The sequence below is a fragment of the Ostrea edulis genome, chromosome 8, assembly GCF_947568905.1.
Source record: "Ostrea edulis chromosome 8, xbOstEdul1.1, whole genome shotgun sequence".
NCBI lineage: Eukaryota > Metazoa > Mollusca > Bivalvia > Ostreida > Ostreidae > Ostrea > Ostrea edulis.
In genome coordinates, this window is record NC_079171.1 from 29,729,646 (window position 1) to 29,801,734 (window position 72,089).

At 34.8% G+C, this 72,089-nt stretch overlaps 1 protein-coding gene, 2 long non-coding RNA genes and 1 pseudogene across 3 annotated transcripts; 2 read left to right on the plus strand and 2 right to left on the minus strand.

Moving 5' to 3' along the window:
- Positions 1–8,909: 8,909 nt before the first annotated feature.
- On the minus strand, positions 8,910–13,903 carry LOC125662478 (uncharacterized). The gene is made up of 3 exons (XM_056147336.1): positions 13,879–13,903; positions 9,154–10,859; positions 8,910–8,975 (listed from the first exon to the last, which is right to left on the minus strand). Coding segments are annotated over exons 2-3 (1,701 nt in total). The 5' UTR covers positions 10,854–10,859; positions 13,879–13,903; the 3' UTR covers positions 8,910–8,974.
- A 9,997-nt stretch (positions 13,904–23,900) lies between these two features.
- LOC130049540 (uncharacterized) lies at positions 23,901–26,049 on the minus strand. The gene is made up of 3 exons (XR_008798085.1): positions 25,781–26,049; positions 24,286–24,572; positions 23,901–23,989 (listed from the first exon to the last, which is right to left on the minus strand). It is a non-coding gene; the product is annotated as an uncharacterized LOC130049540 (long non-coding RNA).
- A 17-nt stretch (positions 26,050–26,066) lies between these two features.
- On the plus strand, positions 26,067–27,272 carry LOC125677984 (uncharacterized). The gene is made up of 2 exons (XR_007371358.2): positions 26,067–26,324; positions 26,735–27,272. It is a non-coding gene; the product is annotated as an uncharacterized LOC125677984 (long non-coding RNA).
- A 21,994-nt stretch (positions 27,273–49,266) lies between these two features.
- LOC125663060 (uncharacterized) lies at positions 49,267–50,404 on the plus strand (annotated as a pseudogene).
- The last annotated feature ends 21,685 nt before the right edge of the window (positions 50,405–72,089 follow it).

A 72,089-nucleotide genomic window follows, 5' to 3' on the forward strand; every position in this document is an offset into this window, starting at 1 on the left:
TATTATCGTTTAGTGTGAGGTTAAGGAGGCTTGACAGTAATATGATACCTCCACCTTCCATTATTATCATCATCGTCATCATTCCATCGTCCAGCCCAAGGTTGAGTGTTTAGGCTGTTCCATCTATTCAGACCGCCTCGATTATTCCAGCCATACCATACACCGCCATTGTTCTGTGGATTCCAAGTGTTAGTCTTTTCTTTATAGTCACCTCCAGCCTGAATGCCGGCAATGGCAGCCAATGTGACGGCGATCAATAATAATGTATTCATGGTTTCCTGCTGAATGTAAAATGAAATACTTATCATCAAAAGCAGCCATTAAAGCTATACGAATTTCTAAGATGTGGCGCATTATGAAGTGAAAAGTGATTTTGTTTTTTTAGGCTACAGAGATCTCTTTGATTCATCATATCCCCTTCTTCCAGTTCCATTTTGAAGTACGAGATTTCCTTCTGTTCTGACATCTAATTGACAAATGTAAAGCTTGAAGAAAGTTCAGTGAAACCTTTACGAGATCAGTGGATTGGTTGGTGGTAAGTGAGACGGTAATTCGATACCTGGGTTTTTGTATCAGTTTGTCTCTCAGGCTTCTTTAATTGTTTTCCTATCATTTTGTGCGTTTTCCAAGAAACAGTTTACCGTATTGCGATACAGAAATGCTATAAAAATGTTTAAGTCATCTAGAATTGGTGACTGATTTCTAAAACATAGTCAAAAAACTAAAATAAAAAAAGCTCAATAAGATAACATGTGAAAATAACACAGGAATTCCTATTAACATAACAGTGAATTGTAACCATACACACTCTCTTTATTGTGTTGAATATTGGACGATCAAAGAGCATGTTAATGTCGAGGTGCGTTTAAATCTGACATAATGAAATCTTTCAGACTTATAACGTTCATAAAACAGTTCACTCTGTGTTATCGTTCCTTTACCTAGAACTGTCAAATAAGTCGAGCCACTGCAATTTTTATCTGTTTTTTTTATTCGCACATCTCGGTAATTTATAAAGAAGGTGGGGCGTTTGAAATCAAATACAGAATACATTTTGCTGTGTCCTCATGATAAAGCATTGCAACATATTCTATCTTAGCAATCCTGTGAGTTACTAATTTCTCGTTCGCCTTATTTGATCGATTAGGAATGATTGTGGATTTATATTGAATGCATGGTTCTGTTTATCAAAATACGGTTTACAAGTGTTTTTTTTTTCGCTCGTATTATTTCGCTGTATTTTTTCACGTTTGTGCCCTTGCTGACGATTTCACTTCAATTTAAATTTCGCCCAGACACATTTGTGTTAAAAGAGAGTTAAGAGAAAAAAAATTTCGCCCAGTCTTAAATTCGTCCACTGACAACAAGGGCGAAAGGGGATAAAATAAAACAGGGGCGAATATTTCCCTGTATGCAGTAATACAAAACTTAATTTTTGTTTGTTTAGTATGGATCACGAAAACAAAATCCCCAGACATATAAAAAAAATATATCCTATCATGAATGAAATAATGTTTTAAGATGTAAAACTTATACGGTACCAATTTTGATGCACCACATGCGCATTTCGACAAATAATGTCTCTTCAGTGATGCTCAACCGAAATGTTTGAAATCCGAAATAACAATGCAGTTTTAGAGCTATTATAGGGGAAAACAGTGTGCCAAAAAAAGTGGAGTCAAATTCGGCTAAGGATAAGAGCTATGCGTGAGGGAGATAATCCTTAATTTTGAAATGATTTTCTAAATTTTATAACTGCAATTAAATATACACCCGTATTTTCAAGCTAGTAACGACGTACTTAGCTACTGGGCTGTAGAGACCCTCGGGTATTAACAGTCCACCAGCAGAGGCCTCGGCCCAGGGGTCATAATGTAAAACTTATACGGTACCAATTTGATGCTCCAGATGCGCATTTCGACAAATAATGTCTCTTCAGTGATGATATCATTTATGCCGATTAACATTTTACTTATACAAGTTTAAACAGTTCATAATAAGTTATAATAACGTACTCTATTGATGTCATTTTATTGTTTTGAAAAAAGGGATGAACATAGTGTATCAATTTACTTACCGCCTAGGACACCAGTGAAAATACTGTTCTATGATTGAGCTTTTTATACTTCTCCTACACTTCATTACGCTTTATTGGATAATCTTAATTAAGGATATAATGAATGGTAAATATGATCTATATGACCGAGCAAGGTCCTAAGAGGTGGCCTTGCTAATTACTATCATAATGATAATGACTACAAATTCTATTCTTTTCTTTCTTCGTATTTTTTTATATTTTGATCCATACAATTTATGAGTTGTTGAAATGGGGTTCAATGGAGAAACAAAACCCCAGACTTAAGTTATTCATCCTTGATTAACCCCAAATTTACCGTAAATTCACAAGTGAGACACTTTAAAGCTAAATATCTACACATATAAACTAGTCCGAATTCACTCAAGAACTACAATTGAATCTATATTTAATCATTTTAAAACCATGTCTTTATCAGATATAGTTTCTAAATATGTATTCACGGCAACTTCAATAGAATGCATTGTGCTAAAAAGTGGGTAAATTAAATATCAAATTAAATCATTAACCATTGAATATATCACTTATAGAATATATTATGTACAGGATATATTGTAACATTGCAATGATCACAGTTGTCATTCCCATATCATAAAAAAGTTATTGTTTCTTTTTAATATCGTACGAGTAATGTCACGTTATACCAATAGTAAAGGCAGGTGTGACTGGTCAATAGGAGATGTTTACTCCTCCTATACACCTGATCTCACCTATGGTATACCCATTAATCATATTTGCCTTATAATAGATTTAGTATTCTTTATAGGATTGATGAAATTGATCGCTGTTCGTTATCTTCACTTTTCCTTAAAATATTGAACGAGAAACGTTTCATTTCGGGATCTCGTTACCTCGCATGGAAAACGTTTAACACATCTAGTAATAATGTGCGAGTAAAGCATCATTTCGGAATTTATTCATACGGCGTGCGTAACGTTTCTTATACCGCACAAGTAATGTTTCATTTTCAAATCTATTTATTCAGCTTAAGTAATTATTCATTTCGGAATCTATTTATACCGCGCGAATAACGTATCGTTTTGGATTTTTTTTCATACTGCGCGAGTAATGTTTCATTTCGGAATTTGTTTCATTTCGGAATCTATGTATACCGCGCGAGTTATGTTTCATTTCGGAATTCGTTTACACCGCGCGAGTAATGTTTTATTTCGGAATCTATTCATTACGCGCGAGTAATGTTTCATTTCAAAGTTTATTTATACCGCGCGAGTAATGTTTTATGCCGGAATTCATTCAGACAACACGAGTAACATTACATATAGTTGCCTATTGATTTTGCACGATTAACGAACTGACCGATTCACAAGATAAATATATAATCGATGTCTTATTCAAGAGATATATAATCATATCAATATATTATTGGTTAATCAATAATAAAGATTATTAACGATACTAATTTCTTAATTCAGAATTATTCAATAACTATCTGAATACATAGATAACTCCGTTTACTTGATCAAGATGTGGGGCTCACGGCGGGTGTGACCGGTCAACAGGGGATGCTTACTCCTCCTAGGCACCTGATCCCACCTCTGGTGTGTCCAGGGGTCCGTGTTTGTCTAACTATCTATTTTGTATTGTTTATAGGAGTTATGAGATTGATCACTGTTCGTTATCTTCACCTTGAATAGACATGTTAGAAAAAGATGAAGCGGAGATAAATCTCATGGAATGAGAATTCAAGGAAATGTGTATCTACTTTCATTATTCTTGTTTTAAGATTATTCAACTTGTGTGTGAATATTTATAGTTGCGATTCACAGAATTTGCCTCAAATCCAAATCCGTTCATACTGACCAAGAACAGCTCAAAAGTGCTGTTCATTTCTTAAATCAGATCAAAATAATTTAATCTAACATGAAAAGTGAAGATAACGAACAGTGATAATCTCATAACAGCCTGTTATGCGTATGCCATACCACTCACCACCCCTGTCTGGTGCACTTGCCGTGACTAATCATTTACTCAAACAGAAATACAAACATTTTCTTCGAGACATATCGGAGGATCGCAGGATACTATATGAGTATATATTTTGAGGGTTCCTCCCAATGACAAAGTAACGGATCCTTAATTTAGATTTTACAATTGAACTTTTATCTGATACGAAATGTATAATGAGGTACTCACCAGTAATAACGTACTGTGTATTTGTAATTAACAACCATTTATTAATTACATGTACGTGCTGGTGATGCGACTTTTTAAACATTATCTAATTTCTGAATACCTGTAAACCAAGACTGAAACATATCACAGATATATTAACGTTAAACTGGGGAAAACTACCGTAAGAGCAATTACATCAATTGTATGTTATAAAACGTTATCGAGTACTAAAAAGGGAGATAATTCAATAGAATATGATAAAGATAAAACATCCTAAAATTGATGAGTAGCAGCAATGTTGCATGTGGCTTTTGTTCTCTGTTAGACACCGCCATTTAAGGTGTATCATTGATAAGCATCTTAGTCGACGTTCATAAAATTCCAGACACTAAAATTTTGCAAATGACAAATCTTAAAACGAACTAGACAGCATATAACGATCTGCCAATTACGGGCAGGTAATTTAAGAGGACCAAGAACAAGACGATTACAATTGCCCCTGCCATCACTTGTCAGGAATTTTTTTAGTAAGGTTAATTACAAAACAAGTACATATTAAAATGCAGATTACAGAATCATTGTGATGAATCACCATCAACATTGTCTGTTTTTAATATTTTGTCTAAGGTAAATTCATCATAGGGGATTTCTTTCAATATGAATTTTAAACTTTGCAATTGTTCTTCATACAATCAAAATAATATTCTTAAAGGTAGAATTGAAGATAACGAATAGTGATCAATATTATGTAAAACTTATATGGTACCGATTTTGATACACCAGATGCGCATATCGACAAATAATGTCTCTTCAGTGATGGTCAAGGAGAAATTTTGGAAATCCGAAATACCAATAAACTTGTAAGAACTAAAAGGGAAAACAGTATGCCAAAGACTGGAGTCAAATTCGTCTCAGGATCATAACTATGCATGAGGGAGATAATCCTTAATTTAGAAATGAATTTCTAAATTTTATCACAGCAATTAAATATGCGTCCGTATTTTCAAGCTATTAACGAAGTACAATGTACTTAGCTACTGGGCTGTAAAGACCCTCGGGAACGAAAGGTCCACCATCAGAGGCCTCAACCCAGGGGTCGTAATGTAAAACTTATAAATCTTATAAGGAATACAGTGTTAAGTGTAGGACAAACTCAGGACCCAGAATATACCAGACTTCAAGACCATAAAACTTAATATCTTAAGACTTTCCTAGAGCAAATGTTTACAAAACTACTGGTTTATAAAAGAAACTTAAATGCAAACATATGCTGACACATTTTACTTGTTTATGAAAATTAGTTTAAAAGTTACGTAGAATCGAAATTTAAAATTAAGTATATCCTCAGTTAATGATCTTGGGGCCAGAGGTGGGATCAGGTGCCTATGGGTAAGCATCTCCTGTCGACCGGTCACATCCGACTTGAGCAATATATATTTGATTAGGTAAACGGGGTAATCTGTACTCAAAATCAGTGTGAAAAGAACAGTCTCACAATCGGTATGAAAAACATAAAACAGCATTTGACCTTATGACAAACTACATTTCAAAATTAGATCATTAAGTGTCATTAGTAGACGGAAAAGTGAATATAATGAACAGTGATCAGTCTCATAAAGCCTGAGATTTACAGTGGTGTAAACACGGACTCCCAGAAGGTAAAAATAGTGTATGGACTGCAGTTTGTAAACGTCCTTTTTGTCAGAAGGGGAATATGGCTTTTTATGGTAACTAGTCATTATTTCCTTTGTTAAATTAATAAAATCAATCTCTTGCTATAGCCTTCATCTCGACATTCCTATACCTTAAAGACGTTTTATCTATTCACAATATCCCTCTACATTGATACATGAACGTAAATTCAAGACAAACACAACAAAACTCGTTCACATCAGTTCTATGTTTTGCCATTTTAATGCATATAGATTTTCACGGCAAATTAACAACTGAATATTCGATTAACATCTCAAATGTTTTCATTTTCTTTGTCTCACTTGATTTGATATGTGAGGTGTCCAGTTGCGTATGTTTCATTCTTAAATCGTGAAATAACAGGTAAGTAAGTTAATGTTTCAATAGTCTCGTTTAATGTCAGCATTTCCCAAACTCTATCATCGTTATCATGATCTTGTCTGCGGTCTCTGCCGCACCATTGACTATGGATAGTTTATATGTATTCCTCCTTGGCATCTGATCCCGATTTTCGGTGTTCCCAGCGGTCCCTGTTTGTCCTACTCTAACCCTGATTGTCTTTATAGGAGTTCAAATGAGATATTCTGATCACCTTTTGTCTGTTATCTGTCTGTTCGTCTGTCTGTATTTTTTCACATTTTCATCTTCCCCGGAACCACTGAGTAAATTCCAGCTCGGTACATATCATCAGTGTGCGATTTGAGATTCAAGTATGTTTTTCTCAAATGAAGGACCGTGTACCATTCAAAGGAGGGATAATCATGAAAATGCACAAATGTAGCAGGGCAATTAAAAAAAATCTTTTCAAGAACCACTGGGCTAGATAAGTTGAACTTTATATAAATCTTTCTGAGATAGTGTAAATTAAAGTTTGTTTAAATCATGGACGCCGGGGGTAGTTTTACATAAAAATATATTGGGAAATCCTTGAAAATCTACTTTCAAGAACCACTGGGCCAGAATAGTTGAAATGTGTGTAAAATGTTCTTGACATAGGATAGATTAAAGTCTGTTCAAATCATGATTCCCAAATTTATGATGGGGCCACAATATGGGATCAAAGTACGAATATATATAGAGACCTTTTGAAAATCCTTTCAAAAACTTCCTGTGCCAGAGAAAGGAACATTTACATGATACTTTCCTGATATAAAGTAGATTCAAGTCTTTCCAAATCATGGTCCCATAGTGTAGGGTGAGGCAACAGTGGGATATCAAAGTTTAACATTAAAACATATTGGGTATTTTTTTAACAATCTGCTGAGGAACCACTGGGTCATACAAGTGAAAATTCACTTGAACGTTTTCTGAAATAGAGTAATTTCATGTTTGTTCACATTCTGGTCCCGGGGGTAGGGCGGAACCACAGTGGTGGAACAAAGTTTTATATGCGAATATACATATTTCGAATTTCAAACATTTCGGTTGAGCATCACTGAAGAGACATTATTTGTCGAAATGCGCATCTGGTACATCTAAATTGGTACCGTATAAGTTTTACATATGGAACATCTTTCAGAATATCTCTTGAACTATTCAAGCTTGGGCTTTCATATTATGTAAATACATATTTAGGGCAAGACCTTTCATACGATGCAATGGTGTGTGATCTTGTGACCTTGAACTGAAGTTTGACCTACATTAAATAAAACTTTGACCTATTTAATATCTCCTGAACTATTTCATACAAAACATTCATGTTTTCAATGTAGATATCTTTTATAGCATACCACGATCTGTCACTTTTTGACTTTAGTCTTATCTAGAACATGTTTGTCATATTGGTGTTGAGGCATCTCGATGTTATATCCATTCATTTTCAGTGATGTTGTAATTCTTTGAGGCTAATGTGGAGTCACAATATTGGGTCAAAAAAGTTTCATTGAAATAATGAAAGGTGAATATAACGAACAGTGATCAATCTCATAACACCCATAAGCAATACAAAATGGAGAGTTGGGCAAACACGGACCCCTGGATATACCAGAGGTGGGATCAGCGTCAAGGAGGAGTAAGCATCCCCTCTCTACCAGTGATGAAAAACTCTTTTTAAGAAAAAGCTGTACAATGACAGGGCCAATGTGACTCAGGTGAGCGATGTGACCAACGGGCATTTCGTTTTATTGACAGGAACAAGTGAAGACTAATCCCATCTCATTTATCTTAACTTGATATGTTCATAAGTATATTAATAACTTTTTGTGATTAAACATGTTTAATTTGGTCACGATTCTTTCTATGACTTAGACTACTAGTATGTGAAATATATATCTTCATTATTTCAATTCTAACTATAGAGGGAAATACATCATTATATGTATACTTACAACTCGGGCAAATCATAGCTCTGCTGACAGACTTCAAAACACGTTATTGATATATCATATAATTTGTGGAATACCCGTCAAAGTAACTGATACAATATTAAACCATTTAATAATCATAATGCTTACAATTTCCCGTTCTGATATGTCAATGGGGTCCGTATTTGTCTATACTTTATTTTCTATTCTTGATGGGAAATATGATACCGATCACTGTTCTTTATCTTCAAGTTTCCATGTACAATTTTAAAATCCTGCAACATAATTCATTCCCTTTCTTGTAATTTTGAAATTGATTGAGATGATTTAGTTTGGCAATGCAACCTTTCAGATGGGTGAATTGCTAACTGGTGTGTTTCATACTGATTGTTGGCCTGTTCTTGGGACATTGATTTGACTATGGATAACCCAGTTTACCTAATCAAGATAATGGGCTCACGGCGGTTGTGACCGGTCGACAGGGGATGCTCACTCCTCCTAGGCACCTGATCCCACCTCTGGTGTGTCCAGTGTTCCGTGTTTACTTAATTCTATATTTTATTTTGCTTATAGGATTTATGAGATTGATCACTGTGCGTTATCTCCACCTTTCATGGATGAAGTTGAATTCATATTTAAAACAAATGATCTGTGATCACAACATACCTAACACAAAGACAAATACACGACTTTTGCAATCATTTTAATTTCTGATTAAATGTACCAGAATGTGGACAAACCGCATAAGCTATCTGAAATATATTGATAAAACAAGATAAGTATTTAAGATTATACATGAATAAAACATGGAAATATCGTGTGTACATTTCAAAATGTTTTCTGTATAAACATTTGATATTGAAAATGAATTTATATAGCCAGAAATGGTGTTATGAAAATGTGACATAATTACATGTAATTTCGACTCACCATATCACAAGTTTGGATGCATATTTTCTAATTGGATTGGTGTACTTTATGGTAGAGAAAGAAGATTCACCAGGTTGCATCGTTCCACTGTATCCGTACTCGTAATGCATACCATCACCAACTGATTGCCCCTCAAGTCCATAACCTGCGTCATAGTCATCATCATACCCAGTCACGGCCAGCCCCGTATTTGCTACCTGTTCAGAAACTGCTGGTCCGGAAAATATTTTGGAATATGTCAGGGACGACAAATCCGATCCACCCATTAAACTTGGATCCACGCTATCGTGTCTCGCTAATGTGTTGTCGTAGAGATCATCATCAGAAAATCGATAATGTCTATCATATTCACTAACATCTCTATACCCTGCAAAGGCGGGGGCCACACTCTCTAGCTGTGTAGAAACTGCTGAGGTAGGAAAATCATCGAAATCTACAGAGTTCCCAATGAAACTTCCAGAAGTTGACTCGTCTTCAAAATCAGCAGCGAGCATACTTCCTCTTCTATCGTCTAATATCATACCAGATCGAATATATGGGGATTTCAGGTCACGTAATCTTTGACCCAGATGAGAGGAACGCATGTTACCTATTCCTAAGCCCAAATTTGTTGATTTCAACTTATATATACTAGGACTCATATAAGGTGAACTTACACTGTCAAGTCCTGAACCCAAACGAAATGATTTTAAGGTACCTACACTTGGAGTCATATAAGGTGAACTGACTCTGCCTAGTTTTGAACCCAAACGCAATGATTTCAAGCTACCTACACTTCGAGTCAGATAAGGTGCACTGACCCTGCCTAGTTTTGAACCCAAACGCAATGATTTCAAGCTACCTACACTTCGAGTCAGATAAGGTGAACTGACCCTGCCTAGTTTTGAACCCAAATGCAGTGATTTTAAGGTACCTACACTTTGAGGCAGATAAGGCGAACTGACCCTGCCTAATGTTGAACCCAAACGCAGTGATTTTAAGGTACCTACACTTCGAGGCAGATAAGGTGAACTGACACTGCCTAGGTTTGAACCCAAACGCAATGATTTCAAGCTACCTACACTTCGAGTAAGATAAGGTGAACTGACCCTGCCTAGTGTTGAACCCAAACGCAATGATTTCAAGCTACCTACACTTCGAGTCAGATAAGGTGAACTGACACGGCTTAGTTTTGAACCCAAACGTAATGATTTCAAACTACCTACACTTCGAGTCAGATAAGGTGAACTGACCCTGCCTAGTGTTGAACCAAAACGCAGTGATTTTAAGGTACCTACACTTGGAGTCAGATAAGGTGAACTGACACTGCCTAGTGTTGAACCCAAACGCAGAGATTTTAAGGTACCTACACTTGGAGTCAGATAAGGTGAACTGACACTGCCTAGTGTTGAACCCAAACGTACAGATTTTAAACCACTAATTCTTGGACCGAGATACGGTGAACGCAAACCACGTAACCCTGACCCTAAGCTGACTGATTTCAATCTACGTATACGTGGGGCTAGTCCTGACCCCAAGTGTACTGATTCCAACGGACTCATTCTGGGAAGCACTAGTGATGAAATCAAGCGGTTTGATCCTGACAGTTCACCAAGGCGGTATTTTCCGTAGTCACGGTAACTATATTTTGTGTAGGCATTTCCACACAATACGGAATTGAGGACAGCTGATACTGCAACGACTTGGAGAAGGAAGTGCATTCTATCCTAAACAGAGAAATATAACAGATATTATATCCTAAACAGAGAGGTATAACAGATATTACATCCTAAACAGGAAATATAACAGATATTATATCCTAAACAGAGAGGTATAACAGATATTATATCCTAAACAGAGAGGTATAACAGATATTATATCCTAAACAGAGAGGTATAACAGATATCATATCCTAAACAGAGAAGTATGAAAGATATTCAACTAATAAGGCTTTTCCACTGGATTTAATCTGCGCATCATGTGGTTGTGGATTTCCCGTCAAAGGATATCAACGTTGCAATTTTGTTCTTAGTCTATTATTGTAGTACTGTATTTCTACTTCAATGTGGTGCTTCAGGTTATGAGTTTTATAGTTAATCTGCGTTTTGAAATTTTAGTCAATTATTTTCTGTTTATTTAGTGATTGATTTTGAATTTTGTATGACATTATCATTATGATACATTATTATTATAATGCAATGTTTACTTCTTACAATTATAATTTAAAGGGACTGGTTCACTTTTTTTAAACAAAATATTTTTCATCTTTAAGGTAGGTCCATACTCGCAGTTTTATCTGATACAAGTTTAAAATGTGTATTTATTTCCATTCATTAGGGTTAAAACTAACAAATTTTCATATAAAATACATAGGTCATCACACTTTTTAAGATGTGAGACGTACATAAACAGAATCACATATCACCATCAGAAAATTGCGATTTTCCTTAAACATCGTTATCAAAATTCCATACAAACTGGTTTTGACGATATAGTAGCATTCATAACAATATCATGAAACTGTATCCTTACAAAAATATACAAAATGTCTGTAACAAATATCGGAAATCTATCGTATAATAGAATTCATAAAGAAATCAATAGAAACAGAGTTATTGCCCTTGGATTCAATATTTTGAAATGTATCATTGATTATTCATCTATAACTTAGAGTTTTGAAATATTTTATTTTTAACAAGATTTTTTACAATGACTATAGGAAAAGACTCCAACATAATTTATGTTTCTATCATACATAAATCTAAATAAATCATTGATTCTGTAAAATCTGATGACATCACAGGAGGGTGGAATTACTTTAATGTTGAATATCAAAAATATAAACCATTTATTGTTCAACATTTTGACATTCTGAATGCAAGGATAAGAGCAACATTTTATCCCTAACTCTGTGTTATGTAAACAAAGACTCGAGTCTTTTTATGTTGACAAACAAATAGTGAAATGTTAATTTTGTAAATTAAAGCATCTTAATTTTGCACCGTCATAAATTTAACTTTTAGACGACACATTTCCCCTAAAGAATGCTTGAAATGTGATAGGCATAATAAACTTAGATCGATATCCAACAATTTAAAACAAAGTGTGAATTCAAACAAAATATTTTTTTAGAATCATTAACTGGTATTAAGGGAGTTACTTTCAGTAAATTCATATTTGACATGAATCTTTTAAGAGTCGATCTATTTTCTTTCCACCTTATAGCCGCTAAACATTAATTCCGAGGCTCATGATGAGTGTAATAAATTATCAGGGATGGAAAAGGGCGCGAACAAAACTTCAATGTCTGATGAAAAACTAAATTGACATAGTTTTCACCAAGACCCATCTCCATCCTTAAAACTAAATATAATGAATGTTAAAACCAATTGTAAGAAAAGGAAAAACATAAGATTATAGATAACGCTCTGTAAACTTTTCTACCGTTTATTAACAAATGAAAGTATGCATTAAAACTATTAAATATTCGTTAAAATGTAATATTATTTTATGTCGTTTTTAACAGGTACTTCTCAATTTTCTTTTTCCATCAAAGTGTAATAAATGTCTGTAACAGAATTCTATGGGAGTGTTTAACCCCACTTCATTTGAATTTAGATTTTTGTCCGACATCGATCTTTTCATTTCGGCCCTACAGAATACAAGTGTAAGATTTGGGCAAACACAAACCACTGGACACACCAAAGATGGGATTAGGTGCATTGAGGAGTAAACATTCAGTGTTGCCCGGTCACACACGCCGTGAGTCCTATATCTTGATTTTGTAAACAGAGTAATTAGAAGCCAAAATCAGTGTGTAATGATCCTCATTCCTCCTCGGCACCCGGGGAGCGTTTTACATATTGGAATTTTCCAGTTTATTTTAAGATAATTCACTCCTAATGCAAAATAGTTTGAAAAAAATGTTGAAAATTAAGCCTCAGAAAAGTTTTACTTCATACACTTTAAGTAATAACTGTGTAATACAATTTAAGACTTACGACTTTGTCGTAAGTTGTTTTGTAAAATGGGCCCCTGATTTCACATCTGATGTTTTCAGGGGTCAGAGTTTGCCATATTATTCAGTGAATATATTGTATTTTCATAGGATGTATGAGATTGTTCATTGTTCTTTATCTTCACAATGTTCATAGAATAAAGATGTGAAATTAATTAAGGGGTCTTCCATGACATATTAAAGTCGATATCTCTGGTTTTGAACTATTAGACTATGGGATATATGACAAGGTCCCGTATTTATATTGATGACAATTTTAAACATTGCTTTTTAGAAGTTCAAGTTTGGGTTTAAAAATTATTTTTCTCTTGAAAATCTTGCAAATCTAGAGGCTACTTTTTGGCCGTTTTAAGATATATTTGAAATTTTGTGAGAGGGGCATCGTAGTAGCTACAGCTGGAGCAGCTACATCAGATAAGTGTACCTCTAAAGTTAGCTCGAAGGATTATAATTACATATACATGTACATTACTTTCATTTTCCATTTATTTATAAACTTCAACTTTATCGTTAAAAAATATGTTTCAAATGTAATCGCTCTGTGACAAAATATTTGAAAAGGCAGCAATACCAATTGTGCAAAATTAACTAAATGACCCCTTCTTGAATATATTTTGTAGAAGCTAAAATGAATTTTAGCACGATATAAAAAACGATGATGCAAATCATGAACTCTAAAATTGTTCACGTACACTGATCATGATATATTCTCTTCAAAAACAACTTACCTTAGTGGCCTTGGAGATGAAGTGAGATGGGAATATGCAAAAGTTTGGCTACCGTTTATATACTTTTTGATTTCTGTATCCTGGCTTCCATTGGATGATGTTAAATCCAGCAGTATTAAGCAAATTAGATCTATCTCTATCAATCATGGTGTGAAAGGTAAGATATTTTAAACTAATCTATGGATTTATCAGTTTCAATTAATGCCCCTCGCTATTAGATTCAGTCATGATAAATATTTTTATATAATTTAGTTATCATAATTTCCTAAAAGCAAATTCAGAGTCAGGAATCTCAAAATTGAAAATATATACATTCTGTGCATTTAGTTTCAAAATGAAAGATTGTTATAAGCGTAGTCGAAAGAACAGAAAATACAGTGACTCGAAAAACTCATATATCAATTCATTTTTATCATGGTTGGTAAAATACTGATGCCGGTAAGGATTTTTCCGATATCCACAATTGATTTATATATATCTGTAAGACTCCAGTCTGTGAAACTGTTGACATTAATTTTTTGTCATTTTAACAAGTTTTTATGTGTATTTTATTATGAGCGATTTTCTAATGTCGACATATACTTCTGTTTATGTATGTCTGGCATCATTAAAAGGGTGGCAACATATATATATATATTCTTTGTTATTCAAACATTAATTGATATCAAGTGGAAATTAATATAGTTTTACCGCTTTGAACCATCTATATTGATAAATCACATAACGATGAAACTACCTTTGAAAGAAATATTCATCATTGCCCATGTTTACGTAGTCTTTGGTGATCATATTTTCTTTGAGTCTTTTGGATTTACTATGGGAAAGATATTTTTTATACCCTATTAAGGCAAATTTTATACAAAAACATCAGAAGAAAAATATCTTGCAGTGACTTTCAACTCAACATTGAAATATATCGACAACGTTTTATTTATCAACAATGTTTACTTTTATTCAGATGTTCATTGGATATATCCCAGTGAATTGAAATAAGATACACACCATAGTCTTTCATATTTGCTTTATCTTTGGGTATTTGATGGAGCATAGATGTTAAGGCAAACTGACAACTCAACTTTATGACGAAAGGAATTATTTCAGCTTCTCCATCGTCAACTTCACGTGGTTTTGTTGCAATATTGCATATCGCCTGTATATCGTTTTTGGTCTCTGATTCGATACGCAAGAACATATCATTCAAATGATCAAATTTTAGATTGTAACACACTACTGACAGATACTATTACGCTAATGGTACAGGGGTTTCAACAGTCTCGTTTGAAAGCTGCATTTATAATGATTCTAACAAACTGTTCTCAGGTTGAATGTTAACTGAACCGGTCAACAAGGGGTGCTTACTCCTCTTAAGCATCTAATCCTACCTCAGATATTTCCAGGGGCCTGGGTTTGTTTTACTCTTTTTGTATTCTTTAAAAGAGTTATGAGATCGATCAATGATTGTGATATTCACTTTTTCATTTAACAGTTATACAAATTATCGTATAAACTACATTTAAGTAATTAGTTAATAAAATCTGCTTTAAACGAACTTTTACTTGCATATTTAACCCATGTAAACAAAAACATGGCACACGCCTTGTTTACATAACAAAGAATTGCGAGCTCTGTATCTCCCATATATATTTCGGATTTCAAACATTTCGGTTGAGCATCACTGAAGAGACATTATTTGTCGAAATGCGCATCTGGTGCATCAAAATTGGTACCGTATAAGTTTTACATCAACAACTGACATTGAATTTTTTGCTGACCATTAGAATTACCTTCGTTAAGCATTCTAAACATTAAACATCGAAAAATAAAATTTGAAAGTTTACAGCTCAAATCGTGTCCCTGTCCCTTTAAAAACCATAAATGATGTATCTCCGTATTGAAACTTAGATAATGATTTTGCAATTGATGCATGCCGAATAGTTGACTAAAGACAAAATGATCGGTCGTTCATAAGTTCAAAATTTGAAACTTAGTATTGCAAATGTGTTTATAATGGTAGTTTTTGTCCAATGCGACAATTCAAGGGCAAACTTATAAATACACTTGACTTCTCGTCAAACGAAAAAATCGAAAACATAATTCACTATATGAATGACAAACAAAAAAACTGTTATATCATAAAAAGTGGCCTGATTTCTTGAACGCTGCCAAGCAGCGGGCAACCTAATTTCGTTAAAATGTTTAAATTTAAAGTTATAAGCGAACTTCCTAGAACAGTCCTGGACCAATCGATATCTGATATATTGGACAGTTTTCGACTTCTTACTTACTTTCAAGATCTGTACCATCACAACACATGTTTAACCCAAATACAAACTGTGTGAAGAGTATGTAAAACTTATACGGTACCAATTTAGATGCACCAGATGCGCATTTCGACAAATAATGTCTCTTCAGTGATGCTCAACCGAAATGTTTGAAATACAAAATAACTATGAAGTTTTGGAGCTAAATATAGCCAAAAACAGCGTGCCAAAAAAGTGGAGCCAAATTCGTCCAAGGATAAGAGCTATGCACGAGGGAGATAATCCTTAATTTTGAAATGAATTTCTAAATTTTATAACAGCAATTAAATATACATCTGTATTTTCAAGCTAGTAACGAAGTACTAAGTATATATCAATAACTGTAAATACATTATTACAAGAAGTCGCAAGAGTGACTAATATAATCACGTGGGGAAATTAAGAACATCCAAAATATCAGATGAATTTCGTATTTTAAAAATCGTCGCTGTGTCAGGTCGCTGGTCTGTGGAGAGGGGTGTCTTTGAATGAGATTTGTAAAGTAATATGATTATAAACCTTCTTACAATATGGGCCTAGTCAAAACTTATATAATAAGTGTAGCTAACACTCCAACACCTACACAATCTTCTGCTGATAATGTTTGTTCCCAATCGCAACTTCTCAGCTTGCCGGAAAGGCCAGGGAATGTACAATTGGTTGTATGATGTAGCCTCGTTCTGGGCGCGTCGATCTGGAATTTTCCGTAATTCTGATTCAATACTAAAATCACCGATTGAAGAAACGAACTGACACATTGTATTTATTCAAAAATTATCAAAACTTATTTCTTCTGTAAGATCAGAATCAAGCATCGATAAACAACGGGTTTACTTTATATCGTAATATCTTTCAAAAGTTATCATTAAAAAAATGGCTTAGATTAACCATTGTACTCTCATTTTTGCTATTTCAGGGTTGTTTATCAAAAACGAAAATAGGTTTTTAATTAATCTTACGACATTTACTAATCAAGTAAGATTCTATTATAGCTTACAGACTTCATCTCACTTATGACACATTATTAAAGGTGCAAGCAATGACTCTGGAGCAAGCGTTTCGGAGATTATTCGAAAACTTTGTTAATTTATAAGTATAGATTATCATCTCATTTGAACACGTATATCTATATATATATATATATGAAATGCATCATATGTTTGCAACTACATCATCTGATTAGTATAATACATAATTACTCTGGCTACACTGACATCGTGAGCATCTTAGTTCGTGTCTTTGCTTAAGACAAACAACTTGGTTGCATGTAAATTCACGAATAACCAAAGGATATTATTTTCTCTTGTATAAAACTGCACCTTGTGGATCCCTTGACTTTCCGGTTTTGAAACACCACTTAACCACGAACATTGGTACCAAGCGAATAATCATGAAACCACCGTCTGGAGTTTTGAATATTTTATAACCCTTGTTTAACATCTGGAGGAGTCACTTGCACTCAAGACATTGAACTTGTTTTCCTTGATGACAAAGGGACCAAAGGTGTTATGTACATTATCCACTTGCCTATCCATTAGATTCGTTAGCATTTTAAATGAAGGACAACAGTTTGCCATCATTTATCAATCAAGGACACTGGTAGCTTAAATGGAGGGGGATGATGAGTGAATCGGATTGATGGATTTCCTCTTTTCATGGTTCGCACGCTTTGGAATAATTTCATTGAACGTGTTTATAATTAGTGCTATGATAAGACGTACGTAAATGAGTCCCTTCGTGCTTATCTACACTAGATGTACGAATAAGATAGAATGGTGGAATGGAGGGTTATATTACTTGTTCAATATGTGTTATGAAGATACGCTACACGTTGTTATGTTCCGGGAGAACAGACACAATGTTGTCTTCAAAATCATATCAAATCATATCAAGTCCATTAAAATATACGACGTCATCATATATATATATATATATATATATATATATATATATATATACATGTATATATATTAAAAGAAATAGAATCAACAGTACACAAAGTTAAAAATTTAACGCAAGCGCTTTCATTTTATAATCCTCAGGCGTTACATTTTAAAATAGTTTTGAAATGGTCTGACGTCATAAAGGGTCTGATATATATATATATATATATATATATATATATATATATATATAGGCGGTGGGTGCCGTACGTCGCTGGTTCGACCCCGGGCTGGGGCGAAAATTTTCAGTACCTAGTGGTGATTATTTAGTGCTTTATATATTAATTAATTGATTTTCACATGTATCGTTTAGATCCTAGGGGTAAACGTAAGGTTGGGTGTTATAATTGTTTGTTTGTGCTTTATATTAAATATTCTATACAATTGCATCGAGAGATCCACTCTCCTTATAAAATATCTTAAACACTGAATGACACATCGACTGTGTGGGATTGCATCAGTGTGTATAAGTAGCACTTTAGGAGCATAACAAAGCTTCCTTTTTAGGGAAGTCGTTGTGGCCGAGTGGACTTACGCACTGGTTTGACAATCTTGCTAGGCGGTGGGTGCCGTACGTCGCTGGTTCGACCCCGGGCTGGGGCGAAGATTTTCAGTACCTAGTTGTGATTATTTAGTGCTTTATATATATACATATATATATATACACGATAATCAAAACAGCGACAGACCCACGTGAAATATCTATACGCGATATTCAAAACAGCGACAGACCCATGTAACAGATAGCTAAAGTCGAAGTTCAAACCATTAATAGTTCAAAATATCTTTACACAATAATCAAAAGAGCGAGGGAGATCCATGTAAAATATACAACTGTATATGGAATTCTATTAATAATACATATCTACAAACGAAGTTCAATCCATCAATATACCCATGTAAAATATCTACACATGATATTCAAAACAGCGACAAACTATGTGAAATATCTATACACGGTATTCAAAATGTCGGTATACCTATATAAAGTGGCATTTCATTTAGTGTAACTATGGCAAGTTACTGTCCTGACAGGTCAATGCTCATTGTTATCGTAGTAGAACATCCAGGAAACGGCAAATTTCTTAAAGAAATGCCACTCCTCAACTACAATACCAAAATACCGTGTGCTGTCTATTGTGTTTTAAATTAAAACCAGAGAAAATGAGGACTTGGATTGCTGCAGTTTCCCCCCTATCCCATACATACGTTTTGTGAATGTACTACAGAGTTATGTTGTAGAATTACTTCGTAGTTATGGCTATGTAGAATAACCTATGCAAGATAACTTTACTCTTCATATGATAAAAATGGATGCATATTAAGACGATTTTGTACCTTTGGTTCAATAATTACTGTCTCCCCCATATATCATGCCCCGGAAGCAATGGTGAGGAATGACGAGATTAAGATTGCCGAGTGCAAAGGTTAAGGATGTTACGCGTTGATACGTTCTCAAATCTTCCCTAACGACATTTACGATTTTTCCCCTAACAAAGGATGAAAACGAAAACAAAATATTTTATCTTATCATAAGTAAAATGAATACAATTTACGCATCGGCTGTAAATTATTCTCATTATTTCTCAATGAAGTCGAAAAAAGATACGAACAATCATACAGAGTTATTAGGGGAGGTTTAACATAGTTCATAATGAAACTTTACAAGAAATTTTATAATTATACTTATTTCTACACGGCGGGTGAGACCGCTTGATAGTGGATGCTTACTTCTTCTAGACACCCGATTCCACCTCTGGTACATGTATGTCCAAGGGTCCGTGTTTGCCTTTCTTTTAATTTTATAATATTTTTGAGATTCAAAACTTTTCATTACAACCAAATGAAATCCAAACATTGTATTATGTAAGCCCATGCATCCATTTTCTGTATCAAGTGTCTTTAAAGCGTAGAAAAATATTGTTTTCACTCTACAAATGCCACGGAAGGGTATGGATGACCTTGTGCATTTCTATACAGAAAGGTTTAGTATTCTCGGAAACTTAATTTTCTGACGATACATTACCACTGTGTATGCCATGCAAAATCGTTTTAGCTACATTATACATCGCTTCATTTTCATTAATTACACAAATAGTTTGTGAATTTGTTCTTCGAAAGATGGATAGGGAAATAAATTGCATATGGTATACGTTTTTGGCCATTTTCAATGGGCTAATTTGTGTTACAATGACGGATGAGACAACACAGCTTTCATTGTTAATTTTATATCTTCTAATAGTTATATCAAATAGGGCGATAGACGAATAGGATGTAACATTCACGCGCATGGATAGCGTCACGGGTCAGACAGATGACGTCCACAGATTCATTTATACCGCCCTATATGGGGGGAAATGACACATCTTTCTTAATCAATAACACAGATTTTGTTAATAAATTAAAAGTAGTATGTTCGTAGGCAGTATTATTTATATTCTGTCTTTGAAATTTTTTAAGAAACTTGAATTAAATTTCACGTATTGATGAAACAGTAAAGATAGCAAACAGTTGTAATACGATAATCTGTTTTTTGCATATAAAGTAGATGACTTTATTTTACGAGAAAACGTTATCTAATGTTGGTTGGGTTCGGCCTGCGGCTTAAGCACTATAAAAACCGGGAACTTTAGGATCTGCCTCCTTTTCAACCACCCATCGGATACAGAGTGTGCATATTCATGCAGTTAAACTTTGTAGATAACATCCAATTTTATTTGGTATGCTTAAATAAATTTCCATAAATAAGTAACCATCCACGGTTTACCCGGGGTGGTTATTTTTATGCAGTCTATATATATATGTGAACCTTTGATGATTTGAATGATGTATTTGAATTTGATAATGTTGTGTGGGTTTGCCCATGTGTTTTGTGTTGAATGGCATCCCACAAACATTTTAAAAGGCACGGCCAATGTTCGCCAAAATGAATTTAAACAAAGCATCCTGCTTAATGTTGGTGTTTTTCTCTGTATAAATAAATGTATTGGATAGATAAAGAATACGCTTTCCTCTTGGAATACAAACGTTATAGGGGGAGAGGTATACAATTATAAATGATGCAATTTATACACGTAGTCCACATCTACGGACACTACAGAACTGTGTCTGTGTAATCTTGTGAGGATACAATTAATGATTTGCTCTTGTCTTTCCATATCTCGTGTCATCCGTTCAACTATTGGTTTATCGCAAACATTCAACAGATCTGTATGTCAGGAATCCTTTACTGAGCAATCCGCAGTCTAAAATCAGTATGTAAATTAACATGAAATACGTTAGACATCATTCGATGTAATGACATATTGTGATTGTAAATAAAATCATCATAACGACCATAGAAGTTGCACAATGTTGACTTTGAACAAGATTATCAAACATCTACTGATTTTTACTATATAAATGTAAATCTACATAATTTGCTGAGTTCCTGACAATCACCGTAAAATGATGATTCCCTAAAAAAAAAAAGGTGTACGAGTTCATTGAACATTGTTGTACACCTATTAGACCCTTCACAACTTCTTTTATCTTATGGAAAGTGCTGATCACTTCCGAATGGAGTCGGGAATATTCATTATAGCATGGAATATTGATCATGAGTTAATTGGTCCCCTATAACAACCAGGTTAAGGTAGGGAACGACATCAATTACAACAGGCAGGTCCCGCCACGGATGCAAGTTTCAAATATTGTGTTAAGTTGTACTATGTACGTGTAGTGTACGTCACCATCGATGTGTGTTGTGTACGTAACCGCCAAAGCGTGTTGTGTACTTATCATCGATGTGTGTTGTGTACGTCACAATCGATGTGTGTTGTGTACGTCACCATCGATGGATAAGTGTGTTATGTACGTAACAGTCAAGGTGTATTCAAAAGTGGTGTGCTGGCATTAACGGAGTGAATCACGGAGTTTATAAATCAACCGTTCTCTGTCTCTATATCATTCTCGTTATCTGCCACTGCTCGGAAAAATCAACAACACACATTTTCTGAGAGTATTGCATAAGAAGTACATGTACCGTACCTGCGTCCCCGTTAATTGACTGATGTAAAATTCGGGATGATGTAAACTTAATGTTGTTTGACCTTGAACTGTAACCTAAATCATTTGTACCAAGTCACCATGTTTTATTTCTACAGTATTTATTATTCAGATAATATAACAATGATAATCAGAGTGTGCCACAATGAACTAAGTCATGCATATCTTTTTATTGTGTCTAAAGCAGATAATCTAAATTGAGTCTTTTATTTGGTCAGACATGGTTTATACATGTACGGGAACATAGAGCGTGTGAGAATGGCAAAACACTGAACTACAGAGTGTGAAATATATATATCAACAAAGGGTTGCATATTAATAAGGTGAAGCGATAGTTGATGAGCGGATTATAGGATCTAATTTTAATTAGATTGATGACACGGGTTTTCTTCCGCTAATTCTTGACTTTGAGAATACATATGTATTTTAGTCATAAAAATATAAATTCTCTTAAATGAACAAGTAAAGATAATGAACGGTGTCAATTTCATAAAGAAAACAAAATTAAGAGAAGGGTAAACACGAGTACCTTAACATACCAGAGGTGGGATAGGTTGCTTAGGAGGAGTAAACATTCCCTTTCGATCGGTCACATCCGCCGAATTCTCTATATATTGATCAGGGCTGTGTTCACAGTCTGAGTGGCTAGCTTAGGAGTTAGGTATAGTGGCTGATCTGTGCCATTTTACAATTTGGCATATGTTTGCTTTTTCTAGGCGAAAGAACAACAAAACGATATTTAGCGACTTTTCCCGAAATAACGAAAAGACGGCAAAATCATGATTAGCAACATTTCGTCTCAAAATAAAGAAAGACGACAAATTGTAAAATGACACAAATCAGCCACCACACCTAACCTCTACACTAGCCGCTACGATCCTGAACACAGCTTTGGTAAACGCAGTAATGGCATTGCCAAAAATTTATATTTAAAAATCAGTTTCCTAATATGAATTCCATAAACATAAAACCAGTTAATAGCATGGTGTATTGATATCTACATGGAAAACTACATTTCATGTAAGCAAGCATGTAGATGGCAAAGATATCAAAATTCATATATATATATATATATATATATATGTTGGGTTTTTGTGCTTTTATATATATATATATATATATATATATATATATATATATATATATATAAAGCACTAAATAATCACAACTAGGTACTGAAAATTTTCGCCCAGCCCGGGGTCGAACCAGCGACGTACGGCACCCACCGCCTAGCAAGATTGTCAAACCAGTGCGTAAGTCCACTAGGCCACAACGACTTCCCAGGGCGAAAATTTTCAGTACCTAGTTGTGATTATTTAGTGCTTTATATTAATTAATTGATTTTCACATGTATCGTTTAGATCCTAGGGGTAAACGTAAGGGTGGGTGTTATAATTGTTTGTTTGTGCTTTATATATATATATATATATATATATATATATATATATATATATATAATTTGGGGGGGGGGGATTCCTAATGGTATATATGAGATTGAGCACTGTTCGCTATCTTCACTTTTTTCATGTACACAAATTATGGTCGTCAGCACTTCTAAGAAATGACAGAATGGTAACGCATGCGCATTATGTACTTGTCATGCTGGATACGTTACGTGTTTCTTCACATTCTTTATAGAATTGCATCCCTAACTTACATGCACTCATTTGGTCGACACACTGCACACTTTTTTAAATGGCTACTATTGCAAGGATTTAAAAACAAGTAAAAATGAATGTTTTGCTCAAATGTGTTTTTATTCATTTTTTATTTATTTTTTTTTTTTTACGTAAGTCTTGTTGGATTTCAATCAGGTTTCATCTGAAATGCAAAAGCAAAGATTGTACTCTCACGAAAGCAAACAGGCACAAAATGATGAAGTCGGTCGGATTGCAGTTCACTGATAATGATCGCCTAATTTATTACTTTTCAATATGTTGAGTTAGATATTCATAAGATATGTAATCTTTGATGTTATGACTGAGTAGGAAGGTGCAGTAATTTAAGCATCGTGTATTCAACAATATGCTTATGATGAATTCTGATGTGTTATAGAAATGTATCCTATACTTTAAAAAATATATATAAAAAAAATAAAAACAGTATTCGCTACTTACATGTCAATAACATTTAATAATATCCTCTCTTGCCGTAACCTCCGCGCCCAAAGCCAAGGAATCCATTTCCCATTCCTCCATAATATCCACCACCGATCATTCCGCCCCCGTAGTATCCGCCACCTAGATATCCGCCTCCGAGACCACCCATACCATATCCTCCGTAGTAGTTACCTCCCCATCCTCCACGCCCATAGGGTCCGTACCACGTGGCCTGAGCTGTCGCGATCAACAAACAGGCGACCAACAAAGCGAAGCAGGAAGATTTCATTGGGATGGACTGTTGTCTGTAAATTACAAAGTAAACTAGAGTCACTTTCACTTAGAACCCTATCATCTTAAGGGGGATAACTCACCAGAGGAATTTGATTTAGATACCTCTTTGAGTTAAAGAACACATTTATATATATATATATATATATATATATATATATATATATATATATATATATGTATTAATCCTGCAGCTCGCATGGTAATGCATACCTATTCCAAAATCAAAAAATCATTTGGATGTGCGTATCCCCCTCCAGACCCCACCCACCCTGTCTTAAAATAATTACGTTGAAAAGGTAGAAAGTAAATACCTTCTAAATATAATTCACTTTTGTAATTACAACAGTTTGCTGGAATTTTGTTGCAAGACGTGCAATTTTTTGGATTATTTACAGACTAATTTTTTATATTGTACAAACTTTACCATTATATATTGAATATCGCTGCACACAAACAACCCCTAAGCATAAAAAATGAAAATATAAGTAAATAGATAACCGAATAATGAATTATATAGCTTTATGATCTGTCTATGCTGTAATGTTACATGAAACATGAATATCAAATCAGACATAAAAAAAAACTATAAAAATATATGTTTGGTTTGAACATATTTCATTTTAACTTAAATTTACAAAGAGATTGAGCACAAGTTCGTAAAGCTTAGAACGCTTTCTCCCATATACATACATATACAGTGTAACACCCTATTTTGGTATGCATGGTCAAACCGTCATTGTGAATTTAAATATAACCTAGCGCATTTTGATCGCTTAATGAGAAACTAAGTAATAGCATATATACTAATTAATCAAAACGACCACTATGTTTTATAAAAAAAAAAACAACAAAAAAACTTATATTGTAGTAAATAGCTACTCGTTTTTATTCATTGCTCAGGGAATTATGAACAATACGCATATGCATCTTGATAAACATAGTACGCTATTTAAACAGCTGATCATTTCGACAAAAATAAAAGTAAAATGTAAACAAAAGTAATGAATTTCAGTTTTGAAAATATATGAACAGCGACGCTTTACGCCGGCAAAAAATTGACGAAGCATTAACTCGCTTGATGAAATATGCCGATGTGAAGTGCTGCAGTTAATACCCTGGTGTGTATTTTCAAACATATTATTCCTTAAATAAAAACCTTTCTATAAAGACGTTTAGCGAAAGGAATATAACAATAGAAATCGGAATATTCTTTACATACCTTACTTCTTTGCACAAGAACTAGGAACTGGAAGTGTATGCTGATCTGCTTTGATAGAAGTCGCCTTATATATATAATTCTCCGGCTGACCACCATTCACGATTTCTTTGTACATCCTAATCATGGATTGCTAAATTTATCCATTATTTCCAAAATATTTCCCTCGAAAATGGGGATCCCGGTGAGTCAGCTATTCTAAACAAGATTGTTTGTTTCCTTCTACGTTTCATGGACAGTCGAGTAATACGATGTCGCTTGTAAAGTCACCTGTAATAAAACATGACATTTGATGACCGTTACTCATTGACCACAGTCAGAGTGACCAATAAGAATGCTAAATTTCGCACATTCATTTACGCAGTATTATTCTCGCCCCCCATTTTGCCGCCATCATCATACATCAGAAAAATTGCGTTATCTGAAATTGGTAAAGGAACCAGGAAATATTAGACAGGGTATATAAACGTATGATGCCGTGAGAAGTCCAACCATTTCCAACCAGTGAGTGTGTGAAAAACTCGAGCACTTGAGAACTGTTTGCAAGGTGAGTTTTCTTCGTCATTTGTCTTTTATAACACAATGTGGTTTATACTTTCGTGTATGTCAAACTACCAGCTGCTAGTCGATCATACCTGAAGTAGTGCTCAATCAGATATAATTCTCTGACTAGTAAACTTTTGTGCCACATTCGTTGAATTCATTCGAAAATCACGTTTATAAATCTCAGCCACCAGCTTGAAATAACGAGAAGATATGTACGTTATGAAAGGTGAAGATAACGAATTGTGATCAATCTCATAACTCCTAAAACAATATAAAAGAGAGAGAGTTGGGCAAACTCAGGCCCTTGGATACATGTAGTTATATTAGAGTTTACATTTATAATATACATGTAATGTGTCTACATAATCCATGTATCTTTGTGTAAGATATTATTCATTTTAATTAAAACAGAATTTTCCACAATGAAATCCGCCTATCTCGCTCTCCTGGTGGCCTGTGTGCTGGTCTCTGCTGTCCACGGTCAGTGGTACGGACGTGGAAGATGGGGCGGAGGATATGGATTGGGCGGACTAGGAGGACTGGGCGGCCTCCTCGGTGGCGGACTTTTCAACAGATGGGGCGGTGGTCTCGGGGGCGGATTTCTCGGTCTCGGGCGCGGACGATTTAACAGATGGGGCGGTGGTCTCGGGGGCGGACTTCTTGGTCTCGGGCGCCGTCGTTTTAGGAGAAGGGGATATTATTAAAAGAAAAAATGCAGCATGAACATTTTGTATATTAATTTATATTGCCATATCATTAATATCCATTTTACATTATGTTCATATTCGTGATGTAATTTGAAGAAAGCATTCTACATGTATATTTTAGATAGAACGTACATGTATCACAAAATAATTTCAAAGTTTTGAGATTATGCCATTATATGTTATGTAGTTTATTACTATGTAATACGTTGCTTGATTAACAAAAAATAAAATGTGAAATGACAGTATGTATTTTTATTCTCCGAGTCGGATTCTAACATCATACAGTCGACATAACGATAATGGTATGACAATTATATAAAGGTGAACCATTCTTATATGAAAAGTGAAGATAACAAACAGTGACCAATCTCATTACTTCCATAAGCAATACAAAATAGAGAACCGGGCTAACAAGGACCCCTGGATATATCAGAGGTGGGGTCAGGTGCCTAAGAGGAGTAAGCATCCCCTTTCGACCAGTCACACCCGCCGTGAGCGTGAGCCGTTTAAGCCAATATGCAGGACTGAAGTTTGGAATATTATTACATCATGTATTCAACTCATGGTACCGTGAGATTATGCATCATTTAATATGGACTACACAAAGAAAACGTTGCCTAACTTTCAATATCGTTAATAAATCCCTGAATATATACTCGAATTTACTGATGCTAGTTTCAGTTTTGAAAATGTTGTCCGGAATAAAACCACTTGCAGTTTTCATTCCGATCACTGAGTGATTATGTTACATCCTGTGTTGGAAGATGTCAAATGTAGGGAAATTCCGAAATTAATCTGACATCAACTGCGCATGCGTGCATAATTAGACAGAGTTTTGTTTTGGAGTTATAGATCAACGTTTGGGTGACTTCCTTCATCATTGAGGCAAGCAGAAATACTGAAGATAACTTGTTTAAATTCCACACGAAAGAACAATATCTTCAATTTACGCTATATGTTACGCTGTCAAGCTAAAACAGTTTATTTCGATTATATCTAAGCGCTATTGCTAAATTACAAACAATTTTGGGGAAACTAAAATTTAGCGTACTAGCAATTCCCTACTGAAAATTTAGTGTATAACTTTTTAATTTTTTTTAATTATTTTTCAATATTCTGTACATAGTTCATGGTATATCTTCATAATATATACATGTAATATAGAATTACAGAACTGTTTACTTCTTTTAGAGAGAGAGAAAAAAAAAAGAAAGGAGAGGGTGAGAGAGAGCTATGAAAATATTTGGTTCCATCTGTTCCAAATGGCATCAAAATTTTCAGTATCACCATTTTTATAAGAAATGAATTTTTGTGTTTCATAGAATAACTTTTAAAATGATATTGCAAAACGCACACTCATATTTTTTGCTCTGTACACCTCGCTGTATAAATATACATGTAATACTTTAACCAAAGGATGATAATATTTTGTATACCCTTGTTTTTCTCTAGGATGCCTACTATAAAAGACTTTTTTGTAAAGACTAGTTGACAATTTGTTCTCTGTTCTAAGTAAACTTCAAAATCAGCTACAAATGATTGAACACAATTACATTCCCATATTATATGTTCTATTGTTTCCTCCTCATTGTGACAAAAGGTACACATTTTTAGTTCACTTTTTTTTTATTTTAAATAAAAATGAGTTTGTTGCTAAAATTGTATTAAGTGTTCTATATTGGAACCATTGAAGTTTACTATTTTTTGTTATTATGAAAGGTATTTTGTGTATTATTTTCCACTCAGAATTATCTATTTCTAAGAGTTCACTCCATCTTGTTTTGCCCGTTGTCACAGAGGAATTTTTGTTGAGAAGGTCATAAAAGCATTTGGACTTTCTACATTTCAGTACATTATACATGTTTGACATAATGAATGGATTTGCCAACTTTTTAAAACTTATGTTTTTGGAAGACTTTTTAATCCATGTCTTTATTACATGAATGATGCTTGCATATTCTAAGAAATTGATTTTCACATTCGGATAAATATCACAAAAAGTTTCATAGCTAAAAAAAACTACCATCTTCTTCAATAATATCATGTATGTGTCTAATGTTACTGTCAAAGAGTTGTTTATTAAAAAAAGTTTTCCCACCAATATGAATCATATGATTATAAAATAGAGATATATCTGCAGTAGTATTTGATTCTGTACCAGCATTTTGTAGTTCAATCCAGGATTTGAATTTATCTATCCAAAAGTTGTTTTTAAGGATTTCAAGAGTAATGTAACATATTCAATCCCACAAGAAATGAACGTAGTTAGTTCAAAGACAGGTATTAAGTTATTCATTCCCGTTTGTAGAAATACATTGTCGTATCCAGAATAATTTCATTGATGCTTTGAAAGATTTTAGATTAATCATCTTTAGACCCCCATCTGCATATTTCTTAACAAGGGCATCTTTTTTACTCTATGAGTTGAACCATTCCATACAAATGAAAAGAACATTTTTTCTAATCATTTACATTAAAACACAGATGGGTTGGGGATAGACATAAAAATATGATTCAATAGGGGTAGAACTAATGTTTTAATGACTATAATCTTGCCAGTGGGGGTTAAATGTCTTTTTTCCCCATTGATTTAGAATGGATTTGATTTTTACTAATTTTGGATCATAATTTAGCTTAGGCATTTTGTGCAATTCAACATCATAAATAATTCCAAACAGGGTGAATTTAGTAGTTCCCCATCTGATATTACTGTTGGTTAATAAAACGTTATTATTGTATTTTTTTAGCCAATCCATACGGTGTGAGTTTTAGAATAATTGATACATAAGCCAGACATTTCCGAAAATCTTTGTGAGGTCCTTAGAGTTTCCAACAGACTCTGTTCACTTCCATTGAGAATAATTGAAGTGTCATCATCCAGTTGAGACATTGTTTTTTCAATATTTTTCAATAATTATGCCTTTAATATTTTTGTTTTTTCTTATTTGTATTGCTAGAATTTCTGCACATATTAGAAATATATAAGGTGATAAAGGGTCTCCTTGTCGGCACCCTCTTTGAATATCAAACACTTCACACAAATTGCCGCCTTGGTTAACTGTAGACGTTATATTTGTATAAAAAAGGCTAAACCATTTTCTAATAAAAGGACCAAAATTGAAGAAATCTAAAGTTGTTTTGTATGAAATTCCACGATAAAGTATCAGAGGCTTTCTCAAAGTCAATAAGTAGCAAAAGGTCTGGGATATCATCTTCTTCAGTATAGTGCTGTGCATAATATCATATATTCACTTTGTGTTTTCTCCTATATATCTGTTGGATATGAACCCTGCTTGATCTGGTCAATTATCTTGTCTAAATGTTGTTGTTTTTTTTTAAATCTAGCTGCAATAGAACCAGAGGCAATGTTGTATACTGTATTATTAGTGCATAACTTGAGCAGGTACCGTGATTGAAAAATGTTAGGTCCACCCCATGTGTTTAAAATATATCGATGATTTCCTGGTGTGAATTTAAAAAAAAATCAATTCGGTGTAACAAAATGAAAAAAACAACCAATAAATCCATTGTGCATGATTTGGTTGTAGTCTTTATAAAAAGGTGTTTTCCACACATTGTAATACATTTATTACTTGAGTATGGGAGGGAATTTTACCACGCTGTAGCACGATACACGTGCCGATTACGCATTTAAAAGCAATACTACATGTAGCTGTCATTTTGGTGTTGACAATTTTTGTTGCAAAATTGTGATTTGATATTACAGTAACAATAAATAAATTAAAATTTTAAAAAATAAGGTTTATAAACTGTTGTTATTTATATTTATGTTAGGAAAATTGCATTATTGTCTTCACGTACAATAATGATTTCTGTATAATGCTATATATTTAATAGAACCGAAATCTTTATGTTGATAAAATCTTAAACTTAGTTTTAATTCTCTCAATGCCGATGGTCAAAATTACATACAAAACTGTCATAATACATGTAGCACAATTTACCCACAAAATAACACCTTTTTGATTTAGAGCTAATATTACCAAATAAGTTCGTTATTTTCAAATCATATACAATTTTTTGTAATAGTAATATGATCCGGTCTTAATCACTTCGTGGCTAATTGCTTACTTACTTATATTCTTTTCTTACAACAATTAAGCATATCGAGAAACACAGAATAAATTATTAATGTTAAAGGACACATCTCATGTTTTTAAAGTAAACAAAATTACATGCATTTTGTCTTCCTTGGGCTTATAGTAATTAATTCTAATAGTTCGTTCGCCAAAATTTTGCAATAATTAACCACAATATAGACTTAAATCTAAGCCCCGATTTCAAAATGTCTAGTTAATTAGGTAGTTAGTCACGTGGTACTGTGACGTCACATGCGCCCTTCGGATTGAGAAAGTAGTGTGATATATTATTAAAAACTCAGCTTTTAGGGGCCCAATTTATTCGCCATGGGCAACATTTAAATGGATGTTGATAAATTTTCCGAGTTTTATGTTTTCGCCACCAGTGCATACATATGACGATGTAAATATCCAAATATAGCGAGAAATCGGCAATATTGGAAGTAAATAATGTTTATATGGGTCGCTGTCAACACACTGTTTGGTAATGTTATTATTTTATACATCTGTAATTGGCGCTGTTTTTCTAAACTAAATAGTGCAATCATTATTTATTTTTGGATAATACAAATTATAATACGTTATGTTGTCAATCTAATTAAAATTAGATCCTTTGATCCGATCACGTATATCTCTACACAAGGTACCGATATACGGGAGCGGATCAAATTATCTAATTTTAATTAGATTGTTACATTGTTGACAACTAGGCCCTAGGCCAAGCTACTGTCACGGCTGCATTTCGGAAAGAAAGAAGAAGAAAACACACACACACCAATCAATAAAAATAATCAAATTTAAAGTGGAAATCACATTATTTTATTTAGATAAAGCAATCTTAATATTATTTTTGAATTGTGATCTGCACGTCGTTAGGAAGTGGAAGCATGGTGTTAGGACCCCTAAATACTGACGCAATCAAGATATTGAGAGTTCAACGAGGAAATAATTTTATAATTCAACTTAAATGGGAAATACAATATTCTATTATTTATATAATTAGAAGTTCAATTATTTGGTATCTTTAACATTTTTGTAAATCTACCAGTTGGTAGAAACTGAGAGCACAAGTTACATTGTATATGTTGTTACAAGGTGAAGGTCAGTTGATCAGAGTGTGTATTGAATACATAATGTATGTTGTAGGCCTACCAGTGTTTATAGCTTCAATATATCCATTTTCTCTCAGTTTATCAGGGCCTCTGTCCAAGCGGTTTTTGAAAAGGTGACTGGGTGTTTATCAAAGGTAAAATTCTTGCTCCAAAAAAAAATATCCAGGTCTTTTTTCTCGTACCTTTCTTCGGAAAATTGAAAAATACTCAGTCTAAATCCTTTCTACCAACAACTAGTACACCCGACCACAGAACAAAACATCTTAATGCAATATTATTTACAAGTCGTTAACGTGATAATGGGCTTTTTGTCGATTAAATCTAATTTGTTTATGAAATGGCTAATAGATGTTTTCAAACCTGAGGGCGCATATGATGTCACACATAATGACGCGTAAAATTACAAAAGTAAATATGCATATCGCAAGATTTGAATTTCATCGCTTTCAAACTCGAAAACTACGCAAAAAATTTCATTAAAAACACATTCAAAGTAGTTTTAGGCATGCAAAGAATTAATTTTGCTGAAAGAATGAAAACGTTTAGAAACATGTGTCCTTTAAAAGTCTTTTATATAAAGAATGAATGATTCCCAGTAATTTTTACGTAATCATTGGGGGGAAAATATACAATTTTTCTCCAAAATAAAAAAAGGTGTTGAGGAGGCGAAATCAAATAAGAAAGAAAGTAAAATTCTGAGGTGCGGTGGATTAAAACATTAACAGGGGCCTCCGTAGCCGAGTGGTTAGAGCATCGTGCTCAAAATCCCACGGCCTCTCACCTCTGGTCGGCGCAGGTTCGAATCCTGCTCGCGCCGGTAAGTGAGGTTTCCCAGTTTACTTTAAGAAGGTCGGTGGTCTCTTCCCAGGTACATTGTATCTGGGTTTTCTCTTCCACCAATAAAAACTGGGTGCCACCAGATATATAAAAACATGTTGAATGTGGCGGAAAACAGCAAAACAATCTATCATTCAAAACCATAACAAAAATGAACCGCAGCATACAGTGAGAGCGAGTAGCTCTCTGAGCTGCACTAACCAAGAACTGAGGGTATACATGTAAATCTGAACCAGCCTGTCAAAAAACAAGTTCTTTTAAATTTTGAAGGTTTTTGTGAAATTCGATCCCAAGACAGTAATGTCCCTTAAAAACCCTATTGTAAATTGTACCTTAGATTGAAACCTTTTAAAATATTATACAAGTCTGCCCTGAAGGACTTCAAGGCTAAAATCGGGACTGAAATAAGAAAACCCCTGTTCAGGTTCTGTAAATTTGAAAACGGAAATATATAAATACGGGGGGGGGGGGGGGGGGGGGGGGGGGAAACAATGCTAGTTGATAAAACTTTGGAAACTTTTTATTTTCGTCATTTCGAAAAATGTTTTCACAAGTAACGTTAGATTTAGCAAAGTTTTGTTTCCTTATATTTATCCCCTCCCCTAATTAGGTCCCCTCCCCTAATTAGGTGTATACACTGTCGAGTGTTTCCGTGTTCCGTGTCCCGGAATGAAATGCGCAAATCGATCTAATTATAAACATTCTGTTGGTCATAATATTGTTATGGTCAGAGGTGACCTTGTAATATAAATGTCCAAACAGACATGAAATATGTCACTTTCACCTGCCGTGTTACGATTAGTAATGGCCATTTCCCTGTCTATTACCTTAAAATAAAACAAACTGGACCTTTTGTCCGACTTCGTTGACGCAAGGGGATTCCCAGATATCATGGCAATAGTAAGGCTAAATAGATCAAGCGGAAGTTGAAAACAATAAGGAAATGATGGACCGTGGGCGGAGAAAACAGATATATAAAGCAATGTCTTCCCGTGTACTGACATATCATACTCTGGTTTACAGATATCAGGTGAGGAACAATTTCTATTCTCCGTATACTTTGAAATTTCTACCCCTTTCCTTTAAAATTTCTATTCTCTTTCCTTTAAAATACACCGTTTTCTTTCCTTTAGATATCCCATTTTCTTTCCTTTAAGTAAAATTTCTATTTGCATTTGCTATCAAATCAAACTAATTGTATCGGTGTTTTTAATAAGGAGGGTACGTGTCTTTGATTTATTTCAGGAATGTATTTTTTTTAAATTAATTACATTTGCTGATATAAAAATAAGGTCAATGAAAACAGAAATACACGTACTTAAGCTAATTCCTGGTCAAAATTCGTCCATCGTATTTATGTTAGCATATATGCAATTTATACGATAATTATTTACAAATCTTCCCAGATGCATATAACATAATGTTTATAAATATGCATATGTATGCGGGTATCATTATGTAAATTAGGAGAACAAGGGGAGGGGTTAAAATTGTCTTAGATAAAATAAATAATTAAGAAAACATTCTTTCAAAATAAAAATATGAACCACCATTACACTATACAATAAGTTAATAAATATCCTGGTATACTGGTATAGTGTAAAATGAGATTACACCCCCCCCCCCCCCCCCCCCCAAGCAAAACAGCAATCTAAAATTCACATACCCATACTGGAAATACAAATTATCAGCGTTCTGTGTTAATAATTCTCCTCTTACATTTATGAATAAGTTCATGTTTTCTAGATTAATTAACCAAGCATAATTGTTTTATCTGCAGAAAATCTATAAAAATGAAATCCGTCTGTCTTGCTCTCCTGGTGGCCTGTGTGCTGATCTCTGTTGTCCACGGTCAGTGGTACGGATCTTACGGGCGTGGAGGATGGGGAGATGACTATTATGGAGGATATGGATTGGGTGGACTGGGTGGCGGACTTATCGGTGGCGGACGTTTTAACAGATGGGGTGGCGGGCTCGGAGGCGGATTTCTCGGTATTGGACGCGGAGGATACGGCCGAAGGGGATACTAATAAAGGACGACGAACGATAGACGTGTTTATTAGCCTTTTATCAATGGTGCCAATATCAAACGAATATGTTGATATTTATGGAAATCCATACACATTACTTTCCCAATCCTTCTGATTATCCTGTTGTGAGTTATTGTACTGAATAAGAAACATATGACAAGACTTGCAGACAAGGAAAAGTAATTGTCTTTTTGTTATCAACTAGTCATTTTCACATTCAGTGAACTGGAGTACATGCGTTTATCTGCAATCTTTTTCATACTGTATTTGATAAATTGTTCTAGATGTTTGGTTTTTTTTTTTAAATAAAAGATTGAAAGAATCAAATTGTCAAAACATTTTTGTTGTTGTTGCCCTACTATATGCTTCAGTGGATCATGCTATCGTGTGTTTTACATAGACAGCTGTTGGTGATTGTGGGGCATACGGGTTTTACAAAATGGAAGATATCATTTATATTTGCTTTGAACTATCGATGATCAAACTTATTTATGTGACCTTATCGTTTTCTGATGAAAACTCACACAATTGTATATACATGATCAGGGAAGAAGGTGACCGGTCATCATTGGATGCTTACTCCTCTAGGACACCTGATCCCATCCCTTGTGTTTCCAGGGGACACAATCTGCTCGTTACATGGATTTCATACTCTTTGTAGGAATTATGGGAATTGTCACTTTTCCTTATCTTCATCATTTTCATTGAGTATATGATATACCTCATATTAATGCTTGATATTGATTTCATTACACGTAAAAAAAATTATATCAAAACAATTTAAGATATTAAATACACTAGAATTACAAATCTCTTCTCATATATAGTATTGATAAAGTTGTTGTCCTATGAAAATCACACACTCTAATGTTGATCAAATGCATAATTGTTTGCATGTGGCCTTCATACAGTGAAAATAAATGTAGAATAGAATGGCAAATAAAACTTCAAATTACTTGCCCTTGATTACAGGTGGCGTGCGATCCGTTTACGTCCAAGGCGTTTCTAACCTCCATTTTAAGAGAGCGTCGGAAGGACACGTTTAGATTAGAAAGTTGTTGAATATTTAGTAACGATGGCATAATGCGGTTCGTGGGACCTCATTGTGCTTGGATACGAACTTAGAAAACGCAATATAAGACTCTCTGAGCGGAAAGGAGAGCACTTTCAGAGTTTCAGTTGCAACAGGATTTTGCTGCTGTTAGCAACCGCGTTCATTCATATTTTGACGACCTTGGTTAACTCTAAAATAATTTTTTAAATGAAATCTTAAATATATTTTTGTACCATATTCCGGTTATAAATTTATGACTCCAATTTCCCCTGCTGTGCGATTAGATCTAGTCTATACAAGGGGGGGTTCGAGTCATAGAGTTATAAGATCATTGATGACTGTATCCCTAAGAATAACTAAAATTTCAGCATAAAACATTAATGATATTCTGATCTACAGAGAAAACGTTTAACCCACCGTAAATACTTTATGTAACAAAGTCGTCATCCTGGTAATGTCGGACTGAAGACTGGTGTTTCTGGCACACAACGCTTCGTGGAACTTGAAACGATCGTTGTCGCTGTTACATTTGATGACAATGAACCACGTGTTGTTTTTTTTAAAAGCTTCCTTTCTCTGGAATTCTACACCCGCTCCCTGTTTGCACAACAACAACCTTACACTCTCTCATAAATCTTATGTACACCGGAAGTCAACAAGGACGGAAACGAATCTTGCGCCACCTATGTTTAAAATAGGGGAAAGAACTGAACAATATTGGCAATTGGAAGGATATAACAAAATAGAAGGACAAAACGATTCTGCGACCTTTCTGAAAATGTTCCCATGTTTCATAGCAAGGGCATTGTTGGATTTTACAATAGTAATTAAAATAAAGAAATTATAAAAAAAATCTGGAACTTTCAATATGACTTTATCTTGAATAAGGAGAAATTCTGTCTATATAATAATTAAAATTTTAACTGCTTTGAGCATGTCAAGAGGGCAGTAGTGTAAAGAGTTCTATTTCAAGACGTTTAAACATAAGCATTGACTGTAACTTTGTCTAAAGCACGGTGTTAATATTGAAAGCCATCGGTCTCCGTTATACGCAATTTAGTAAAATATTTTTCTTTCAAATCAACGACATTGTGTCACTGTTGACGCTATATAACGTGTTCTCCAAGTTACACTCGATATCAGTATTAAACACCAACAGATATTTCAGTTGGTGTTGATGTAAATATAAACAATTAGGTGTGGTTTTGTTGTCATGGGAGGGGGGTGGGTGTTCTAACATTTTAAGAAAATTAGAAGAAACGTGATGGTTCAGTTGTTACAGTATTTTGTAATCAGGGGTCCAACTCGTGTATAGTTACGTCAAACCTAAGACGTACACATAGCTGGTGATTACTTCTCCTAAGAAGTGAAAGCCGTGGTCCGCCCAAAAAGCTAAGGAACAAATCGGGGGTGGGGGGGGGGTGGGGGTAACGCATTAAGGAACGTCCATTCATAAACACGGCACTGTACGCTATATGCACGGATGTATTTTTTTTTTTTACTTATTGACTACAGCTGTTTACGTCTCATTATGGATAAAATATTCGTAAAGGGACGTGAAACAAACAATCCCTCCACACGCACTAGATTTTGTTCTGAATGACCCATTTTATGTTAAAAAGAAATTGCCGTCCTTTAAATGGACTGTAATGCGTGTTTCAAACAGACAGTTGCATGTAATATTCTTGGTTGAAGTAAAGAAGTGTTTTAAAACAGACTTGTTAAAATCTTGAAACATGTAAACATTTCATTATGGATCCTATTGACAGCGTTGTTATTATACATAAAGGCCCAGTGGATTTGAGATATTTGTAGCTTTTTACATATAAACTCAGAATTAAGATTCGTCCTTGTGTTTAATCTGGACTTTAAACTTCAAATTCAACAGGGCACACGATGTCGTCTAGATAACAACGTTTGATGTTCCTACCTTGATCCGATATAAATCTGGCAACAAAATACCATAATCCACTGCGCAAAGACCGTGAGCACCGAACATAGGTCTAAATTTGAAGCCCTTCACTGGTTTTGGTGACGTCTCCTTAGGAGAGAAAAAATCTCGAGAGGGACGTTAAATATGATACAATCAATTTTTCAAACAGACTTGTTAGAATTTATGCTAACAAACTTGAATGCCGTTTTTCCTTTCAAAAAGTTCAAAGCAACTTCACAAATGATGTCCATTCTAAAATCAAAGTACTGAAAGTACTCATGGGAGTTGAACATTGTGGAAATTCAGTTAGAACAGATAGCACTGGAAGGGTAGGGGGATAAATGACTGAATATTATCATGATTTTAGATACAAATCAACTGTTGTTGTTTTTCAAAGCGTTACAACAGCAAACATGGATAATGGAAGGCCCATGGGCCACAACGCTCCTCGAGTAACTGAAGTTGTGTTGTTGTTTTCAAGAATTTCACCCCTTTATATTCTCATGATAAATGTGACCACATATTATGGCCCAAACATTCAAATCAATATGGTTATCAATGCCTTACAGTTATGAAGAAGTTTTTTCCCCTGTATATATACATTCAAGTTTAATCCTAGTTGTAGCTAATCTAAGGATTCATTACTTGAAAAGGTAGTCCAATATGCTAAACTGTCACCTGAGTATACTACAGTCCTGTAGAGGATCAATGGAATGGTAAATAATTGTATAATAACTCAAAATAAATGAAATGCAAAAAAATTAAAAATCGTCCGGCATCGGAGATGCACAAACCGAGTTGCGCAAAGAATGGGCATAAAGGAAACCGGCAGAAAAGTTTGCAAGAATTATCAAGCAGGGAGCAAAAGTTTGCGTACATAAATTTCAGCCGACTTAAATCCTTTGACCTTGACCTTTAACCCTTGACCAAAATCAATAGGCTAAGGCTTCTTTGTCTCATCAAGGGCGATAATCCATCTAAGTTTAATTGAGATCCTATAATTTGTTAAAAAATTATAGTGCAGAAAACAAAATTTTCTCCAATTTCAGTCTATTTATAGCCACTGTGACTTTGACCTTGTGACCCCGGAATCGATAGGCTTCTTGTCTTACTGAGGGTGACAATCGATCTAAGTTTGATTGAGATCCTATAATTCGTTCAAGAGCTATGGTGTGGAAAACAAAATTTTCTCCAAATTTCAGTGTATTTATAGCCAGTGACCTTGACCTTTGACGTAGTGACCCCAGAATCGATAGACTTTCTGGTCTTACTGAGGGTGACAATCCATCTAAGTTTGATTGAGATCGTATGATTCGTTCAAGAGATATGGTGCTGAAAACAAAATTTTCTCCAAATTTCAGTCTATTTATAGCCACTGTGACCTTGGCCTTTGACCTAGTGACCCCAAAATCGATAGGCTTCCTCATCTTACTGAGGGTGACAATCCATCTAAGTTTGAATGAGATCCTATAATTTGCAGAAATGAAATGTTGATGCGTGCCCGCCCAAAGGCACTTCATCAGATCATAAGCCGAGTTCGACTTCATCGCAACTCCGTTAAAAATGAAACACTAGTCAAATAATGTTATTCATTGCCAAGGTATTTGGGATATTATACTGTGGCTCAAACAGGGGGTGAATGAACCTGACAGTATGGGAAGCATATAGTGGAATCAGACTTGTGATGCTGGAAATCTATAGTGATTAATAAACTATACATGTACAAGATCCATAACTATTTTTTTTTCAGTTTATGAGGGAGAATCCTCATGTCCCTTTCATCTGTAGACAAATAAACAATGTGTTTTGACCAGAGCAATTTCCAATCCTTTTTGCAGCATAAATTCAACATTGTGGCAACTGAATTAAACTTTGATAGTGAAGTAATACATGGCAGCACCTTATCCCATGCTCTTAAAATTTCTGTTTGACACACACTCATGACATCCACTCAAACATTACAGAGTGCAGCAAAATCCCATTGTAATAGGGGATTCAAAATGGATAACTGGTACAAAATATGGTACATACTATTCGAAAAGGATAATGAATTTGACATATTGATGTCTTGGAAAAGGAAATTCTGACATCGGGGCTCTAAGCGTTTTCAAACATTGTCATTTGATAAAAGTGTTCTACATTTTTAAAAATAGAGATTAATATGTCTTTACATACATAGGTGAGAAAGTTTCCATTATTCCTAGCCGAGACATACCATGTATGCGCAAAAAATTCATAAACAAATATCAAAATACTCACGTAGAAAATGTGGACCTTACCGTCATCAAGCGCAGTGAAACACGCCATTTCGAGATTTTCGCCGACGAAAGCTCGGTAACAGTAATGAATAAGGTACACTCATTTTGTATCTATTTTGTGACTTTCTTTATTAAAAGGAACAGTTCTCTAATGTGTAACGTGCAATTACTACGTAATTCAATAACTTGAAGCATGAAGCAGTTTCACTTTGCAACCGGATATAAGAAATTTTATTTCGTATTCCGATCCCGATCGAAAGTTGTTGACTGGGAATGACGTGTTTTAATTCAATATACATGTAACATCAAGCATTTTTTATATCACATTAAAAAAAACCCAAATATATACACATACACAATGTTGTAGAGTTATTTCTTGTAAATTTTCTGAGGTTTCGCACCATATTCGATATTTCGCGCCACGGTGTCAATAGGTCTTGTGTGCAGTTGTCGTTCGTTTCCCTATCAATGTTTATAGGTGACGCTGCGTTACAAACGACAATTTTCAACCTTATCTTTTATTTTTCTATGTATATCAGTATCAATTTGATCGAAATCTTGTATTCAAATTGATTTGAATACAATATCATTGCATTTACTTACATGTCAATTATCAAAATTAGATTAATTCAGAAAAGTTACATGGATTATTTAATGGCGGATGTTTATAAAAGTTTATGTTGATTTACCTAGGAGTAAATCAGCTGACACAGAACCCCCGTTGACGACCACTATACAAATCAATACAAATTACTACGCAGAAAAGTGCGTGATGACCAAGGGAGATTGAACATAGTTCAACTCCCAAAAAGAACAAAATACTATTTCATTTAACAAGTGTTGATGAGATTAATATATTGTCATGTAATGAATTAACTAAACTCTATAACATTATGATATTGTTTTCTTCTTTTTTTTTTCTTTTTTCTTTTCTTTTGGAATTAAGAACAGGAAAAATAAAGATCGCGTCATCAAGATCGGGTGCAATCGGAACATCACTCGGTCTTTTCCGCCAATTCGAGAAAAAAAATCTCGGCTTTTCTTTAATTGATGGAAAAGACAGACATATGTTCCAATAGGCTCCGGTGAAAACGTACATACGCAAACTGACTTCCTCCCATAACATCCAGTTTAATCCCACTTATATACTTCTTGCATGGACCGGAATGTTTACGCCAAAATAAAAAAAAAAATAAAAAAAAAAGGAAAATCTTTATTACCGCTGTAACGGTCAACTGCCTGATTTAGATGACTTACTTTTACGGCCCTTTGATCAGAAATGCGATCCCCATCCCGATGAATATAAATCATAACAATATAAAAAAAATATTTCTTTTTATTTCTTTGACTCCTGTCAGTCAAGCATCACAAATTTCGAACTTGATTTGTAGTTTGTCACTCTGAAAGCATAATGGAATAAAATCTGGAAAGTCAATTTTTGGGACAGACTGATTGACAGACAGAGGGACAATTGGCCAGAAAAAAATCTACATGAATAGTCCCACTCGGTTTTACAAAATTTATGGAACTGATAATGTTGTATCTCGATAAATCGGAATTAAATCTCTACATGTATATTGGCCTATTTTGATAAACCGAAGCACCCCCGTTTAAATCACATGATACTTGTTTGGCACGCTGTTTTTGGCTATATTTAGATCTAAAACTTCATAGTTATTTCGGATTTCAAACATTTCGGTTGAGCATCACTGAAGAGACATTATTTGTCGAAATGCGCATCTGGTGCATCAAAATTGGTACCGTATAAGTTTTACATGATAAGACGGGAGGTCGATACCTATACCAGGGAGAGGCAGTGTGCAGAGGCCATGTTAGATTACGTACAGGTAAGACAACATTATTTTACAATGTATGTAGCAAGTGTCACTAAACTATTGATTATGTATGGAAAAAAAAAAAGATCTGTAGGAGCAAAAGTAGGAAAAGTGAGATAGATATGTTCCAAGTGATCGACATAGTTTCATATTAATTGAGAATGTGGGATATGGGTATATCCTCAGATTCCAGATTTGATACATACATACATATATATATACAGTGTTCGATCTCATAAATCCCACTTTATATACATAAATACAATATCCGCCCCTTAAAAGAACTGATAGTTGATGGGCTATGCAAAATAAAAAAATCAAAGTTCTGAAAGTACTGAAAGACGGGGTCAAATTATTCAATGCATAACTTTTAGAAATGGTGCAGTTATGCTAATATGACACTTTATATGAAAACTCTCCAGACAAATACTTTAATCAGACATAGGTCTTGAATTGCAGATTTACCTAGAACTTCCTATTCGTGTTTTTGATACAAGAAAAGAGGTGTTCAAAATCGAAATTTTCTTGAAGTCTGTTCCTTTTTTTAATGGTTTTGAGGTCAAAACGAAAATCTAAAGGAATGCTTGTATTGTGACCTCCTAGTCTTGTGGCCAGTTTTATTTAATCAATATGATCCAGAACTCGATATTCTTGGTTATCATTTTGCCGAGATAGTTCCTTCCTTATTAAACCTCAATATTCTTGGTTTGTATCTTATAGTGAGGGTCACCATTTTAACTTGTGCACTTAGCTCTACAGCTATTCATAGCTAAATCAGGTGCTGAACTCTTGTGAAAAAGCATGAATGCTATAATAAAGTAAATGAAAAGAAATATAGATAAAGGTATGGAACAAAGATTAATATGTCAACAGAACAGAAAGATAACATATGATAGGTTGACATACGACAGTATATGTTTAATAGCTTATTTTTATGGACCAACATAATGAAACCAAATGTTAAAGATAAAATTGATAATGGCATACTTTGAAATTGCACAATAAAACTTGTCAATAACATATGAAAGGTTAAAATCAAGTGGATATGTAAACACTCCAATTCTTTCTTCAATAAAGGAAATTTTCTAAACTAATAAAGCTGTAAACAAGAACATGTAAATTGTAAATATTGTAACAAAATTGGTAACATAGTAATTTCAAATTTTTTGACACACATTTGGGCTAGAAGTTTCCTATGCAATGAAAAATATTGACATGTTACAGTCCAACATAGATAAACAAGTCCACAACCCAGACAACTGTCTTCTCAAGTGAAACAATATGACATGAAGTGCTGCAAATTCAGGCATTTTAGAATAGTATGCATATACCAGTATCTGGGCAATTAACAATTACTGTTGAATAGTAATAACATCGATATAGAAAAGTGAACTATGATTGTGTAAAGAATATAATACTGTTGCAATGTGAGATTTTGAGTTAATAATACAGACTGATGCCTGATCAGGGTTAAATAAATTGCAATGCTGGGTTTCCATCGCTATTTTCAGTATCACAGAAAAGGTTATAATGAGATGGACATGTAAACACTCCAAACTTGTATAAAACAAGATGTGTTTGTGAAACACAAAATGCCCCCGATAATGACCAATTCCGAAGATGGCCAAAGTCACAAAGACATATATCTTGGTACCAGTAGAAGATCTTGTCACAAGGAATGCTCAAGTGCAATATAAAAACTCTAATATTTACCATTTATAAGTTAAGACCAATGTCAATCTTTTTAAAAGTAGGTCAAATGTCAAGGTCAAAAGGTTTAGTACAAACAAATATCAAAACTCTATGATTTACTGTTAAAAAGTTATTAGCAAGGTTAAAGTTTTCAAAAAGTAGGTCAAACTCCAAGGTCAAGGTCGCAGGGTCAAAAATGTTGGTACCCACAAAAGGTCTTCCCACAAGAAATACTCAAATGAAATATCAAAGCTCTAGCTCTTACTGTTCAAAAGTTATTGTCAAGGTTAAAGTGTTTAAAAAGTAGGTCAAACTCCAAGGTGTGGGTCACAGGGTAAAGATGTTGATACCATGGAAAGGTCTTGCCATAAGAAATATTCATGTGAAATATGATTTACCGTTTCAAAGTTATTATCAAGGTTAAAGTTTTCAAAATGTAGGTCAAACTCCAAGGTGAGGGTCACAGGGTAAAAAATGTTGGTACCCATGGAAAGGTCTTGTATTAGGAATACTCATGTGAAATATCAAAGCTCTATCACTTACTGTTCAAAGGTTATTAGCAAGGTTAAAGATTCAGACAGAATTACAGAATGAAAGACAGGACAAAAAACAATATGCCCCTTGATCTTCGATCTCGGGGGCATAGACATAGTTTCTAAACTACTAGAACTGTAAATATGTACATGTAAATTGTAAATATTTTAATAAATTATTTACATAATTTCAAATTTTTTGACACACATTAGGACTAGACGTTTCCTATGCAATGACAGATATATACATGTGATAGTCAATCATAAATATACAAGTCCTCAAGCCAGACATCATTTTTTAACGAATATAATTTAAAGAGCTGTAAATTATATAATTTCAAAATATTAAGCATCAAAGATGCGTATGGCCGAGTTGCAGTTTGGAAAATTATGCACGCTTGCTATCACAAAGTAAAAACATGCACGTAGTTTATATAGTTTATAAGTATGAAGCTTTGAATAGCCGCAATAGGTATTTAGTGTGATAATGGCCTTGAACTTTCGTCTTTGGATTTCAAAAGCAACACGAATCTTGAATGTCATCAGGATAAGTCTGATAAACAGGCACCAGCAAGTACATGTATAAAAGTTAGAGGCAAGCTCAAATCTATAGTATGTAGTGAAAAGAGACTTTTACCTTTTGACCTCAAAATAAATAAGAAAAACGTCCAAAAAAAAATCGCCTGTACAGTTGTCGGGAGGTAATATAGTTGGCTTGCATTAAAACTATTTTTTGCGTGCATAGAATAAATAGCACGACAAACTCCGGACACATTCGCATATTCTCGATTTCTTCCATAAAAAAGGCCGGATGTAAACAAAGTAAGAATATTTGCTCATGGAAACATAATTCAAATTCATCTAATAAATCAATGAAAAATAAAAAGATTGTTTTGTTTTAAAATATTGATCTCTTTTTTTTCAAATTTGTGTACAAAATGATCAGCGCAATTTATGCACTCTTTTCTTCCACGTACATTCAATTCATGGGTTATCCGCACGGGTTCCGTTTTGAGGCCTCGACTGACAGTAAAATAATAGACGGGGTCACGTGACCCCATCTAAAAATCAATTCAAATTTAGCTTCAGTGGTTCATCCAAAAATGACAAAGCAATTCGATATATACACATCAAGATGGTAATTGACACAACGGAGTCCTTGAAATCTGCTTCCTACTTAGATATTCTATTTAAAATGGATATTAACGGCAAACTAACAACATAACTTCATGATAAATAGGATGATTTCAGGTTCTCCATCGTCAACTTTCCCATATTTATGTAGCAATAGTCCATTATCAACTGATTCGATACATAAGAGCTTGTCTGTGTATGATCAAGTTTTTAAATTGATGCAGGTTGTTGACAAACAAGCTGATGTTACAAGGTTTTCAACAGTATTCAGTATTTCGCAAATTATATGGTTGTTTTAATGATCTAGTTCGTCAATTCACCCTATTGTTGAGTCAAATTCTGTCTGACCAATTGTTAGGCCGTTCTTGGCACACTGATTTTGACTACGGGTAATTTCATTTACCCGATCAAGACATAAGGCTTACGGTGTATGTGACCGGTCGACAGGAGATGGTTACTCCTCCTAGGCACCTGATCCCACCTCTGGTACGTCCAGGGATCCGTGTTTGCCTAGCTATCTATTTTTTATTGCTTATAGGTTATGAGATTGATCACTGCTCGTTATTTTCGCCATTCATGATGAAAATCATATGTAAAAAAAACCCATTCTTTTTCAATGGGGAAAAAAAAACCCAATCCTATCACCCGTATCAATCACAAACTAAAACACTCTGTACCGTTACACAATGGGCCATTCATGTATCAGTACTGATTCAAACTATCTTCCTCAGCAGTGGCATGATTATTGATTAAGTTCTAAAGAGAATATACAATATGGGTAACAACATATGGTATGATAATGTACTTGTACAACACTAATGGAATAAGATATAGGCACTATAAACACGACATCTGATATGAAATGCTTAAGGTTGAATAAAACATCTAGGGTAAGATTAACGATTCCAACCATATGCACCTGTAACAAAAACAAACATTTGCTTGTCCGAATCAATGAATATTCAAAACGCATATACTGGTATACATGTTTTCACAACTCTTTCGGAATGACAACATCCTTAGGTAGCTTTGCACTATTAAACACAGTCGACAAAATGCTCTAATCAATCACTTTGCCATCACACATATACACATGTGTGGACAGTGTAACTCAGGACGCATTGTGAGCAGGTTCCCTTACAATTTGTACTAAATACTGAGAGCTTCGCTGGCCAAGTACACGCTTAGCTTTGTGAAATCCATCTGGTTCACTAAATACCGAATATGTTGACAAATATAGAACTCATTCAAAACATTTTAGTTTGGCAGACGTTGTAACTGAAAAAAAAATTCGACGTTGTTGGTTCCGGACATACGCAAGTTTTATCCAATCGTGATGTACAGTATGTCGTAATGTGCTGCTCATCGACTCCCGTAATATGGCTTGGTAGCTTGTGCATGATGATTTATAGTGGGATGTTGGTTCTACCTCTAGGTATACATGTACATGGCCCCCTTCCTTGATATCGACAATTGGTTTGTTAAAGGAAATTTAAGTCCTTGTCCGAATAAAAATTTCGCATGGTGAGAATGCAAACAGTTTCTTGATAGCTGAATTTATTGCAAGCATAATGGATAGAAGAGATAGAAGAAATTCTTTCCAGGATTTATGACGTTAATTTATGTGATAATGTTGAATGTGTCCGCTCGTACGTCACTTAACACTGATGTACAAAACTTAAACAGTGCGACATTTAACTCCGGACAAGACAAAAGTCCGGAGTTTCGCCAACCCTTTTATTAAGGATACAAATAAACCCTTTAGAAAAAAATGGGATTTTATGTTCACAAGACATGCACCAACATTTACACTTGTAACTATTGTAGTTTTTAAGATATTTCACCTGAAATCAAAATATCCCATGGTGGGATTTTTACTCCCACTTGAGAGGATTTTCACTCCCACCAAAAATCCCATGGAAGAAAAAATATAAATCCTCCCATAGGTTTGTTTGTTTGCATAAAAAGACCCGAGTCTTTGTTCACATAACACAAATCTAAGGCTACACTATTACTCTCACCCTTGAATTCAGACGGTCCAAATTTTGATTTTTAACATCAAATGAGATATCTTTTTTAATTTTGAACATCAACAATGAAAAATATTTTATTTCTTTCGAAAAACGTGAACCAGTCTATCTACAGCGGTAAACATACGAGACTATCCGGGTAGTCTTCGATCTTTCTAATTTGATCATTTTCGATCGGTATATAAATTGATTGATTGATTGATTCAGTGATTGCGGTTTTAAGCCATTTTGGCAATGTTTCAGCCTTTTCACGACCGTTAACTAATTGAAATATGTTTGGTTGTGAATGTTTGAGTTTCACTGATGGCCATACTAGTTTTCGAACATCAGAGAAACGATCTTTTGTGTGCCAAGGACGTTGTTATCATTGACATGGGACACCCTTTAATGTCCCATAAAAGTTAAAAATACATACACAGGTAAAATACAGATCATGTCGTGTATATGAACAGTTGTATCATAAAAGTATTCAACTTTTTCTGTAAAAATCACATTCTTGTAAATATTGCATAAAATAATGATTGTCAATATTTGTGAGACGTTTTTGCATTGATTGCACAATATTAAAAAGTATAGTCCGTATCGTATTCAAAGGGAACGTGAGGTAAAATTCCATTGAACATCGTGTAATCAGTGTGTGAAACACTGGTGTCTCACTGTCGTCCATATTTATGACTGTTGATTCTGAAGGTATCGGTGCGTAATTTCCAGGCGAAAACATCATAAAATCGATAAAATCCAACAGTAAAGTTTAAATTATCCACCATGAAATATTTATGGGTTACGTGAGATTTCAATATTGGGAATTGATAAGGAGTTGCGAATTAAAAGACAGTGTTTCAAATTTCACAATTTAATTCAATCCTGACGATGTATAATTTCCCAATATGCAGACAGAAAATAAAAGCTTCTTTACAGTTTGAATAATATTTTTTTTTCAAACTAACATATTTTTCAACTTTGATAGATCCGCTTAACTTGATATTGAATTGACTTATATTACTCATCCCTGAGGATGTGATTATCTATGACAGTTGATAGGTTTTAATCAGTTCACATTAACATATGGTCAAAATGCAATGTTTATTGCATACCCTTTTAAAAAAACAATGTTCATTTCTTTTATTGACAGTAAACAACTCATGGGACCCTGATCTTAGAAATGGACCCGCGCCGCAGTGCCCAGGACGTCTTATTGTGCGACACCTGTGAAACTGACCCTCTACAGAGTCACTGTGAACGTTGTCATATAAATCTATGTGCTTCCTGTGTGAGTAAACACCTCTCAGATTCCTCTAAAAAACACCGAGTCATACCATTCAAAGAGATAAGTTCTGCTGCCAACTATCCAAAATGTCCACGCCATCCTGTCAAACACTGTGAACTCTACTGTGAGGAATGTGACATTCCTGTCTGTTCTTCCTGCATCTCCTCTGGTCAACATGAAGGCCATAAGAAATCAGATATTCTTGAAAATCTCAAGAGTTTACGAAAAGATTTGGAAGAATTAGAGACCAGAATATATCCCCGATATGAAGAGATGGTCACTGATGCACAAGATGAGAAAGTCACATTAGAAACAAATTATGGGATACTGGCAACAGTTGCTGACCAGCATGGATACCTCTGGCATCAAGAGATTACCGCCATTGTCAACCAGCGGAAATCAGACATTGAGGGAATGAAAAACAAACACGTGACCGCCATCATTAAACATACCGATGAAATCATACAGAGCATTACTGAAATCAAACAGGCCATTGTAGACTTAAAGGCGATTCTGAAGTCCAAGGATGTCTTCCTAACATCAACTTACAAATCTCGAAATGATGAATTTAGAAGATTACCGCTTAAAGTCAAAGTTACCTTACCGAGCTTATCTTCTCCAACCATAAACACAGAAAAGCTGCGTGAAATGTTCGGTTCGCTGTCACCATTGTCTATCACAACAGAAGAACTCGGCTACATAATGAAGTCACCAGAAGCTGTATCTCCTCTAGTCAAACCACTGCTTGCCGAATCGCGAGTCACCGCTACTATAGATACTGGGTATGAATATCTAAGCAGTGTTAGCTGTTTCAGCGATGAAAAAGTCTGGACACGTGGGGATAACAAAATCATGAAGCTCATAAACCTCCAGGGAAAACTACTGACATCACTACAAACCAAATCAGGGAAAGAACCACAGGATATAACAGTGACATGCGACGGAGATCTTGTTTATACTGACTCTTATAAAAGAACTATAAACTTAGTGAAGAATACAAAAATACAGACCGTGATCAGACTACAGAGGCGGAGACCGCTCTTCGTCTGCTGTACCTTCTTTAATGCTCTCCTGGTTACCATGATCAGTGATGATGAAAGGCAATCCAAAGTTGTGCGTTACTCTGGCTCTACAGAGACACAAACCATTCAGTTTGATGATCAGGGTCAACTTCTCTATTCATCTGGTTATAACCCTAAATATATCAACGAGAATAGGAACCTGGATATCTGTGTGGCTGACTGGGCAGCTAAAGCAGTAGTGGTGGTCAATCAGTCAGGCAAACTCCGATTTAGATACACTGGTCATTCCTCTAATACCAAGCAACCATTTAATCCAATAGGTATCTCTACAGACAGCCAAAGTCACATATTGACAGCAGACAATCACCGTATCCACATCCTAGATTAGGACGGACAGTTTCTCAGTTACATTCAGAACTGTGATTTACGCCGTCCATGGGGTTTATGTGTGGACATCAGAGACAACCTCTTTGTGGCTGAGTTAAATACTGCTAAAGTGAAGAAAATCCAATATCTATAAGCACAATGTTGATTGAACATGCTGAATATATATATATATATATATATATATATATATATATATATATATATATATATATATTACAAAGATACTTTGCTGAATCTAGTAAAGGTTTTACCAAGCCCCTTATCGTAACTCCTCACAAAAATATTAAAACAGCTGTGAAGAATAAACTTGAAAGCCTATTGTGTCACCGTCACATTTATGGTGTTATATTTTTGCAAAGTATGTTGTTAGTTATTCAGTAGAACACCCCTCTTGTCAAACAACCTTCTCAGTGCCCCACGATGGCTGTATTTATTCATCTGAGTTTCAGGTTTCACTCTTTTTGGACCGTGTTCCATGGAACACAGTAGCACAGATTCCTGCAAATTATCTTTATATCAAACTCGTAAGTTTAAGTTCGAAATTCGTTAAGTGAAGTCTGATGTGCTTAAAAAATTACTATACACCTTTTCTCTGTTTTGTTAATTTTACGTACCTGGGATAACTGTTGTTTCAAAGTGTTTAATAATTTTGTTTGATACCTTATTTCGTTTGTATAGTGTGTATTTATTTAGGAAATATGAGTGAGTAGAAATTATTCATATTGCTCTCGTATTTTTATGCCCCATATTGCTTTTTTCCTGTTCGTCATTCTATCATTCTGTCTGAAAATTTAATCTTGCTAATAACATTTGATCAGTAAGTGCTAAAGCTTTGATATTTCACATGAGCATTCCTTGTGATAAGACCTTTCCTTGGATACTATAACTTTTGACCTTGGTATTAGACCTACTTTAAAAAAAAATAACATTGGTAAATATAACACAACATAGACATGACGTCACACTTCGTCTTACCCTGCCTTTTATCAACATTGAACGGTGTAGTGTATTTTGCAGCCAGGAGACCAGAAAAATGGGATGATAATCCACGTAAGTTTACAATCTTAATCCGAGGTGTAAATTTGCGAGATCTTTGTAACACATGTTGTATTGTTTCAAATCATTACGCTCTCTCAGTCGCATGCTTTAAACTAGTTCATAATCCGTTCATAGTCAAAATGAACGGATCGTGTCGCGTGCTGAAATCGTCTAGTTCATAGAGAAAAATGCGATTTATGATATAAATATATTGCACACGATCATTTCTTATGACAAGATCTTTCTACTGGAACCAGGATATTTGTCCTTGTGACCTTGGCTATCTTTAGAATTGGCCATTATCGGGGCATTTGTGTTTCACAAACATATCTTGTTAGTATCATAGTTTGAATGTAAAACTTATACGGTACCAATTTGATGCACCAGATGTAATTCTTTATTATTCTAAAGTGTGTAAATTTACAGTCAATGTAGTCTAGTTTAAAGTGAACTAAATGAGTAATTCATGACGTATGTATTTAACACAAATTTACGTAATGCAGCACCGCCACGTTTAATTACATAAATTACTAGTATGGTGGACTATGTGAGTAATGACTTGCATTAAGGTAGCTCACTACATTAAAGCTTATACTTTTTATGACACTACACCACAAGATGGCGATTTTAATGTTCTGTGAACTTATTTGTATCAATCGATGTTTGTCTATCATCGTAGTTCAGTGGTTAAAACATTAGGCTGGTGAACCGCATATCTATGGAGCGTCAAATTCACATAAACTCGAATAATTGAAGATATCTTCAATTATTTGAAGAGATCATCAGTTCCATTATTGTTCTCTTTAATTTTATTAATGCGCGCATTATATCAATGATTGCTCTCATAAAATGAATTAATACGCGCTTGAATTCAATGATTGCTCTCAATAATTGAATTAATGCACTCATCAATTGAATTAATGAGAGCAATAAGAGATCGATTTGATGCGTGCATTAATTCAATTATTGCTCTCTTCAATTCAATTGATGAGAGCGTCAATTTCGTAGAAATATTGCTCGCAATAATTAATTTAGAGCTCGGTATAAATAATTTGATGATCTCTTTAATCCAATTGAAGATATATTTAATTATTTACAATGCTTTTGAATTAGGAATTAATGCGCCCATCAATTCTTTTAACAATTCAAAAAAAGAGGTCGTTAATTTAATTATGGATATGTTGAATTGAAAATATCTTTAATTATATAGTTGCTCTCTCTAAAAGAATTATTGCTCTCTTCAAATGAGTTAAAGATATCATGAATTCAATTGAATAGAGCAATAATTGAATTAATGCGCGGATTAAATCAATCATTGCTCTCATCAAATGAATTAATGCGCGCATCAATTCAATTATTGCTCTCATCAATTGATTAAATGTGCGCATTATATCAAGTATTGCTCTCTTCAATTGAGTTATAGCGCGCATCAATCATTGATTCATTTAAAGCGCGCATCTATTCAGCTGAAGAATTAATGCTATCTCCACTTTTTTGACACGCAATTGGCTATATTTAGCTCTAAAATTTCATTGTTTTTTTTTCGGATTTCAAACATTTTGGTTGAGCATCACTGAAGAGACATTATTTGTCAAAATGCGCATCTGGTGCATCAAAGTTGCTACCGTATAAGTTTTACATCATCAATTCAATTAATGCGCTTAACAATTTAGAATTGAAGGTATCATTAATTATTTAAAGATATATTTAATTAAATTGTAGCTTACATCAAATGAATTGATGGTATCTTAAATAAATTGGAGATGTCTTCAATTGTTTGAGTTGATGTTAATTTGGTGCTCCATACATATCTCGACTTCAGATCCGCCAGTCTTTTGTTCATATGTGTAAAAATGACCTTTTGAAAATTATAATTTGCATATTTTCTGCCTTTCTTGGCATATATATTTATTATATATCATCATATTTTTAATGATTAAATCATTTCGTACTGGTTTGAGAAACTATTTCAGGGTGTGTAGTGAGCCACCTTCATGTGTGTGTGTGTAACTTTATCAATGTGCATTTATTGTGTATGTAGGTCCCAATGTAATAACTCATGGTACTTGGTGTTCCACCTAAACCGGACCAAATGTAAACATGCATTGCTAGTAACGAATACCTGAGCCAGCAGTGGATAATGATTATGTACAATATGTCTGCAATATAAAGTGAAAACGTTTAAAATCTTTCTTTTTTATGATTTTTAATTGTGGAAGCCATCCCGGTCAACCTGCAACAGTCACTACATATGCCAGAAGGGGTGTAAATCAAATGTGGATTCCATCAAATTTTAAAGAACTTCTTGTAAATTTGAAATCACAAATCTTTTCTCAAATCAATAACACCAAAATACATAACATCAACACTTTACACAACCATTCCTCACCATAATTTAGGATTACTTTTTGACATCACATACAATTGCTTGTCTCTTCCACAAAATAAAAAAAGAAATATCTATGTCTAGTGATCAAACAAGAGGCCAATGGGCCACATCGCTCACCAGACCTTCCTTGGCTCTTCCGTTGTTCAACTATTTTGATTTTTAAAAAAACTTTAATCAGTCAATATTCCAATGAAAAGTTTGACTGATATTGTGACCACAACCTAGCCCCAAAGGATCCCAACATATTTGAAAATGAATCCACATAACACAGAGATGCCTCAACACTAACATGATTTTCCTAATCTGGATAAGACCAAGGTCATAGATCATGGTATAACATCTTGCCATAAAAATCTATATAATATATTAAAGCTTTATCTCAAATAATTCAGGATATATTGGGCATCACTGAAGAGACATTATTTGTCTAAATATGCATCTGGTGCATCAAAATGGGCATCGTATAAGTATTACATTAAATAGGCAAGTTTTTTTTATCAAAAGTTGGTCCAACTTTTATGTCACGTTCACAAGATCAAACACGAAAGTAAAACATAATTCTGTTATAAAATACATATGCAAGGTGAAGATAACGAACAGTGATCAATCTCATAACTCCTACAAGCAATACAAAATAGATAGTTGGGCAAACACGGACCCCTGGACACACCAGAGGTGGGATCAGGTGCCTAGGAGGAGTAAGCATCCCCTGTTGACCGGTCACACCCGCCGTGAGCCCCATATCCTGATCAGGTAAACGGAGTTATCCGCAGTCAAATCAGTGTGTCAAGAACGGCTTAACAATAGGTATGAAACACGTCAGACAGCATTTGACCGAATGCGAGGTTGTATTGACGAACTAGATCGTTATAACGACCATAGAATTTGCGAAATGCTGACTTCAATCGAGACTGTTGAAATCCCTGTACCATCAACTTGTTATACACAAAATAAGAAAGCTTTTCTTTAGATAATTAAGAAAATATTGATTAGGTCAGGTTTTTAAGAAGGTGGGTCAATGTCACAAGATCAAAAACGATATATCGCAAAGGATTGACATAAAGAATCTATATACAAAATATCTAAAACCACAACTTCAATAGTTAAGAAGATATAAAACAAATTACATTATCTTAAAGGTTGGCCCGTGACAGGCTTAAGTCGTTAAAACAGGTAGTGACAGTTCCATCGCCAAACACTCCGCATCAGGTGTGAATGTTACGGGTCCTCGGAGATGACATTGATTACGGATGTTCCTGTGTCACGGTAGTTGTGACACGCTAAACTGCTCAATTACCGTAAGCGCCGAGCATAGGCCTAAATTTGAAGCCCTTATCCGGAATTGGTGGGGTCTCCATATGAGTGAAAAATTTCTCGAGAGGGACGTTACACAAGATACAATCAATCCATCTTAAAAGTGGGTCAAATTCCAAGGTAAAATGAAAGGTCTTGATAAAAGAAATCTATATACAACACATGGAATATTTAGCATATATAGTTCAGGAGCTATTTGATAGGCCAGATAATTAAAAAGTAGGTACAACTCCGAGGTCAAGGCCACCAGGTCAAATTTCACGAAATGATATGATCTATATAAAACATGAAAGCCTTACGTTAAATAGTTCAGGATAAAACAAATACGTGAGGCGTTTTTCTAAACAAAGTAGGTCAAAGTCCAAGGGCAAAAGATCAAACATTATTGTGGTTGGTTGGTTGTATCTTGTTTAACGTCCTGCTCAAAGCTGAAGAATTTTTTAGCCCTATGGATATGTCAGCATTAACAGTGAAGGGCTGCAAAATTTAGATCTACATGTATATTCGGCGCTTATTAGTCCAGTCATTCTAGCCAAAAATATAGCGTAACCTCAAACTACTTGCAACAGAAATGTTTTTGTTTTCAAACAGTGAGTCAAGGGATGCTCTTGCGTATATAAAAAATCGAGAGCACAAAACAAAGGGGAAACGTGTATTTTGGGGGCAAAATCGTACATTTTGATAAAAAATCACCGAAAACCGGGATTTATCATTTATCTTCACACATGAAAGAAATAAAAGAAACATAATTGCTATAATCATCGGGAACGGTGTTAACATTCACAAACTACTTTATTCATACCAAAATTTCAAATGAATGGTATTTTTATGAGGCGTAAAGCCTTATTTTGGAAGAAAAATCGATGAAAATGAGAAGAGTTGATATTAAACTCGTAAACATTGATTCTGGCACAAAATGAGATACTATTTATATGAGACAGTTAAAGAAGTGATAATTAATTCATAAAAATTATTTAACAGTTTGAGATTTTAAAATCATGAGTGTATCAGTGGCGGATTTAAGCCCCCCCCCCCCCTAAAATTTTCAAAATTAAGATAAATCATGGTCTTTTTAGAAAATTGTTAACGATAAAAGAAGCAATAATTTCTTCCACTCTTGGAGAAATAAATAACAAAATGTTTTGATTTATTTAATTACTTTTATTGGGAGAACTTGCATCCCCCCCCCAAAAAAAAAAACCCTTAAAATTTGCGTCATTTTATTAATTTCACTTTTATCCTTGATGACAGAAAATAGTAAAAATAACTACTTAGGAGACATATTTCAAGCCCTATAAAATCTGTAAAATCCATGCAGGAGTTCAAGGCGGCCCCCAGACCCCCTGTCTCATAAACTTTCGCCTTCCCCCCTCCTCCCCGCCTAACCGCAATTACTGGATCCGCCCCTGTGTATGATCCCGTAATCGTGTTTGCTCTGTTCGTTTATTATTCAGTCCGCAAAATGTTTAACTTTGGCCATAACATTTGAATGGTAAATGACAGTATTTTCATATTTAATATGTGTATTCTTTGCGACAAAACCTTTAGATGGTACCAAACATTTTGACATTGTGACCTTGATGATTGACCTACTTTTCCTGACCTTGGAAAAAAAACTTGCTTAGGGTGTTGGGATTTGCTTACAAGTTAGAAAATTCACGCTACAAGTTTAGTGATAAATTGAATCGGGTGCATGCAAATTAGCCGGGACGATGGTATTGGTTTTTTTTTTACCATTTCTCATTTCTTTCTCTACAAATATCTATAAGTTTCTTTGAGAAATCTACAGTTGGGATAGAAAAGCCATTAACGCCACGTTCCCTATCAGAAAATTTGCACAAAATATACAGTTCTTGTCGAAGTAAAAAGTAGGTGTTGTTGAGCAAAGACCGCGACTTGATCATTCATGATTAAGACTTGTAGATTTAGACACCAAATTTTCCTTTAAAAAAATTATTGTGTTGGGATTAGAGTAGTCACGGCGACATTTTAAATGACTTTTGATGCACTCTTTTGCCACGCATTTTTACAGCAAGTTAGTAATTATAGTGACATACATCATATCGTATAAATGCGAATTCAAAACACCCGATCCATCGGATCTATATGTCACTGTGATAAAGAAATAATAGCAATACAAAGACAATAATTACGCATAGTGTTTTCTGTAAATCAAAGAATGTCTGTAAATATATGCGGAATGTATAAACTGTGTAGTTTGCCTGGGGGAAATTTGTTAATAAAAAATAATACAATCTAAGTTGACATACACAATGTGGGGTACAAGTAGTAAAAAATCTGTTCTGAGATTTAAGTATGCAGTACAAGGTAGTAAAGCGTGAATCTCATCTTCTACACAATCTATTAAAATGATTGATTGTATATTGTTTAACGTCCCTCTCGAGAATATTTCACTCATATGGAGACATCACCATTGCCGGCGAAGGGCTGCAAAATTTAGGCCTATATCCTCGGCGCTTATGGCCTTTGAGCATGGAGGGATCTTTATCATGCCACACCTGCTGTGACACGGGGCCTCAATTTTTTTCGGTCTCATCCGAAGGGCCGCCCCATTTATTTCCCCACAGAATCACAATCTAAAGAACAGGGTACATCTTCTGTCTTCTAATTCTTCTCCTTTGTATCGTCCCGTTTCTATTCTAATTGGAAGTATACCACATCTTCATAGTGCAAGTAAAGATCTTAGATATTTTGGAATGCTCGTGGAAAATTAATTTTCGGTTCTAAAATTTGTTTTAATATATTTATATAAACATAACTTAATAGTTGATTTACTTTTACATGTACTAGCCACTACTTCTTATAGTTATGAAGCAACTTGTTCTGAAATCACTAGTCTCACACAATAGTAACCTATTATATATTTTCTTTAGAATTTAAAGATTCAGATAATGACTTCATTTGTGATGTCCAGTTAGATTTATTATATTGATTCACACATGTTTAGTAATGTTGTCCATTGATAGTAGACGATTCCAGTATCGTATAGTTTATACAATGTCAGCGTTAAGGATTCTTCCATCCGAATTCGCCATGTAGTGCAGGTAAAGGAATGAATCTGTGATAATGACGAAGTTCGCGATTCTGAACCATCTCAATGTTGTGGTAGTTTCGGAGACCCCATACTTCACTACAATACTTCAAAATGAGCTACACAAATTAAGAAAAGTTTTTCGAAAGTTGAAATTCCTAGGTATTTGTAAAAACGAATTTTCGAGACAATGGAGTCATTTCTGACGGCAGTCGTCCTGTTCACACTTATGCTCCCCTTTTCTTTAAGGTTCACAATATATTGACTATCACCAAGAAATGTATTGCAAATTCAAGTGTTCTATCACTACCCGAAAATTAAAAAGTCGATGCAATTCACCTGTGAGGGACAAATGCCCAATGCTTGAAAAACATTTGATTTTACAAACTCAGCTGGAAATTATACTCATTAGAAGCTAAGTTCAAGGCCGATCGTGTAATGTCCGCATCAAACCTAAGATGCGATTACTCTTTCACCAAACGCTCGACATTTCGAAGTGAAAATCACGGGTCTTTCGAATATATGACCTTAAAAACGGAGATCCCGTGTCGCGACAGACGTTGGCACGTTAATGAATCATTACAAGTGGTATTTCACCTACAATTACAAACAAACATTACATAAATGTTTGAAGGAATATTAATTGATAAGAGATACATTTTTGTTGTTCTTGTGTTTTTGCGACATTTAACGCCAAACATCATCAACTAATGGCAAAAACAGCTTTCTATACTTTTTTGTTTGTTAGCGAGGGCTTACATATTGATATGATAGTTTTGTTTTGGAGAGAAGTTAGACTCCAATATTTTAAATTTTTCAAATTGTAGTTATTTGATTATATGATGACTTGGTTTTTGATGTTTTGGAATCGATGTCTGTAAGAATCAGACATAATATGGGTAGTATGTACAGAGAATATCGTATAATGTTGAACTTCATTAATTAGCTTAAAAACAAAGTCATTTTTTTCCCCGTATGAAAATGTAATTAGTGGTCAAAAATTAGCACATGCCTGAAACAAACTAGTATTTTAGAGGATAAAATTGACTTACCAGTATATATGCAGTACTACAAAGAGCGTCCACATAACTTCAATTATCTCCCTTGTAAATTCTTCTGTGTCTATGGAAGCCATGCCGTAACAAAGTTTATGCTATGAAAATGTGCTAATTTAAATTAGAAAATCGATTTTTCTCGATTTTTTATATGATCATTATATGCATATTCCACTACAAGTTTCGCAAAAACCATTTCTGTTGCAATTAGTTTGAGGTAAAACAGTAGAATGACTGGACTATATGGTCTTTGAGCAGAGATAGAGATATATATATCTTTATCGTGCCACACCTGCTGTGACACGGGGCCTCTGTTTTTGGGGTCTTATCGAAAGGACCGTTGTGTACAAGTTCTTGCCATAGAGAATCTATACACAAATAAAGTGATCCTCTGGCCGAAAAACAATACTGAAAACACGATCCCTTAAAGAATAAGAAAGATATTCGGGATTCCCGCTTTCGGTAAAAAGGTAACGGTCCCACAGGCAATTCGCCCCTATCACAATTTAGATACCCAAATTTCACTACACAAATAATGGAACCCCCACCTAATATAATCTAATATCTATTAGATTGTGTTTTGTTTTAAAAGTAGGTCAAACTTCAAGGTCAAAGGTCATGATATAATATGAAAGGTATTGCCATAAGACAAATACATACACAATACAAAGGATCTACCTCAAATTGTTTAGAGCACATTGAAAAAGTCAGATTCTTTTTTATTAAAACTAGATCAAATGTCCAGGTTTAGGTCCAAAGATCCCACCCCATAGCATTACATGAAAGGTTTTTCCATAAAATTGTATACACAAAATATGAAAGCCCTGACTTAAATAGTTCAAGGGATATTTTTAAAGATTTCCTCTATACATCAGCATATTATACATTGATCCCCTATCGTGGCCCCATCCTACCCTTGACGACTATTCTTTGCAAACTTGGATCTACTCTATGTCAAAAGTTTTCATGTAAACTTACGCTTTTCTTTACCAGTGGTTTTTGAGAAGATTTGTCCAAAGTACTAGCATGCAAAACTTTGAACCCATATTTTGGCCCCATCCTACACCCATGGGTCATGATTTTAATTGTACACAGGAAGTCATACATAAAGCTTATATGCATACAAGAATCACGGAAGTTTGATATAGATAGTAGTGGTCATCTAAGTATCACACACATAAATCTTAGCTTTACATAAGAAGTGTTGCATGTTGATGATTCAATGACAGATACATGTATGTAGTAAGAGCTAAGTCCAATAAGAATGTCCGGACCGATAACTCGCTAAAATCGCTGGTCCAAATAACTGTGATGCGATTGTTTTAGAGCGTGGGGTCATGGTACACAGCAGGTCACTCAAAGAGCATGGCTGATCAAATTTGGTTTTCCATTAAGAAAAGACCATCCGTTCACATAGCTCCGTGGTAGTGCGTTCGCTCTGCCTTCAACCTCTGCTAATGCATGACCGTGTCAATCTTAAGATGTAAACATAGGTAGTAACTGCTCCTTCGCCAAACGTTCGACATTTACTTGAGAAGCAATGCTCTTTCGGATCCATCGCACATTTTCAGGCCTTGAAGGCAAGCATAAAACCACATTGAATTCATTTCGGTAATCACCATTTCCCCATGTACGAGTATATCATATTAAAATACGATGACTTTTTCACTGGGGTAGTGGTATGAACAAATTCAAATATTCAGTGTTGAGAAATACAAAACGAAATACAATGCTAAAAAAAAGAGAAATATTTCACACAAGTTTTAGCTTTTCTGCATTCTTAATTCTTGTGAAGATTCCCTCTACTGATACCTTACTAAACTTGAAATTTATCATTAAATTGACGAAAACGTAACATTATACTAATTATACTAATCTTAAATTAACATTTTATTCACGACGAAGCCTGAATGATATTATATTGACTTTGAATTGTCAACTTTGAATTAATGTTAAATTAATTTAAACTTTAGAGCCATACTGTTTTGGTTGTGTGTCATAGAGACGTACTGTATTGTCCTTGTGTGTGGTATAGACACATTGTCTTGTCTGTGTGTGCTAGAGAGATATTGTCCTTGTGTGTGGTAGAGACATATTGTCTTGCCTGGGTGTGGTAGAGACATATTGTCTTGTCTGTGTGTGGTAGAGTCATACTGTCTTGTCTGTGTTGGTAGAGACATACCATCTTGTCTGTGTGTGGTAGATATATATTGTCTTGTCTGTGTGTGATAGAGACATATTGTCTGTGTGTGGTAGAGACATATTGTCTGTGCGTGGTAGAGACATATCTGGTTTTTGTGTGGTAGAGGCATATTGTTTGTGTGTGGTAGATACATATTGTCTGGTCTGTGTGTGGTAGAGGCATATTGTTTGTGTGTGGTGGAGACATACTGTCTTGTCTGTGTGTGCTAGAGACATACTGTCTTGTTTGTGTTGGTAGAGACATACCGTCTTGTCTGTGTTTGGTAGATATATATTGTCTTGTCTGTGTGTGCTAGAGACATATTGTATGTGTGTGGTAGAGACATATTGTCTGTGTGTGGTAGATACATATTATCTGGTCTGTGTGTGGTAGAGACATATTGTTTGTGTGTGGTGGAGACATACTGTCTTGTCTCTGTGTGGTAGAGATATATTGTCTTGTCTGTGTGTGGTAGAGATATGTCATCTTGTCTGTGTGTGGTAGAGACATACCGTCTTGTCTCTTTGTGGTAGAGATATATTTTCTTGTCTGTGTGTGCTAGAGACATATTGCCGTGTGTGTGTGTGGTAGAGATATATTGTCTTGGCTGTGTGTGGTGGAGACATACTGTCTTGTCTCTGTGTGGTAGAGATATATTGTCTTGGCTGTGTGTGGTGGAGACATACTGTCTTGTCTCTGTGTGGTAGAGATATATTGTCTTGTCTGTGTGTGGTAGAGACATATTGTCTTGTCTTTCTGTGGTAGAGACATACTGTCTTGTGTGTATGTGGTAGATACATATGATTTTGTCTGTGTGTGGTAGAGACATATTGTCTTGTATGTGCGCGTTGGAGACATACTGTCTTGTCTGTTTATGGTAGGGACATATTGTCTCGTCTGTGTGCTGAGGGTCACACTTCCTAATATTAGTTGATAAAAAATGTTTGTCTGTAACTGGTAAAGTGCATACTTTGGCCAGGATACGCCTTCCATAGTCAGGAACGAAAGAGAGATGGAATTATAATTACTATATACTGTACATGGACTTATAGTAGCGGATTTAGCAGTGAAGCAATACCGCTAATTCATAGTTGCTCTAAAATATGAAAAATTATCCAGGATTATATATTGAAGAAGCGTCATATCATGGCTACGTCGAATAGTTCAACAGCTCCGTTTCCGCTAAATTTTGAATACTCTAGAATAAGTACATAATCAGTAAATTGTTAATAAATAAAGATACATGATATGTAGACCATCATCTACCATGTGAGACGTTTCATCACCAATTTTATCTGCAAATAAGTAGATTTGTAAAGAAAACCTATTTAGAAAAAAAAAAACCAGTTGCAGATCTCCATATACCTGCTCAGCACACCTTGTCTTCTATGTATAATGTAAAACTTATACGGTACCAATTTTGATGCACCAGATGCGCATTTTGACAAATATTGTCTCTTCAACCAAAATGTTTGAAATCCGAAATAACAATGAAGTTTTAGAGCTATTATAGGGAAAAACAGTGTGCCAAAAAGTGGAGTCAAATTCATCTAAGGATAAGAGCTATGCTTCAGGGAGATAATCCTTAATTTTGAAATGAATTATAACCTAGACTTCAGTAAAATGACCTTTTATGAGGAATTAAAAAAGAAATTGAGTAACAAGTATTCATCAGAAAATAATTAGATGTACCGGAGATATTTTTTTTTCAGTTTGAGTCAAAGAGCTTGCAGCTTGAATAACTAACCCAGGGGGTATGCAATTCATAAGTTTTGTACAGCCCTCCTGTCAATGATAATAATCTACACCCAGTTTCTCTGTTAAAAGTTCAGAATTAAATGAAAGCACATTGAAGGAGTTAAGAAATGTCCACCATGCCATCTTCTTCCTAGACATGGGTCCTGACTCCTGCTTCAAGAGTCAAATGGATTTCATATTTTGGTTGAGGCTCCCATGATCTGTAAAATATGCCATTTAAAAATTTGATCCCCTATTGTGGGTTCACCTATTATATGGGACCATGATATAAATGTTTTGAAATCTGCACTCTTTGAGAAAATTCAAACTGTTTTTGTTTTTGTTTTTTGATTGAGTGTTTCTTAAGAAGATTTTGTTGTTTTAAATCACACAACCCTAGTTTAATCCTCACGTGGAAAAACCTGTATGCTTTTAACTCAGGGAGCTTTATGCCAAGTTAGTTTGAAATTGACAAAATGACTTTTTAGAATATGAAAATGGGGAAAAGTTTACAACACCACGTACAGTCAACAGGATATGGGTAATTATGTTCAGGAAAGCTTACGTAGATTGAGCTTTCGACTCCGAAGAGTTAAAAAGTTCAATTAGGAAATTCGATAAAGTCTCTATATGACTGAATAGCACCTCTTACAGTTGATGTTTGGTATCTACAAAATCTATATTTCAAATACCATGTACATGTCCAAATAAGGTATGTAGAAATCCGGACTACATTTTCTTTATATATTTCAACCGCAATATCTCGAAACATCCGTTATCTCGAAACTTCAGTCGACATAGGATGCTTACTCCTCCTAGTCACCTGATCCCACCTCCAGTGTATCCAGAGGTTCATGTTTGTCCAACTCTCTATATTGGTTATAGGAGTTTTGAGATTGATCGCTGTGCGTTGTCTTCACCTTTCATATATCAAAGTTTTGCCGGTCTTACTGAATTCGAACTGAGGTTTGTGTCTTGTAATAAAGGTATTCAGATCAAATGAAAAAAAAAGAAATTTTACCAGCTGCATGGAAAACAATGTCTCCGGAAATAGATTAGATGGTTCACAACTTAAGTAACTTGCACCCCAACGTCCCTTGAGCTGAAAAACCAACTGGTACAACCAGGAATCTGACAGGTGACGGGTAAGAAAATGATATCGAAGAGAATTTAAACAAAGGAACCAGCTCGTTATGTGTTTTATCACAGAATATAAGATATGCTGGTGAACTGTTAGTCCCCGAGGTCTCTACAGCCCAGTAGCTAAATACTTCGTTACTAGCTTGAAAATACGGATGTATATTTAATTTCTTTTATAAAATTTAGAAATTTATTTCAAAATTAAGGATTATCTCCCTCATGCATAGCTCTTATCCTTGGAGGAATTCCACATTTTTGGCACGCTGTTTTTGGCTATATTTAGCTCTAAAACTTTATAGTTATTTCGGATTTCAAACATTTCGGTTGAGCATCACTGAAGAGACATTATTTGTCGAAATGCGCATCTGGTGCATCAAAATTGGTACCGTACAAGTTTTACATTTTGACCCCTGGATCGAGGCCTCTGCTGGTGGACTGTTAGTACCGGAGGGTCTCTACAGCCCAGTAGCTAAGTACTTCGTTACTAGCTTGAAAATACGGATGTATATTTAATTGCTGTTATAGAATTTAGAAATTTATTTCAAAATTAAGGATTATCTCCCTCATGCATAGCTCTTATCATTGGACGAATTTGGCTCCACTTTTTTGGCACGCTGTTTTTGGCTATATTTAGCTCTAAAACTTTATAGTTATTTCGGATTTCAAACATTTCGGTTGAGCATCACTGAAGAGACATTATTTGTCGAAATGCGCATCTGGTGCATCAAGATTGGTACCGTACAAGTTTTACATGAGATATATGGGCCACATCACTCACCAGAGTCACTTTGACCCTGTTGTTGTCCAGTCGTCGTGATTTTAAAGGTTTCCCTAAGTATTTATTCCCAAGGAATTTTTCATTCGATATTGGGGCTCCAACCTAGCCCCAAAGTATCACGAGATAACAAAATTTGAATCCACATAACATCAGGGATGCTTTATCATTAATGTTACTAATATCACCTTGCTGCCCTGGAGAAGGTCAAGATAGCCAGGTCATATATCATGGTATGATATGAAGGGTCTTGTCATGAGAAAGTTTTGTATAAAATACAAAATACCTACCCTAAAATGTTTATGACATTGAATAGGTACTTTTCTTAAAAGTAGGTAAAACTTCCAAATCACAAGGTCAAACAATATGTGTTTAGATGAAAAGGCTTTCCATATAGAATTTATAAGCATATATATGAAAGCCCTATCTTAAATAGTTGCAGAGTTTGATACCAATTTTCATGGTAAGGAAGGTATATATGAAATGTGATAACTCTAGCACTTGCCAATGAAAAGTTATAAGTAATGTTGAAGTTTTGAAGTGTTGGTAAAACTCCAGGATCAAGTTCACAAGGTCAGCGGTCATGCATGTTATGTGATAATGTACATGGAACATTTGAAAATCTTACCCCTTCAAGGGATGGATATTCATCTAAGCAAACTTGAATTAATTTCACCCAAGGATGACTTGCATCACATTCTCACATTTAATTGACATTGGTATAGTAGTTTCTGAGAAGATGGGGATTTAAAAAGTTTAGAACGATGACAGACACTTTTGATATGAAAATCATTCCTGAGCTTTCGGTTACGGTGAGCTAAGATGGGTTCCCAGAAAGTAAGTTACATAGAATTTACTTTAATTTGTAAATACAGGCAGATACATGTGCGCAGAGTGGAATATGCAGTTACACGCCTTTGTCTATTAAACAAACCGGAAGCATTGATACATCAATATCAAACATCATGAAGTGTTGTTTCATTATCAAGCTGGTCTACGAGAAGTAACTGTAATATCTACCTGCATACTCATTAGATTGAAAATACACTCTGAACTTTTCAGAAGGACAATTGATGCTTCAACTCTTCATAAGGCAAATATCTGAGGACTCCTACAGACTGCTACATCTCGGCAACGTGTAATGATAAGTTCAGTCTCCACCGACAGGTTAGACCAGACTGTACTTTGAACACGGAACTGGAGCCCGTCTACTGAGGAGAAGGTTGGGGGAGTATTATGGAATGCCTGTATATCCGGCCGTCCTTCCTTCCACCCTTCCGTCTGTCCGCCCGTTCGGAGATTTCTTTTTCTATTTACATTCCTCTGCCACATATCATGCTGAACCTTTCTATGTACTTTCTTCGTGAATCACTCTACATCATGTCGCAATTTCTATCAAACTCCACCGTTGTTGCAGGGGTCTGTTCCTTTATTTGAAAATTATTGTGACATGGAAGGCCCATGATTAAGATTGGATAACTCCTCTCACAATTTTTTTTAACTCAGGACCTTCCTGTTTTAAAGTTTCCTTGTATGGGTATTGGGGGTGAGCATGTAGCAAGGATGTTTATTTTTTTGTGGAGAAAATTACAAGATGTTTGATAAACAGTACATATATAAACTTCGTTTAACTGATCAGGATATAGGGCTCATGGTGGGTGTGTCGACCGGCCGACAGGGAATGCTTACTCCTCCTCGGCACCTGATCCCACGTCTGGTGTGTCCAGGGGTCCGTGTTTGCTCAACTATCTATTTTGTATTGCTTATATCAGTTATGAGATTAATCTCATAATCAAAATTGGTACCGTATAAGTTTTACACTGTGACCCCTGGTTCGAGGCCTCTGCTGGTGGACTACTAGTCCCCGAGGGTCTCTACAGCCCAGTAGCTAAGTACTTCGTTACCAGCTTGAAAATACGGATGTGTATTTAATTACTGTGATAAAATTTAGAAATTCATTTCAAAATTAGGGATTATCTCCCTCATGCATAGCTGTTATCCTTAGATGAATTTGATTACACATTTTTGGCACTCTGTTTTCTCCTAAAATAGCTCTCACAAGTTTATTGTTATTTCAGATTTCAAAAACTTCGGTTGAGCTTCACTGAATTGAAAATGTTTGTCGAAATGCGCATCTGGTGCATCAAAATTGCTACCGTATAAGTTTTACATTGATCACTGTTTGTTACATTCGCTTTTCATGAGATTGATCACTGTTCGTTATGTTCACATTTCATATAAAAGTATATCTGCCTAACCCCTCCCACAACATAGACAAAGTATGTGCACGAGTGGTGAAGGTGTTCATGTGGCAAACATTCAGATTTTCTTAAATAGCTGAGTAAATTTCCCGTTGAAGAAGTTTGTTTTGTATTGTGGACAAGTGAAGATAACGACCATTGATCATCAATCTCATTTCTTCTACAAGGATTACAGAATACAGAGTCGTGCAAACACTGATCCCTGGATATGACAGGTGTGGGATCAGATGAAAATAGGAGTAATCATCCTCTGTCAACCGGTTATATCCGCCGTGATCCCTAGATCAGGTCCACGGAGTCATCGATAGTTACATTCAGTATGTCAGGAACGATCTAACAATTGGCCTGAAACACGTCCGACAGCATTTAAACTAATGACAGGGTTAGCGTACCGCCTGAGAATTTTTCACTCATATGAAGTCGTGACCATTGTCGGTGAAGAGCTACACAATTTAGACCTATACTTGTCACTTATGGTCTTTGAGCAGGGAGCGATGTTTATCATCCAAAGGACCGTCCCATTTACTAGCCTTTTACGACGCTTTTCTTTATTGTTTAGAATATTGACAGATTGTTTAGTTTTGTCACATTTGGGGAAATAATCTCTTGTTTTTTGCCTATCTACCTTTCGTCACAATCCATACCATCAAAATAAAGGATGCTGATGGTTGATGCTTCCTGAAGCAAAGTTCTACAAATCACAGATTATGACAAATACCCTATATACCCTTTTTGCGGGTGTATTATAATCCTTCAATAAACATTTACCCAATACTGAAACCTCATTTCATTAGTCCAAATAACAACTGAAATTTAGCAAAAACACACCTCCATATTCTTGTTTACATGTTCTTATGACAATTATATTTCGTTATTCTACGTAAAGGGAAACATATTCTTTTTACAAAGGGCGCTAAAAGAAAGGCAGCGTCACAAGAATTACAGATGAGAGTCCTATCATTCAGGTTTTAAAGTAATGAGCAAGTTTGAGACAGAGTGATAGACAGGGCAAAAAAATATCCCCCAATGATCTCGCGGGTATCAGCGAAAAATGTTGTACTTCACCAACAGCTAATGACGTGTCTGTAGAAGAGAGAAATTCCCCAAGGTTAACGAATAAATCAAATATAAACACGTGAACAGGACGTACGGGATACACCCCCCCAACAAAATAACAAAAAAAAAAAAAAAAAACATACTCGGTTATTAAAAGGTGTAACTAATCGTTCATGCACCAAATCTTTCAGTGCCCAAAAATGGCCACTTTTACAAATGAAATTAATAAACATGCATATTTTCTTCAATATTTTATTTATTTATTCCATTGATTATAAGATTGGAAATTCACAAAACAATATATGGCACGATATCGTTGAAAAATTAACATGGAAATAATATGATAAATACAATTACATTTGAATAACGATGAGGCGTAAATATACATTGTACTTCATTAACAGTGGTTGTATCAACAGAACATGATATGTAATACAGTCAATGTTATAGTGATATAAGAAATCAATTTCTGTTGAGACAGAAGTCGTGAAATATAAATTGTTCCTAGTGGTATATTTTTTCTAATATCCGCGCCTGCTGATCCCACCGAGAAATCCGCCCCTGAGACCACCATTCCATCTATCAAAACGACCACCACCGATCAATCCGCCACCCAGTCCATATCCTCCATAATAATCATCTCCCCATCCTCTACGCCCGTAGGATCCGTACCACTGACCGTGGACAACAGAGATCAGAACACAGGCCACCAGGAGAGCGAGACAGAGGGATTTCATTGTGTTTAACCTATGCGATAAATAAAACCTCATCAACGTAAGGAAGATGTACATCTTACATTACATGCTATATTACATGTTGTATTGCATTACCATTACAGGTTACATAACATTACAATTACATGTTACAAGGTTTACTATACATTACAATTACATGTTACAAGGTTTACTATACATTACAATTACATTTCACATTATATTAGAATTACTTTTTACAGTACATTATAAATTCATGTTACATATGACTTTCCACTAAATCGTAGAAGTTTAAATTTGTTTACGTCAGGAATTTAACTGTCTTTCAAAATTGTAATAAAAACAGGATGCTTAGCATAGGAATACAATTTGAAATATTGTTTTAAAGACGTCAGATAGAATTTAAAAAAAATGAAGTATGGGTTGTATACATTGTATACATTGGCTTGTTTTGTTTGTAATGAATACAAATATAAAATTCCTAAAGAATGAGGGACTTGGTGTTGAAATGCATCACCCTTCCTTATACAACAACTCTCTACAACTTCTCCCCACGTTTTGAACTTAAGGTACGTCCATACTCGCATTATTCTTTGATAACAAGTTAAAATATATATTTATTTCAATTTATCAAAATTAAAATTAAGGAATTATCAAATAAAATATATTGGTCATCACACGTTTTAAGATGTAAGACATACGTTCACAAAATCATATATCAACGTCAGAAAATTGCAATATTCCAACAACAGCATAATCACAGTTTCATGAAAACTGGATAAACGATATAATACTATTCATAATACTTTCATGGAACTGGTTCTTCACAAAACTATTCAAAATTTGTTGTGAACAATAACGAAAATATATGACATAATGAACTTGGTAAAGAAGTCAATGAAAACAGAGTTATTGCCATTAGATTCGATGTTTTGAAACATATTGTTTATTGATATATAATTTAGACTTTCGAAATATTTAATGTCTAACGAAAGTTTTTGCTATGACCATCTGAATAAACTCCATCAAAGTTTATGGCAATATCATGTATATATCCAGTAAATCATTGATTTCGCAAATTGCATGACGTAGCAGGAGGTTTGAACTACTTTAAATGAAAAATCATCGGAATAAATCAAATCCCAAGCCTTAAATCGTATTCATTTTACTGGAAAAAAACTTAACTTTAGTAGCATATGTACAAGTACCATTTTCAACATTGTACAATGTTTATAATGGGGATGTTCAACGTATTCTTTTATTAGAAATAAGGTATTAGCAGGCTTAATTGTACAGAATAGAATTACAAATTTATATTTTTTAGATAAATAAAACATACAAACAAACATTTACCTTGCAGATTTTTGTGAAACGAGTAATCAACACTTTAGTTACTTGATGCCTGAACTGCATCGTCTGTCCATGTTTATATAAAGCCTTTGGATATTTCCTGTTCCGTGTTCTCGTTGTCAGATCCCGCCTGTCTCTAAGAGTGGGACGTGATCAACATACGTAATTCGGTCTAACTATCAATGTTTTGGTGCTTGTAATATCTTTATGTTTAGTTGCGTTCATTTTCTGGTGGCCTTGCAATATAAATGTCCAAACAGACATGAAATATGTCACTTTCACCTGTTGTGTTACGATCAGTAATGACCATTTCTACGTCACTGACCTCAAAGTAAAACAACCTGGACCTTTTGTCGGATTTCATTGACGCAAGGGGATTCCCAAACATTATAGTGACAGTGAGGTAAAATAGATCAAGCGGAAGTTGAAAACAATAAGGAAATGATGGTCCATGGGCGGAGAAAACAGATATATATAGCAATGTCTTCCCGTGTACTGCCATATCGTACTCAGGTTTACAGATATCAGGTGAGGAAGAATTTCTATTCTCTGTACTTTGAAACAATTCTGTTCCCTTTACCTGAATATACCTATTTTCGCCCGCTATCAAATATATTTATGTGTAAATTGTTCTTTACTCTTGGAAGTTCAGAGGACTTTTCAAATATCGATGCATCGTCATATTTGTATAGTGTTTATAATATATTAAAAGAATATATAAATATCCCGTTCTTTTGAATTGTGCGAATACTCAATATTTTATGTGAAACACGAGCATCATGTTAACTTTATATATGACGTAATTTTCAACCATATTGCTTATAACTTACAGTGAATCTATAAAAATGAAATCCGTCTGTCTCGCTCTCCTTGTGGCCTGTGTGCTGATCTCTGTTGTCCACGGTCAGTGGTACGGATCCTACGGGCGTGGAGGATGGGGAGATGATTATTATGGAGGATATGGACTGGGTGGCGGACTTATCGGTGGCGGACGTTTCAACAGATGGGGTGGCGGTCTCGGAGGCGGATTTCTTGGTATTGGACGCGGAGGGTACGGCAGGAGGGGATACTAATAAAGGACGATGCAGGATATACGTGGCTATAAGCCTTTTAGTGATGCCATACCAATACTGGAAATCCATACAAACTACTTTTTAAAAAAATCATCTTATCTGTCATATTGTGATTTCTTGAAGTGATGAAAAACATTATGAGACATGTAGGAAACCATGTTCATGGTCTTTTTGTAAACGTTTCATATTCACAGAATTAATTCATTAAGCTTCAACATTATATGCAATATATTTCGTGTTGTTATTAATCAACTGTTTGCTCAAATAAAAGGGAAGAAATATACATTGAATGTTTTATTATATAAATATTGCATGTATTTGAGGGTAACATTGAAAATTTTCACCCCGAGAAAACCATTGTCAACCGAGGCGTAGCCGAGGTTGACAATGGTTTCTCGAGGAGTGAAAATTTCAATGTTACCCTCAAATACATGCAATATTTGTTTTATTATACAGAATGTTATGTAAACTGGGAAGCAGAAAAACTTACGTCTGTTGACATTTGATCAATCACTGTCGTGCGATATTTCGTATTTCGATGCGGGTACTCGCGTTTATTACAAACGCTCAAACGACGTCGTCTAGCAATCTACGGCGAACCGTACGCGCATAAATTTGACGCATGTGATAATTTTTTATAATATCACCCGTTGTCAAGTACTGTTACCCGTTGCTAGATACTATCACCCTGAGTCGCGTG

Coding starts and splice junctions, on each gene's coding strand:
- LOC125662478 (XM_056147336.1), bottom strand. CDS start 10,853: ATGCACTTCCTTCTCCAAGTCGTTGCAGTATCAGCTGTCCTCAATTCC.